At 32.2% G+C, this 72089-nt stretch overlaps 1 protein-coding gene and 1 long non-coding RNA gene across 5 annotated transcripts; one reads left to right on the top strand and one right to left on the bottom strand.

Moving 5' to 3' along the window:
* Positions 1-27830: 27830 nt before the first annotated feature.
* On the bottom strand, positions 27831-36287 carry LOC105787994 (protein ROOT HAIR DEFECTIVE 3). Of its 2 annotated transcripts, none has more exons than XM_012614650.2 (23): positions 36152-36287; positions 35369-35518; positions 34685-34751; positions 34497-34599; positions 34105-34175; positions 33939-34002; positions 33790-33855; positions 33571-33618; positions 33397-33459; positions 33226-33282; positions 32711-32869; positions 32566-32634; positions 32360-32451; positions 31875-31953; positions 31625-31790; positions 31203-31327; positions 30234-30496; positions 30049-30145; positions 29798-29962; positions 29413-29517; positions 29049-29143; positions 28847-28943; positions 27831-28378 (listed from the first exon to the last, which is right to left on the bottom strand). In XM_012614650.2, the coding sequence occupies exons 1-23, from the start codon at positions 36153-36155 to the stop codon at positions 28157-28159; spliced, it is 2427 nt and encodes an 808-aa protein (XP_012470104.1). In that variant the 5' UTR covers positions 36156-36287; the 3' UTR covers positions 27831-28156. The 2 variants fall into 2 exon arrangements, with proteins under 2 accessions (XP_012470104.1, XP_012470105.1); XM_012614651.2 differs by having other exon boundaries at positions 34685-34708.
* A 2957-nt stretch (positions 36288-39244) lies between these two features.
* LOC105789806 (uncharacterized) lies at positions 39245-54131 on the top strand. Of its 3 annotated transcripts, XR_008192056.1 has the most exons (7): positions 39245-39538; positions 39616-39674; positions 41069-41147; positions 42167-42256; positions 47777-47842; positions 53292-53356; positions 53749-54131. It is a non-coding gene; the product is annotated as an uncharacterized LOC105789806 (long non-coding RNA). The 3 variants fall into 3 exon arrangements; XR_001132315.2 differs by lacking the exon at positions 53749-54131 and having other exon boundaries at positions 39251-39538; positions 53292-53684; XR_001132314.2 differs by lacking the exons at positions 53292-53356; positions 53749-54131 and having other exon boundaries at positions 39266-39538; positions 47777-48090.
* Positions 54132-72089: the final 17958 nt, after the last annotated feature.

Here is a 72089-nt window from a genome sequence, read left to right as displayed (position 1 = left end):
CCTTAATTTTCAAAATTACACAATTACCCTAACTTTTACAACTTTTGCAATTTAATCCCTTAACTAGTTAGTCCACTAAATGAACTAATCTTTCTAAATTGATAATTTGTTTAAATATTCTAGGTCATCATACAGCCCTTACTAAATAGAATTTAATACCAAACCCTAATATTTGACCTTTTCACAATTTGATCCTAAAATCAACATCTAACAAAATTACTATATAAAATCATCATACAACAAAATTAAAGCTCTAAATTCATGTTATTCATAAAAATATCTAGTATTCATCAATGATAACTTTCAAAATTCTCAATAAAATAAAAAAACTAAGGTATTAGCTAGTTGTACCTAATTCTAAAAGTCTTAAAAACACAAAATTACAAGAGAAAGGCAAGAATTAAACTCACATGAAGCTAAAATATGAAAAACCAACTTAAGGAGCTCTCCTATGGTGTTTTTAGCTTAGAATTGATGAAGAAATTGTCTAGAAATCTCTTTCAATTTCTATTTGTTTGTTTAATTTTATATAATTTACAATTTTGCCCTCCATTTGTTTTATTTTATTATTTCACAATTGCATGCCGTCCAACTCTTTTATTTTAGGCTTAATTGTTTTTAATTCCTCCTTATTTATTTATCAAGCCATTTAATCACTATTTCTTTTAATTAGCAAGTTTTGTACCTTTTTCAATTTAGTCCTTTTAATTAATTAACTATCAAAATTTTAAAATTTTCTAACAAAATTTTAATTCTACCTTAATGACACTCTGTAAATATTTATAAAATATTTACGACTCGGTTTATAGAATCGAGGTCTCGATACCTCATTTTATAAACCGCTTGACCTAATAAATCCTTATAAAATACTAATTACTAATGCAAAAATCTTTCTAAAATCACATTTGACTCGTAAGTACTAAATAATAAAATTTACGAGCTTACTCATCGATTTGGTGGTCTCGAACCACTATTTCCAACACCTTGAAAATCAGGTTGTTACATGTAGTTTAAAAATAAAAAACATATTACAAAAGTTAGAAAATAGTAAGATTTCATACTTATAATTCTAGATGATTTAATAATTATATAATCAAATCTTATAAAGTTTATATATATAATAGAACAACAAAAAAGATGGAAGGACCGCTTCAATAATTTCACCTCTTGAACTCTACCTAGAACTAATGCCTCCACCAACCAACATTATGACCCCAGATAAAAATCATGCCTTTGAACCGAAAAGTATAATGAAACATGCAAAATTTTCAAATTTTGGGTTGGCTACTATCACTAACGAAATCAAAGACCCTAAACTAAAAAACCCCAAAACCAAAAAGTCCTTTTCATTTCAGTAACACAAGCAAAAAGCCTAAACAAAAAAACTAAAATACCCAAAATTCCTCTTCTAATTAATAGCCAAATCAAGAACCCTAAACCAATATCTAAAAAAAATAATCAAAACCTTAAACTAGAATCTCCAAAATCGAAACCTTAAACCAAAATCCCCAAATTTAACAACCCTAAACCAAAACCTTTACATTTCAATTTCTATTTGTTTGTTTAATTTTATATAATTTACAATTTTGCCCTCCATTTGTTTTATTTTATTATTTCACAATTGCATGCCGTCCAACTCTTTTATTTTAGGCTTAATTGTTTTTAATTCCTCCCTTATTTATTTATCAAGCCATTTAATCACTATTTCTTTTAATTAGCAAGTTTTGTACCTTTTTCAATTTAGTCCTTTTAATTAATTAACTATCAAAATTTTAAAATTTTCTAACAAAATTTTAATTCTACCTTAATGACACTCTGTAAATATTTATAAAAATATTTACGACTCGGTTTATAGAATCGAGGTCTCGATACCTCATTTTATAAACCGCTTGACCTAATAAATCCTTATAAAATACTAATTACTAATGCAAAAATCTTTCTAAAATCACATTTGACTCGTAAGTACTAAATAATAAAATTTACGAGCTTACTCATCAGATTTGGTGGTCTCGAACCACTATTTCCAACACCACTGAAAATCAGGTTGTTACATGTAGTTTAAAAAATAAAAAAAAACATATTACAAAAGTTAGAAAATAGTAAGATTTCATACTTATAATTCTAGATGATTTAATAATTATATAATCAAATCTTATAAAGTTTATATATATAATAGAACAACAAAAAAAGATGGAAGGACCGCTTCAATAATTTCACCTACTGAACTCTACCTAGAACTAATGCCTCCACCAACCAACATTATGACCCCCAGATAAAAATCATGCACTGAACCGAAAAGTATAATGAAACATGCAAAATTTTCAAATTTTGGGTTGGCTACTATCACTAACGAAATCAAAGACCCTAAACTAAAAAACCCCAAAACCAAAAAGTCCTTTTCATTTCAGTAACACAAGCAAAAAGCCTAAACAAAAAAACTAAAATACCCAAAATTCCTCTTCTAATTAATAGCCAAATCAAGAACCCTAAACCAATATCTAAAAAAAAAATAATCAAAAACCTTAAACTAGAATCTCCAAAATCAGAAACCTTAAACCAAAATCCCCAAATTTAACAACCCTAAACCAAAACCTTTACATTTTAAAACCCTAAACCAAAATTAAAATAACATATAAAACGTTTTCAATGTGAAAACTTTTAAAAACATACCCCAAAATAGAAATCCTACATAATATCATTGAAAATCAAAATGCAGTTCTGCAACAGGCTTCGGGTAATCTTCTTTCGCATATTTTTTTTTACTTTCTTGAGTTAGGGTTCAATTTCTGCAATATTTTTTAGATTTTCTAATTCAAGTATTTTTTTTAGGATCGACCTTCTCATTTCTGAAACGATTTAGTGTCTGCGTGTTTTACCTTTTTTGTTTTTAATTGTTTTTAATGAATAAAAGTTTTTTTGAATCATTTTTTTATTTTAATTACGTGTGAAATGCGTTGGCACCTAGGTGGAATAAATTTTTTTTCCACATTAGCGCCGTTAAACATTTAGCGGCCACGTCAACATGTCCATTAAAATAGACCAATTTGACAAAAAAACTTTAGGGGTTAAAGTGGTTAAAAAAAAGATAAAGGGCCAAAGTGACCAAATAGTCAAATGTTACGGGCCATTTTTTGGCATTATTCCTTATCCATTTTATTAATTTAAGACTCAATGGTTTAAAAGGCCCTCAAACTTTTTTGAAAAAAATCAATTAAGCCCTCATGACCATTTTGCACCCAATTGAGCCTCGGAACCAACAAATTTCAATTTCTATTTGTTTGTTTAATTTTATGTAATTTACAATTTTGCCCTCCATTTGTTTTATTTTATTATTTCACAATTGCATGCCGTCCAACTCTTTTATTTTAGGCTTAATTGTTTTTTAAGTCCTCCCTTATTTATTTATCAAGCCATTTAATCACTATTCCTTTTAATTAGCAAGTTTTGCACATTTTTCAATTTAGTCATTTTAATTAATTAACTACTAAAACGTTAAAATTTTCTAACGAAATTTTAATTCTACCTTAATGACACTTTGTAAATATTTATAAAAATACTTACGGCATGGTTTATATAATCGAGATCTCGATACCTCATTTTCTAAACCGCTTGACCTAATAAATCCTTATAAAATACTAATTACCAATGCAAAAATCTTTCTAAAATCACATTTGACTCGTAAATACTAAATAATAAAATTTACGAGCTTACTCGTCAGATTTGGTGGTCTCGAACCACTATTTCCGACACCACTAAAAATTAGGCTGTTACATGTAGTTTTTAAAAAAAACATATTACAAAAGTTAGAAAATAGTAAGATTTCATACTAACAGACAAACAAAATATTAAATAATATAAATAATACAAAATGTATATAATTCTAGATGATTTAATAATTATATAATCAAATCTTATAAAGTTTATATATATAATAGAACAACAAAAAAAGATGGAAGGACCGCTTCAATAATTTCACCTACTTAATCTTCTTTCGCATATTTTTTTTTACTTTCTTAAGTTAGGGTTCAATTTCTGCACTTTTTTTAGATTTTCTAATTCAAGTATTTTTTTTAGGATTTACCTTCTCATTTCTGAAACGATTTAGTTTCTGCGTGTTTTACCTTTTTTGTTTTTAATTGTTTTTTAATGAATAAAAGTTTTTTTGAATTATTATTTTTATTTTAATTACGTGTGAAATACTTTGGCACCTAGGTGGAATAATTTTTTTTTCACATTAGCGCTGTTAAACATTTAACGGCCATGTCAACATGTCCATTAAAAATAGACTAATTTGACAAAAAAAATAAACGTTAGGGGTTAAAGTGCTTTAAAAAAAGATAAAGGGCCAAAGTGATCAAACAGTCAAATGTTAAGGGCTATTTTTTGGCATTATTCCTTATCCATTTTATTAATTTAAGACTCAATGGTTTAAAAGGCCCTCAAACTTTTTTGAAAAAAATCAATTAAGCCCTCGTGGCCATTTTGCACCCAATTGAGCCTCGGAACCAACAAATTTGACCAAATAGGCCCTTTTACTAATATTGACTGTTCAACGCTGGCGTGGCCGTTAACGGCGTTGACATGGTGCTCCATGTCCGAGACAGTTGTTAATGTGGTAGTGTCAAGTCAGTTACCACATCAACAAAAAAAAAGTAAAAAAAAACAAAAACAAATTAAAGGGAATATTTTTTTATTGGAATGAACCTAAACATACTGGTGTCCAGATTTAATGTGAATCTAGACAGCCATATGTCCAGATTCATTTAAGATGAATTTTTTAAGTTATTTAATGTTTAAAAATATTAAAAATTATATTAAAAAATTTTAATATGTGTATCGATGTTTTAATTCTATTGGTATCTTTTAGGATGCATAAAAATATATTTTTTATAAATAAATATACATAATTTTAATTTTATTAATCGTACATGTAAAGTTTTTATAAAATGTATGAATATATCCAATTTATAAAGTGTATCAATTATTTTATAGCCTAAAATTTTTAAATAAATGAATATATTCATACATTTAAAAAACTTTAAACATACGATTAATAAAATTAAAATTATTTATATTTATTTATATAAAATATTTTTATTTTTATTCCCAATAGAATTAAAATATTGGTACACATATCAAATTTTTAAAGAAAATTAATTTTAATATTTTTACACTTTATATAATTTAAAAAACAATCCAAATGAATCTGGACATATTATTGTCTAGATTCAATCTGGACTTAACTTTTAAATGACTTTTATTTGTTGGAATTTTTTAATTATAATATTGTTTTACAAATTTATAATTTTAAAAAATAATTTAAAAAATATTTTTAACTTTTTAAAAAGAAGTTAAGCTTTGAAACAAATGAACCTAGACAACCACTAGGTTCATTTCAGTAAGAAAAATTAAATATTCCTTTAATTTTTTATTTTTTAAAAAATTTGAATTTTTCTGTTGACGTGACAGCTAACAATTGTTTTTGACATGGAGTGCCATGTCATCGTCGTTAACAACCACATCGATATTGTAATGATCAATGTTAGTCAAGGGGCTTATTGGCCAATTTTGTTAGTTCAAGGGCTCAATTGGATGCAAAAAAGTCATAGGGACTAGATTGATTTTTTCGAAAAATTTCAAGGGCCTTTTAATCCAATAAGCTTTAATTTAATCCTGGTTTTGGGAAGAAAAATAAATTTAATCATTAATATTTACACATTATACTAATTTGATCATGATTCTAAAAACAAGAAAATATAAATTAAAACAAAAATACATAAAAATTTAAAAATATATAAAATATTCAAAAATTTATAAAAGTAATGATGCAAAGGAAAGTACTCGAAATATATCGTTCTTGGAGACCTTCATTGGAGAGTATCATGGAAGACCAACCTCAAGGACATGAATTAACAAAAGACAATAATAGATCATGAAGGCTTGAACTTTTTTTTTTGTAAATTACTAAATGTATAATCTTTTTCCCATTCATGCTGTAATTATTATTATTATTATTTGGGAACTCCAAGATAGAGAGTATGCCAAAATCTTTTTTTTTTTGGTAGGTGGATTCTTGACTTATATGATGAATCAAGTCTAGTTTGTATCTATCCCTTAATAAGGCAGGAGTTAAATAGAGATGTGTTTGATAGGTTTTTAAGGATTAAAGATATTAGTTGAATTTCTTGAAGAATTTATGTTTTGGGTATTCATGAAATTAGTTTTTAGATATAATTTTGCATGAGAGACTGAAATTGATTTAAATAACCATAAACAAAGTACTTGACATATATCCTCATCACTGTAATTTAAATATAAACAAAAGAAAAACAAATCAGTATTACATATAATTTTGTTTTTCCCCTTTGATATTTATTGTCAAATACATCACAACTGCTGATTAAATTAAGATCATATAAACACATCTTATCTTCTACATGTAAGGAGTTAATTTGCCATGTGGATTAAAATTTATCCCTAATGTTTACCCATTTTATTATTTTGGTCTTAATTTTTTTAATTACATTGGCTCTAGACTTTCAAATTTTAATCAAATTGCTCTGTTTTAAATGGAAAAGTTGACTAAACAATTAAAATTTTAACGGTATTGACGTGACAATTTTCTTGGACGTATACATGTACTTCATTGCTAATGTAGATCATTTTTCAAAATGAAAAAATGTTATGAACTTGTTTAAAATTTGTTGGGTTTTTAAAAAAATAATATTTTTTTTAACTTTTTATAAAGTACACATGAACTATCATGTGAGTTGCCATGTTAGTACCTAACCACCTCCCGACGTGCGAACGTCAAGAGTATAAATCATACAAATAAAAGATATAAAGTTAAGTGCGGTATCTGCAAGCGAACATGTCAAATTATAATATAGTTTGTTTACAACAAAACACTTTGTTAGTATTCCGAGGATCTTATCCAAGGGATTGCATATTTGAAAATCTCACTATTAAATTAATTATAGAAAATAAGTATTAATCTAGTCGAGTTACGAATTAGTAATGCGAATCTAAAACAATAATAATTATCTAATTAAATGAAACTAAAATAAAAATAATAAAATTAATTAATTGATTTAACCTAAACTAAAATTAACCTTAAGTTAACTATCAGTTTCACCTATTCCTCGTTTCGACTACGCGAGCCCCCTTAGCCTAGAATCAACTGTAACCCTAATTATTAATTAAGTATTTATAACCCTTAGATAAGAATACCCTCTCGGTCTCACCTAAACATATGACGAATACCCTCTCTGTCTCACCTAGGCATATGACAAATACCTTCTTGGTCTCACCTATCTAGATTTTCTACTAAGTGCGTCACATCCTAGTTTACTAAGTCTCTTGAATAAATATTGAATTTCAGATTAATTTTTCTTAATTAATTAATTAACGAAACAACCGGTTCATGCGAGAAAAGTACGAAGCACAAAATATATTCAAATATTTATACAAACATTCAATTAAAAGATTTAATGAACAAAATATAAATAGAAGAATAAGGATAAGAGATTGCTCATTAAATAATTGATGAAATAGTGCGATTCCAGAACATCCTCTTCTCACGATTGTCTAACTTCAAAGTAGGATATTCCGATTAAGCGAATATGAAGGAAAACTAAACTAAAACCTAAATAAAACTGTGTAAAGAAATCTGTCTGTCTCGGTCCACCCTCTAATATGGTTATAATGTGACTTATATAGATTAACTTCAAGGTACTAGGTGCCTAAAATACCCTTGAAGCACGTAGGGTTTGACGGGACAAAGAAACCCTAATTGGCTGTCAAAATGCAACCGCCCTTATCCAAGTTTTTGTCATGTCGTCGTGACATCAATGTGCCCCTCGTCATGACGTTGCCTTTGTTTATCCTTGGTAGTTTCGATGTTTGGTGTTGTGACACTGCATGCTGGTTAGGGGTGAGCAAAATCTGATTTGATTCGAAAAATTCGATAAAAAATTTAAATTTTGAATTAAATAGTTTGAGTTATTTGAGTTAATCAAGTAATTCGGATCAACTCGAATAAAAAATTAAGTTTTTTGGTCTAACTCGAATATGAATTACACAATTCGAGTTATCCGAAAATCCAAATAAGAAAAAGGCAAAACTACGTTGTTTTAATAGATGTTTACTTTTTTTTAAAGTTAAAAGTCAAAATCATTAAGTTAAAAGGAAAAACTACATCGTTTTGATAAATGTTTACCTACTAAGTTAAAAGACAAAATCATTATATTGTTTATGTAGTTAAATAATCTTGTACTTCGTCTACTAGTTAAATAATCAGTCCATGTAAACGCAACATTGAGTATAAATAATAGGATTCGTTAACTCGACTCGACTTGACTCAAAATTTTTTGACTTGATTCGATTCGATTCAAACAAAATTCAAATTAAGTTTGGTTGCTAAAATAGGATTTTTCAACTCGACTAACTTGAATTTTTTTTACTCAATTCGACTCGACTCGATCGAATACTCACCCCTAATGCTGGTGTCACAACACTGCAGTCGTCCGTTATGTTCCTTGGCTTGAAACGACGTCCTGCACACTTAAGTAGCCCATTAGTCATTCCCTAGGCCCGAATTGGCCTAATGGGTCTTCGAAATACCTAAAAATGTGTAAAAACATTTATTATTACCAAAATTAAACATTAAAGGCTGAAATGTAAAACTAATCAAAATAACACTAAATTATGCCAAAAACAAGTTCATTAAGTGTCAAAAAGAGCTTGATTTGCCACCACGAATTGTGGCAAATCAGTACCATTTAAACTTTAACGATTCAATTAACTTTTCTATCTAAAAAAAATAACCAAAATAAAGATTGAGGGCCAAAATGATAGAAAAAAAAAGAATAAGTATGAACGTGACAAAAGGGATAAATGTTAAGGGTAAATTTATCATTATCCCTAAAAATAATTCTACCTAATAATTTTGATGATTATTTTAAGTAGATTTAATATAATAAAATATAAGAGGATTTATTTGAAAATTAATATGTTATATGTTATATTTCTTGTTTAATGCAAATTTCTTGTTGCTTAAATATGTTATATTTCTTAATGATTTTATATTATGAGATTGGCTTTTGTTTAGAACCACCGAGCTTTATGATGCTCAACGTGCGGTTTGTTCGTTCCATGCTACATTTAGTGGTTTAAGGGTCGCAGTGTCCAAACTTTCAAGTCTTAGGTACATTTATTTGATCTTTTGCGAAACCTTTTCCTTTGAGCTAGTTTTTGGCATGTACCTGAGTCTCTAGGTGAATTTTCATGTCTTGAATGCATATCTTTGTGGTTTTGTTATGTTTTGGCATTAACGGTATGGTATGATGTAGTTTGAAATCATTGGATGTTTATGAAATGGGATTTGAATTCAAATTCTAAGTGTTGATTGAATGGTTTTTGTTTACCCTTTACTTGCATGGCGAAACTATGTTCTATTATGTTAGAAAACTTGAGATTATATGTTTTAGTATTGTTTTAGCATGACAAACATGTTTGTATTGATTTGGTTTGGCTTGGTTTGGTTTGGTTGCATGTTGTATGTGTTTATGTGTTTTAAAGGTCCAATTTACATGACATACTTTGCTTAATATTTGCATTTCTAGACTAGTGTCTCGAGACCACAAGAATATGTCTTAAGATCTCAAGAACAAAAGGTGAAATTTCTTTCATTTATGGGTACATGTAGGGGTGAGGAAAACTTGATTCAATTCGAAAAAAATTCGAATTTTGAGTTAATCGAATTGAGTTATTCAAATTATTCGTGTAAACTCGAATAAGTAATTTGAGTTTCAAGTTCGAATCGATTTAAATTTTACAATTCAAATAACTCGAATAATTCGAATAACAGATTGCTGTAAATACCTTTTTAGTCCTTGTCAAGGTTGAAAATGAACAAATTGGTCTCTTTCAATAAAAATTACAAAAAATCACAATAATTTTCAAAATTCAAAATAATTTTAAAATTCAAAATATTTATAAGAATTCCAAAATTTATATATTTTTTAAAAATTATAGAAATTTCAAAACAATTCTTAAAATATACAAAGAAAGTTAAAAGTTAAAACTTTCTAAAATAATAATTTTGGGGCCTAAATAAGTTAATTAATGATTCTAGTTTATCATACTAAAGTATTTTTTTATTATTTTTCTTTGAAAAAGTTTTCAAATATATATGGTTTCAAATTTATGTGCTCTAACATGGAATTAGTTATATTGTAACAAGATTTTAATTTGACATGTTTAATTCTTTAATTTGACTTGAACAATTTCACTCGATTCGACTTAACTTACATTTCATTTCACTCGACTCGATTCGAAAAAAAAAATCAAATCGAGTTAGGATGATAAAATAAGACTCGTAAATTCGATTAACTTGAGATTTTTTGACTCGATTTGATTGAACACTCACCCTTAGGTGCATGTCTCGAGACATGGTTCAATTACCACGAGACAGAAAACATCGAAGCTAAACTAGTGAAAATTCATCCTAGAGTCTCGAGATATGAGGCTTTGTCTCGAGACATAAAGGTCAATGTCTTGAGACATGGATCCATTTTGTCGAGACATCAAACTTAGAAGCTAAAATCATGAAACAAGGGAAGCAAGTCTCGGGACATTATTTCATTGTCTCGAGACATTGTTTTACATTTGGCTGGTTTAACCTAAGATTTTTAACCTAGCTTCAGGTTTGGCCATCTTTGACCCTAGATTGTTGTATGTAGGCCCAATTTACCTTATTTATTTGCATTTAACATTCATAATATTTGGTAAACGATTATGCCACATGTAACACCCTCACTCGGCCCGACCATCGGATTTGAGTACAGGCGTCACAACTGAATTGAGTTATTATTACTACTAAGATCTTGCTACATTAAAACATATCATATTACCTATCTATAAAACTTAAAACTAAGTTTAAATTTTTATACAAGGTTTACTATCCGAACTACGGACTCTTAGAAATCTAAACAAAAACAATTTAACTGCCTCCTTGGCGAAGTTCCTAAAGGTGACCCCTATCCTATGTGCATGACACTTCTCTGTGATGCCCCTTTTGACTCATCACGATCTGGTTTGGCCCCTCATCGAGTTCCTTGTTCTGTGAAACTTGCATTCATGGGTCAAATTATTTGTAAGTTTGACTGAACTTAGTGAGTTTCTTTATTCTCAAACATACCCCACCTTGTCAGGGTTCAAATAAATAAATAAATGGTAATAATAAATACAACTCCCTATTCATTTGGAACATTTCTCTTAAAACTCATTTTAGTGGACCATCTTATTTTTGATCCTATCTATAGGTGGATAACTTGTTGAGCGATTTCCATTCGGCCATTCAATCATCCTTTGATCAGCTTTGACAGTTCCTCTTAATGCCTTGACATCTCCGCAGACTCTATCCTTTCTTTTACTTAAATTCTTCTTCCACTTATTCCCAATGTGGATTTCTTTTCCCCACCATTATACCCTACTAAAATGGTCTTTCAACTTACTCTCTTAAAAGCCCTTGGTGAGAATTCTCAATCTGTTTAGTTTGTGGTGGACTCTTTTCCTTAACTAAATCTAGTTTGACTTACTTACCTTCCATTTGTTGGTATGACTAACATGCTACCACGCCACCACGGCAGACTAAATCTTGCTTAGTTTAAATAGCGATTAGATTACTTCCTTGTAATTCGCTTTAATCATTTTATCTTGCCCTTAAGCGTAGCACAACCTTCTGTTACAGACCACTATGGCATGCGATACTCAGTCACTATCACTGAGTGTCCATTTGGATTCCCAAGTTCTCTTTCTTACAGTGTTCCCACCTAACTAGCCTTTTTGGCAGACACTACCTTGCTAAATTTCCCCCTAAAAGGAATAGTCTTGATAGACATACCTGTCACATGTATCCTTTCATTTAATACTTTTCTATCATAGGTCCTCAACTAACCTTTCTATTCCAAGTCGGGGTGCTTATGAACTTTACTTTATCTCTACCAGTTTCACTGAGCATTTCCCAGTGATTTATAACAGCGGGATCCTTATTGTGATCCTCCATTAAACCATCTTTTGTTCGCCTGTACAACAGGCACCACTTATGCTCCAACTCTCATTACTACTTGTTGGGTTATCACCTATATGCCCTACCTACTTTCACAACTACTATTCTAGCAGTATTTTCCCACTATTACCAATCTGAATGACCACCCGTGTTTATTGTCTCGGCGAATTACTCTGTGTTTGGTGTCCCGATAGACTCTACAAGCTATCATAGTCATGCTATGATATTACTCTGGTCTCATGTTTGATGTCCTTGTGGACTGTATCGATTGCCACAGCCAAGCTACGGTCTTACTCCTCGCAATTCCCATGTTTACTATCTCGGCAGATTACCTTGTATTTATAATTCTAGTGGTTTGTCATGCATTGCCTTAATTGAGTTATAGTCTTGCTTTACATGTCCCCACAATTAGTGTATTAGCGAACTTTCTGTGCTATCTTGGTCGAGCCAGGTTCTTGCACTTTACGGACCTATATTTCATGTCCTAATAGACTAACTTGTGTTTAACGTCTCGTCGGACTATCCCGTGTTTATTGCCCAATGCACGATCTAGGTTGCCTTAGTCCAACTATAGTCTTACACTTTATAATTCCCATGTTTACTGTCCCGACGAACTATCAAAAGATGCCATAACATCTTTCAGCCATGGTCTTAATCCTATTTAGTCATTTTGGCATGCTTTCATATGATGACATAGCATCTTTCAGCCATGGTTTTACTTATTTCTATCATGATGCCATAGTTTCTTTTAGTTATGGTTTTACTTATCTTAACCATAACGCCATAGTATCTTTTAGCTACGATCTTACTCATTTTAACCATAATGTCATAGCATCTTTCAGCTATGGTCTTACTCATTTTAGGCGTATAGTCTTTAATTGGTCCCATGGCCTAGCCATGATCTTTTATCTACTTTCCCATTACAACTCATTCATTCCTCTATTCGCCATCCTATACCTTGATGTTGGAACACCGTAATGTCCCTCTACAAGGCCTAAATCTTTGCACATCATGAGTGCACATAGTAACACCGTATAGTGGTATCTAACAGGATCACCCCTTATCTCATTCCTAAATTCATCTAACTCGACGTTAATCCTCTTTCAGTATTCCCTATGTAATGTATGCATATCATAAAAGAACATCATGGATCATGCCTACTGAACTAAAATGGCAGATACTCATGAAAGCATGCATCGTATTTTGCCAGTTTTGGGTTTGATCTTGATTTTAAATTCTATTTCAAATTCTATTTCAAACTTTTTTCTTGATTTTCCAATAGAGACCGCCAACTTTTGGTCTTTTTAAATTTAATCCCTAAAGTTCCAAATTTTCAGGTTTAAGGAAATTTGGGTGTTACACTACGGTTGTTTTACTTCTAGCTTCAATGATTATTTTGAATGTTTGTTTGCTTCGACAATGGATGTGGTTTCTTACATCTAATCGACTTCTGAGTCGGGTGTAGGGTGTTACAAAAAGAGTTTTATTCTTATTTTTGTTTGTATCTCAATGCTTCCAAGAGTGAGATCTTTGTTTCTGATGTTCTTGATGAAGAATTGGAATTGTATAAAGTATCACTAATTTTAAGCTATGACAACTTTTTGTGAGGTATTTGGAAGTGCCACTTGAAACAAGGAAGCTGACTTCGATTGACTATGATCATTTTGTTGAGAAAATTAAAATTAAGATAAAATATAATTTTCAATATTCAAGCTTATTGGTGTAGGCCATTTCTTATGTCTAATGCAATCCTTCAAAGGATTAGCCAAATTTGCACTAGATACTTTAGGAAAAAAAAGTATTTTGATAGGCCTCATTCTACTAAAATTGTGATTCTGATGAAGATTAGAGAAAGTGTTTACATTTCCATTCTTATGAAGATTCAACAACGGGCGAGGAATGCTTTAAAGTTGCTATTGCATTAGATATATTTGTTCTCATACACTCATTCTGATGAATCTTCTTCTAGGTGTTTACATTTCCATTATGATGCATTTTTAGAATTGACTTTAGCCTTGAAATCAATTCATGAAGATGGTTCAAAATTTAAGCATTGAAATGTGGTTCAGAGCCTACCATTCATTTGCAGAGCCCATCTCCTTTAGAGTTCTTGTAACATCTCCAAAACCCCCTTGGTCATGAAAAATATGTTATAGATTCTTAGTGAAATAAAGTATAAGAATGATGAAAGTGAAGGTAGTAGGATACCAAAGGAGGTTAAACCAAAAAGTGTGACATGACGTATTAATTTATGGTAGGGACTAGAATGTAAAAATGTGAAAAGTATTGTGGCCCTAAAGTAAATATTTAAAATTTTATGAGGTCAAAATATATATAGAAAAGTTTAATGACTAAAAGTGCAAATACCTCAAAGGAGGAAAGGACTAAAGAGTAAAATAAATTGGTGAATGAGGACCAAATTGAATAAGTAGAAAAATAAAAAGGACTAAAGTGTAATTTTACCAAAATGATAAGTGAAATAAAAGTAAAATTGATATATTACAAGGGTAAAATGGTCATTTCTCAATCAAGATAATTATCATGAAATATCATGATAATAATTGATGAATATTTTTGTTGAAATGTGATGGGTGGAATATTGTATTATTATAAGATATTTTATATTATATTTTAATATTTTTAATTAATTAAAATAATGAGATATTTTCGTGTAAAAATTTTGAGAATTCTCAAATCTTTCCACCCTTCTCACATTAGCCTATAAATATAAAGAGGAAGTTATCATTTTGTTACAATTTGGTCCTTTGTCATACCATTCTCCTATTCCACTCCAAATTCTTGAGAATTTCCAAATGCACCCAAGAGTAAAAATGAAGTATAAGTTCTAAAGAGTATGATAAAAATTTAAAAGTCAGAAATTAGTAAATGGAAGTGAAAAATACTAGAAGAAAAGAGAAAGATAGTGATGAAGTTAAGAAAGAAATTAAAGAGAAGCAAAAAGAATTCTTGTCAAAAGAGGTAAGTTTTCATATTAACTTTACATCCTATAAGTTAAGTTAAATATTTTATGAATGAAATGTACAATATGTGAATTTTAATTGACATACTAGAGTGATAAATTATTTGATGAACTATGATATGTAAAGACATCAAGTTTTCAAGTGAAAGACAAAAATATGATTTGTATTATGAGAAGTTTTAAGGTAAAGAAATGAAAATTTTGTCAACATATAAATCTAAATGACTAAATTGAATAGTAATAAAAATGTAATGATTATGTATGTTTAAACGAAATTTAATGCAAAGAACCATGGAAAAGTAAATATTATCACTAAAACAGTTTTTAGACAAAGAATAGTAGCTTAACTTTGAAATTTCATCAAAAATTGTAGATGATTTAAATTATGAAAAAAGTATGAAATTTGATCTTAATGAATGTATTTTGTATAGAAGAAATGGTGTAAGCATTGAGATTATATTGAATGAGATACATGCAGTTTAGTAAGACAAGGTCGATGAATTTTGGGATTCCTTGTTCGACTTTGAAAAATCATTAAAATTGTACAAAAATATTTAAGAGATGAAATATATATGGATAAAAGATTATTGAGTCTATTTTCAATAAAAACAAATGAAAACATATACAAATTTTGTACTAAAAGATAAATAATTTTTAGTAGAGAAGGGTTAAAGTTGCCTAACAGCAAAACAGGGGAAGAAATGAAGAAAAAAACTGTATTAATTAGCTTACGTAAAAATTTAGGAATTTTTATGGAAAAAGTCCACTGAGTCTAGTTTAAAAAACAAGCAGATCTTAATTCCGATTATTGTAGTCCAAGATGAAAATAGTTTAGTAACTGCTACTTAAGAAGACAACCTTGTTAAGAGTATATGTGTAATTAGTGAAAGAATAATTCATATTACATATAGACATGTTAACTAAAATTCAAATATTCTCGTATATATATACATGTGCGTATAGGTTGTGAAATGGAGAGAAGGAGAAGGAAAATAGTAGAAGAGTTGTACTGCTAAGAAGTTATTATAAGTGATGAAATTACTAATATGTAAGAGAAGTTAAAATGAACTTGTGAAGATTTGATTGACCTTTAATGTAATTTTAAGCTTGAAAAATGACCAATAATGTATGAAAATGACAGAAGGATATGTAGATATTGTTTAAGAAATGCTTATAACTTGATTTGTGGATCCCATATTCTAGGTCTCGAGACAAGTCAACTTTGAACCTAAAATACTACGATCCCAGGGTCATGTCTCAAGACATATGCACTTTTGTCTCGAGACAAGCAAATTTTGAACCAAAATTGCTGCAATACTAGATTAACGTCTGGGGACATATAGATTCTTGTCTTGAGACATACAGACATGTGATTAGAAATTTTCTCGTTTTGCTTAAAAAAAGACCTCGAATGACCTCCAATCGAAACCAAGTTATAAGGAAAGTTTAGAGATGGTACAAGAACATTTAAATAACCTTAAATAGACTTGAATTATGAGTGTAACATGAATGAATAATTTAAACCTTTTTGAAATGATTAACTCGAAGTTGTGACATTTTTGCTTGGATTTAGTTATGAGCTCGGGTAAGGGGTGTTACATTTTTTTTCTTCTTTATTGTTTGACTATTGGCTAAGATTTTTTGACCTATTCTTGGGATCAAGTCTAGTTCATGGTAGTCTTTGAAATCTCTTTAGCATGTAAGTAAAGTTTTGGAGAAAATTTTTAAGTTGTTCATAGCTAATGTAGAGGTTTGGTATTAAATGTTTGCAGTTATTTTCTTATTTTCTTATATCAACTTATTTCTGTGATAGAAATACTAATTGTTGTTGTTGTTGTTGTTGTTTTTAGTTGATGCTACTTTCAAAGTGCATATTTATTGCACTTGTTTTTATGCTTGATTCTTTTATATTTTGATGTTTGTTTTTCTAAAAGAAAATTGAACTTCAGCAATTGGGATCTTCATTTTGGCTTTGTTGTATTCATATAAAGAGGTTTCCCGTTTAACTTTGAAAGATCAAAAGGAAACCCGATTAACTTATTGGCATATAATTAAATCTGTAAAAAGAGTAATGTCCAGTCATCCTTTTACCTTTACATTTTGATTCACCAATATTAAGAAAAAAACGAAACCTATTTTTTCATAGGAATTGTGCCATTTGCTTTTTTATTCACAAGCCTCACAATTCCCATTAAAAAAATGACAATCTTGTGAAGCTTGTGAATAAAAAAGTTAATGGTACAATTCCCATGAAAAAATGACACTCTTGTGACGCTTTTCAATAAAAGTTAAATGGCACAATTTCCAACAATTCCCATGAAAAAATGGCACTCTTGTGAGGCTTGTGAATAAAAATTTAATGCCACAATTCTCAATAATTCCCATGAAAAATGGCACTATTGTGAGGCTTGTCAATAAAAAGTTAATGGCACAATTCTTATGAAAAAATGGGTCTCATTTTCATGAATAAAAATGCTTGGAAAAACTTGATGCTGACTTTGCTTTTATGTTGCTCTCATTAAAATCCTGCTAACACTGTTGCTATAACAACCACCAACAGGGTGATTGGTTCATGCGTTAGGTTGAAGCTCAATTGCATGATAAGGTCTTTCTCAGGAGAATTAAGGTTTTTGATGATTTTGGTAATGTTGCTAACTCCAAACAATTATGTGTATTTTGGAATTGTCTTTGACGATCATGAGGAAAATAAGGGGCAAGAATGCAGTTAGGAGTGCACTTCTTGTGTTAGAATCTACAAGCAACGCAAGCTTGGGTAGTGTTGTTACTACCAGTTCTTGAAACACTCATAATTTAGTGTCGTTGGTTCTTTTTTTTTTTTCTTATTGTTGAAGAGATGAGATATCGGATGATTTTCCGTCGAGGGTGGTGCAGTTTGTTGTTTCTTTTGTTGGAGAGATGAGATATCGGGTGCATTTCCCCTTTCTTCATGATCGTCAAAGACAATTCCAAAATGCGCATAAATTGTTTGGAGTTAGTAACATTACCAAAATCATCAAGAACTTTAATCCTCCTGAGAAAGACATTGTCATGCATACAATGGTGTTTCAATCTGACACACAAGCCAATGACTCTGTTGGTGGTTGTTATAGGATTATCCAAGAGCTTCCACACCAAATAGAGTATAGCCAGGCCGAACTTGAATTGGTTCTTCATCAGCTTGCCATATGCCAAACATAGGTTGCTAATCAATAGCAGCAACAACAGGTGATGTCTCATTTGTGAATGCAGGATTTTGGGTGTGATTCAAATTTAGGCTATGAAATGGTGAAACTAGATCTATTGAACTTGAACTACTATTATATTCAAGAACCTCAAGAAAAGCAATTTGTTGTGGATGATCATAGCAACAACAACCAACATCTATTACAGGAAACATATGACCATTTATGGGGCATATAAGAATAAACGAAAGAACTACATATGATCATATCTATTCTTTTTTGACACAATACTTAGAACTACCTATATCCCTCCCCAACTCATAAATAGGAGTGATCCCATAATATGGATTTAGGTACGCTTCCGCACCTAGTTTTGTTCTTGATTTATTCTTAATAGTTTGACATGACCGATCCTGGTTTATGATTTATTAAGTTTTGCATCAAGATTTTAGCAATTCTAACAAGTGACATTCGAGCCTCCTCATGCTGAATCATTGAGAACAAATTGATTCTTTATTATTTTTGAGTTGATTCATTTTTCTCAAATTTTATGGATTTGATATTTAGATTCAGTATTTTTTTATCATACATGTCAAATATTTTGGATTTATGTTGATTAGGGTTTTAATTTTTAAATTATTTATTTATATATAAAAAAGTGTGCGATTAGATTCCTATTCACGATTATATATTAATCTGCGCTTGCATTGATGTTTGGTAAATTCTGTTGATTGTACTTTTTGTTTTTTTTTTGTGCATAAATTTGCTTATTTCATCAGAATTCTTTGGTGCTTTGATGTACTGTTTATTGATTTGTGTGATTAAGGTTCAGTTATTAATGTTTTTAAAGGCACATGATAAAGTGGCATAAGTTTTTTAAGGTTTGGCTGATATGTATTGTTAACTAATTTTATGGTTTTGTTTTTTCTTCATGATTTGTGTTTTGATTCTTAAGTTTCGTGTATGTGCAAGTCATGTGCTTATTATTATTATTTTAATCCTATATGGCATTTAATTAAAAAGGTTAATAAAGATATACGCATGGCTTAGTTCATATATATATATACATTTTGATTATATATACATATATAATATATGCATGTTGTTTTGGAAAATTATATAAATACATATATATTTGATTATCTTTTAATTTGATTGCAAGATGAGATTAAGAAAATATTTTGAAACAAATAAATTTAGATTTTGGCTTTTAATTAAAGATGTCTAATATTTTTAATAGATTAGTTGAAACAAAATGCCTTCAAAGTAACCTTTTTTTGCATAGATTAGTTTATTTAAAATATTAACATGATTATATGTTTTTGTGATTCATACGTTTATTGATTGACCCAAAGGTAAGTTAGTTTTTGGCAGAATTTCAACGACACCTGTGGCGATAAATGTGTGACAATTATAAGGTATTTTATGTGAGCAATAAGTTAATCCAAAGATTAATTAATTGTTTGACATAATTTATTGTCAATTTTTTATTGCTACAACAAGAGTATCGCTTACTGTTAACATTGTTTTCCAAAGACCTGATATTGATGTTGTGTTTGGTATCTTGAGATATGATTAGCCATTATCTTAAATTTACTGTTTACTTGTGTATATTGATGTGAGCTTATTTTTTTTTGTTTTATATTCAACTAGTTCATCTTCTAGTGCCACACTATCTGCTAATATAAATTCTATAACCATGCTTAATGAGACTAATTTTAAGGAATGAAAAAGACACTTACTTATAGTGTTTGGCTGTATGGACATAGACCTTACACTAAGGGAAGAAAAACATGTACCTTTCACTGCAGAAAGCACCCCTGATGTTAATAGGGATTTTAAGAGGTGGGATCGTTCAAATCGCATGAGTCTAGTGATCATGAAACACAACATTCCAAAGCCTTTAGGGGCACAAAATTTGAAGAGGTTACTCAGGCCAAGGGTTTCCTTGACAAAATTGAGAAATGTTTTTCTAAAAACGATAAGGTTAAGATGACATCACTTCTGGCTTCTTTGATGTCTATGAAGTATAAGGGTCAAGGAAACGTAGGGGAGTACATTATGGAGATGTTCCATATTACTTCAAGACTTAAGGCACTTAAGATCGAGCTTTCTGAGGAATTGTTTGTTCTTATGGTTTTGGTATCACTTCCTGCACAGTTTAATCAATTTAAAATTAGTAATAACTGTCAAAAAGAGAAATGGAATCTAAATGAGCTCAGTTCGCATTGTGTGCAAGAGGAAGAAAGGTTGAAACATGATACGTTTGAAAGTGCTCATTTGGCCAATGCCCCTAAAGATAAGGGCAAGAAAAGAAAATATCAGAATGAAGCTGCTAAGGGTCCAACTCAAAAGAAACAACAGCAAGTACAAAGTTGTTTCTTTTGTAACAAGTCTGGACACGTGAAGAAAGATTGTACCAAATATCATGCTTGGCGTGAAAAGAAAAGTATAATTATTAATTTGGTCTGTTCTGAGGTTAATTTAGCTTCAGTACCTAAAAACACTTGGTGGATAGATTCTGGTGCTACTACTCACATAAGTGTTTCTATGCAGGGTTGTCTGAGTTACCGAAAGCCAAGTGATGCTGAAAGACACATCTTTGTAAGCGATGAAAAATAGATAGAAGTGGAAGCAATTGGACATTTTAGGTTGTTATTAGGAACTGGTTTTTTATTTGAATTTAAAAGACACTTTTATTGTACCGTCATTTAGACAGAATTTAGTTGTTGTTTCTTCGTTGGACAAATTTGGATATTATTGTTCATTCGAAAATAATCAATTTAGTTTGTCTTTAAATTCGAATGTTGTTGGAATTGGTTATTTAAATACTTATGACAACCTTTATTTGCTAGAAACAATTGCATCCTATAATGAAACCTTACATGTGGAATCATGTGGTACTGAACGCAAATTAAATAAGGAAAATTTAGCATCATTATGGCATAAGCGCTTAGGTCATATCTCAAAGGTTAGAGTTGAATGTCTTATGTCTGATGGTATTTTAGAGTCCTTTGACTTCACAGACTTTGATGTCTTTATCGATTGCATTAAGGGAAGACATACCAAAACCAAGAGATTGGGTGCCAATAGATCTTCAGACGTCTTAGAATTAATTCATACAGATATTTATGGGTAATTCCCTACAGCATCCTAGAATGGTCAACAATATTTCATAACATTCATAGATGATTACTCACGTTATAGGTGTCGATATCTCATTCATGAGAAATCTCAGTATTTGGACGTGTTCAAAGCTTATAAAGCTAAAGTTGAGAATCAACTTAACAAAAGGATTAAAAATGTCAGATCTGATCGTGGTGGTGAGTACTACAGTAGATATGATGGCTCAGGTGAACAATGTCCAAGACCATTTGTAAAATTCCTAGAGGAATGCGATATTGTCCCACAGTACACCATGCTAGGATCACCTAGTATGAATGGTGTAGCTGAAAGACAAAATAGGACTCTTAAGGATATGGTAAGAAGCATGATTGCTCATTCTACATTACCTAAGTCCCTCTGGGGAGAAGCATTAAAGACAACAACTTACATTCTGAATAGAGTACCTAATAAAGTAGTTGCAAAAACACCTTATGAGCTTTGCAAAGGTCAAAACCTAGTCTAAAGCACTTTCACATTTTGGGATGTCCAGCTAAAGCAATGCCTTATAGGCCAAATAAAAATAAATTGGACTCCAAAACAGTGAGCGGCTACTTTATTGGTTATTTTGAGCGATCTAGGGGCTATAAGTTATATGATCCCATAATAAGGAATATTTTGAGATATAAACTGCAACATTTTTTGAGGATGTTGAGTTTGGGGGGAGAAATAAGGTTAGAGACATTGATTTTGAGGAGGAATTAGATTCTAACTCAATTCCTACTATTATTTTTGACGATGTTCAGGTTCTCATACCTATCATTGATCAAGAAGTGAATCCAGAACCTCAACAAGACAATGTTGAACAACTCCCCATTCAAGATGAGGTAATTGTTCCAGAAGAACAAACTCAACAACCTTAAGAATAAGTTCCATTAAGGAGGTCCGCAAGAAAAAGAAGAAATGCTATTCCAGATGATTATATTGTATTTCTCCAAGAACATGAGGATGATAATGGAATGATGGAAGATGATCCAATCAACTTTCATCAGGCCATGAAAAGTTCTAATTCTCAAAAATGGATTTATGCCATGAAAGATGAGTATAAGTCTATGCAAGACAATAAAGTTTGAGAACTTGTCCCTTTACCTGAAGGTGCAAAACGAATTGGTTGCAATGTGGAGAGGTATAAAGCGCGTCTTGTAGCTAAAGGATATACTTAGAAAGAAGGCATTAATTTTACAGACACTTTCTCCTCAGTTTCGTCGAAAGACTCTTTCAGGATAATCATAGCACTTGTTGCTCATTTTGATCTTGATTTACATTAGATGGATGTTAAGACTGTGTTTCTTAATGGCGACATTGAAGAAACAATTCATATAGTGCAACCAAAAAACTTTGAGTCGAAAGACTCAAAGAATATGGTTTGCAAATTGACAAAATCCATCTATGGACTCAAACAAGCTTCCCGTCAATGGTACCATAAGTTTCATCAAGTAATTGTTTCGTTCGGTTTTGAGATGAATATTGTTGATGATTGTGTGTATCACAAATTCAGTGGGAGTAAGTACATATTTCTGGTTCTATATGTTGATGACATTTTGCTTGCCGCTAATGATATAGGCTTATTGCACGAAACTAAGAGGTTTTTATCTAAATATTTTGAAATGAAAGATCTTGGGGACGCCTATTTTTGTTTTAGGAATTCAGATACATCGAGACCGATCTCGGGGTATTCTTGGATTGTCACGAAAAAGTTATATCGATAAAAAGGTTTGGCATGCAAAGTTGTAGACCAGGTGACACGTCTATCGTTAAAGGAGACAAATTTAGTCTTACTTAATGCCTTAAAAGTAACCTTGAAATTCAAGAAATGAAAAAGATTCCCTATGCATCAGATGCTGGGAGTTTAATGTATGCTCAAGTATGTACACATTCGGATATTGTGTACATTGTTGTAATGTTCAGCATATATTTATGCAACCCTGGTATAGACCATTTGGTAGCAGCCAAACGGGTTATGAGATATCTTCAGAGAATAAAAGATTACATGCTTACTTATAAGAGATCAGATCTTTTGGAGGTTGTAGGGTATTCTATTTCTGATTTTGTTGGGTGCCAAGATAGAAAGAAATCTACATCAGGCTATATTTATCTATTAGATGGAGGAGCTATATCCTGGAAAAGTGTTAAACAGACACTTGTAACTTCATCCATTATGGCAGCAAATTTTGTAGCATGCTATGAGGCATCAAACCATGGAATATGATTGCGGAACTTTGTCACTAGGTTGCGCATTTTGGAGAATGTAGAAAGACCACTCAAATTCTTTTGTGACAATAAGTTAGCAGTGCTGTATTCCAATAACAACAGGAGCTCATCTAAGTCAAAACATATTGACATAACGTTCCTAGTTTTAAAAGAAAGAGTGCAAAATGGTCAAATATCCCTAGAGCATATTGGGACAAACTCCATGATAGTGGATTTGCTCACAAAAGGTTTACCACCTAAGGTCTTTCATGAGCACACTACTCACATGGGTGTTACATTGTTTGAGGATACCATGATTTAGTGGGAGTTTATATTTTATTTGCTTTATGTTTGTTTTCAGACATTTATGTATTTGGTTATTTTCTTATCAGAAATGAAGTATTCAGTTTATTCACTTTGTTTGTTATTTTGATATTGACCTCACTTAAGTTTAAAGAGGACTAGATGGAAATATACATGTTTAGATCATATTGTATGTAATTTCCATGCTACACATCCATACTTGATCTATATCATTTGGTTGTGTTAATATTCATGATCGAGATGGATTTAGTTACGATATATGTAACGAAAGTCGTCTTGGTTCTATGTTAGCATAATAAGGTTATATTATGACATGTAATTATAGAGTAATTAGTATATATATGTGGTTCAAGTGGGAGATTGTTGGAAAATATGGACATCACATATATACTAAGGGTAATTACATGTTATTATTTACTATTATGATAGGTTAGCCCAAATTAAAAGTGATCTAATTTGGTTAAGGTTTATTTGGATTTAATTATTAAATAAAGTATGGGTCAAATATGTGTAGATACTCTAGTAATTAATTTCTAATTAATGATGGGCTAATTAGGAATTAGGGCTAATGTGTCAAAGTTACATATATTAAGGTTATGGTCCCCAAATTACATACAAGATAACTTTTCTAATACCCCATCCTTAGGTAAGAAAGAGCAAATATTCTCTGAATTTATTGTGTGTTATTTGAAAGATCAAATCCCCAAGACCCGAAAAAACTTCAAGGAATTCATGGATTCAGGTACGCTTTCGCATCTAGTTTTGTTTTTGATTTTTTCTTGATGATTTGACATGAAAAATCTTGGTTTATGATTTATTAAGTTTTGTATCAAGATTTTAACGATTCTAACAAATACATTTCAGCGAACTCGAACTCACATCCTCCTACATTGGAATAATGTCCATACCAATTGAACTAAAACTCAATCGAAAAAGCAATATCTTCTTTGAATATCAAGCAGATTTTTAACGAATATTGTGATGACCATTATCATGAAGAAGATAAGTTTGATCTTAAGATACCTTAAGAAAGGCATGAGATTAAGTTTGAAAATAAAGAACTAGTTGAAAGGAGGTTTCTTCCATCTATGCAGTTAGTTATCTTAATAATAATTTTTGTTCTTCTCTTGATGATTTATATTAATAATATATTAATGATGATTGAATTATTTCAATTCCAAGATTCACTGTAATTTTTTACACAATTTTATCCTAAAATTGTTGTTGTTTTCTAATAAAGAGATAGCATTTAAACCTTTAATATTGACTTAGATGAGAGAAACTCACACACATACTTGTATTTTATTTTCAAGTAAGAGGAATTGTTTGGCTTAGCACTATTAGGCCACGTGTCCATCGAATATTTACAACAATAAAAGTAAATCTTTTATACTCTTGTAACTGGAATTTTGTGATGATATACATATTGATCCATTAAGAGTTTAACTCTTTCTCTTGAACTACTCAAAACTAAATCTTGTTTATCAATATGATGTTCAAGCCATAAGGCACTAAATCTCTCTTCGCATTTTTGCCAAAAAAAGGGGAAGAAGGAGGGGCTGAGCAACAGATGTGGTTGATGTTGCTATTGAGGAGCTGTTATGTTGCTGAGGTTTTTGATGTTGACGTTTTACTGTTACAACTTATTACTTTGATTTAGTGATGATTTGTTTGACTGATTGTGAACACCTTTATGTTTTCTGGATGTTGTTCTTAGATATCTGTTTTGACATATTGATGGATGCTTGAGATCTGTTTATCTTCTGTTGATATTGATTTTTGTGTTAAGGAGTTAAAGATGCATCTTATTATAGTTTCCATATCTATATGCATAAAGCATGCTGCATGTTTTTGGTAAAAAATAAATAAAGGAGAAGATTGTAGGTTTAACTTGTTGAAACCCAATTGCAACTTATCGTGCAACAAGTTTTTGTTGCCATTGAGTTCATATTTGATTGGAAATTTTTAATATAATCTTGTGCAAATTTGAGTTAATTATTTTAATAATAAAGAAACTAGTATATGGATAAATATGAATTATTACAAAAGACTATATTTCCATTTATTGTGAGATATGTGATCAAATTTGATATAATCTTTAGACAATCATATCTCATTCTTCACTATCCATTCTTTAATTAGAAACAATATGGGCGATATTCTGATGATTAAATATGATCTTTTTCAAAATAACTGAGACTTCATTCTTTATATATTGAAGCATTGGTTGCCCAACAAGTTATTCAATTGAACGAGAGCACAATTTTTGTTTATTGTAAGGAACATTTCATGAGTGCAACACTTTGTGATTAAATTGATCTATAACTTTGTACATAAACCTTTTAAAAAAAAAGGCTTAGTTAGAGAGAGTGTTCAATATAAATGTAGAAGAGAGAAGCTGCAACATTGGTGAGATTAGTTGAGCTCAAATATACTTGGAATTTATAGTTTATTTCTCTCAGAACAAGACCCCACAAATATAGGTTGTTGAATTCAACTTCCTAAACAACTTTCTCATGTTCTATACCTGTTTATTAAGTTACAATTGAATAAACAACTCAATAACTTAAACCCTTTGTATGCAATGACTGGTCACCTTTTGGTCAAAAGTGATGTTTATAGTTATGGTGTGGTTCTACTTGAGCTCTTAACGAGGAAGCCAGCGAACAGTTGCAACCACCAGGTCCACAAAATCTCGTTACATGGGCTAGAACGCTCCTGACAACTGAGGAAGGTTTAGAAATAGTAATTGATCCAGCTATAAAATCTGACATCTCATTTAATAGCATTGCCAAGGTGGCTACAATCGCGTCAATGTGTGTGCAACCCCAAGTATCTCGTCCTCTCTTAATGGGTGAGCTTGCCCAAGAATTAAAGCTAGTTGGCAATGAATTTGATGAGAAAAATGAGGTTGAATCACAAACTTCAGAGACTTATCACCCAGTACTAGGCTAAGGATCCAGTATGGAGAGTAGCATAGATGCAAACTCAGCTTCAGGGTTTTCCAAGCATACCGCTGGGACTTGAGGTCCAAAGGCAATCATGTTCTAACCTACAAGGGACCAGAAAGAGAAGGCTTTTCCTGCATACCAATAGGGGTGTGTATAATTCGGGTAAAACCGAAAAAATTCGGTTAACCGACCGAATTTGGTTAATCAGTCGGTTAACCGAATTTTTTCAGTCCGGGGTCGGTTAATTTTTTTTATGATTTTTCGATTAATCGAAAAAATTAATAAATAAAATTATCCAACCCAACCCAGTTACCCAACCCAATTACCAACCCAACCCAATAAAACTAAAACTAAAGCCTACCTAATTACCAACCCAATAAAAATATAACTAAAGTCTAACTCTTAAGTATCTACCCAATTACATATTTTTTTTTTAGGTTTAATGCAAATGGAAATTTTTTGGGAGAAGAATTGGATATAAATGGAGAATATTAAAGACTTACATTTCAACTATGTGTTAATTTCAAGAATTATGTAATGTTTTTAATTATGTAGTGATTCAAAGGCTTATGTAATATTTTTAATTATGTAGTGATTCAATTCGAGTAATTCGGTTAATTTTTAACCAAAAATAAAAACCATACAATTTTTAGTTAATTCGGTTAACCAACCTAATTAACCGAAAAAATTTCGATTCGGTTAATTTTTTTAAAAAAAAAATTCAATTCAGTTAACGGTTAAAAATTTTGGAAGGTTAATTAATTCGGTTATAGCTATTTCAGATCGGTTAACCGGTCGGTTAACTCCTACATACCAAGAGGAAGCAGTTTACCGTCAAATTTTGGCCAGGGTCTCATTAAAATCCTGCTAACACCGTTGCTATAATGGCTTCCATGTTAAATTACAGTTGGTTTACATTAATAAAAACTGGGAAAGTTAATAAGAAACGATCGTAAACGACATTACAATCATATCAAAAAGCCATTAAAGTAAGTTATGAATATAAATCGAAGGCCAACAAACAATACAAAATATAAAGATTAAACCTAAACTGGAGAATAACGAAAAATAAAAATAAGCCTATTTAATGGGGCTCTATCACCAGAAAGTGGGTCCCCTTGTATGCGGCACTTGCACAAAAATAAATGCCTTTTCAAGATATGTTACTCTCTTAACATTCTTGGAAGAGTTGTATATGTTATCATAAAATACAATGGCAAACACCCGACCATAAAAGCCAGCACAACACAGGCATCTTCAGAACACAAATAACGTATTTTTTTCCCTAATAAGTTACTCATTCTCCTTTTGTGGTGCTGTTTTCTGAAGCAGTTATTCCGGATGAAGCACTCGATGACATATTGCTTGAGGAGCTTCCATTTTGGAAGCTCTTGGATGCTACCGCTTGGTTTGTCCGAGAACTGTTAGTTGCAGGCATTTGCCCCTCCTCAGCTAACTTTCTGAGAAGGTTCATAACGGTGGGAAGGAACTTGGTAGATAAAGAAAGAAGCCCAGGAAGCTGCAAGCATAAGAAGTCGTAAATTACACGTCGGTCAAAAGAAAAAGATTAATCACAATGAAAATCAAAATAATTTCAGTACTTAATTACGAGCATGAAATGTATTTTACTGAACATGGAATGCCACGAATGACATTGATAATTGCTTTTTGAAATTCCATCCAAATAACAGGTAACATACACTAAAAATGATTTTCCATTTATATTATATCAATTGATGAGCTACAAAATAAGGGTCAGTAGAATGTTTTAAAAAGCAGAAAATCAGAAAAGATCTCACAACTATGTTTAAACTGAATCTTCCTCGGTAATATGCTTATAAATCTAAAGTTTTCATAACCAAAAGTTTCAAATTCTGTTGAAGTGAATAGTGTCAACCATTGTACAGTAAGAGTAGTTGGTTAACCAAATATTTTGAAGCATGCTCAGAAATAAACAAGGGACAGAAAATTTTAGTTTGAAACTCACAGCGCCATTGCGGAATTCACCCGAAATGTCAAGCTGCACCCATAGAGCCTTAATAATTAAGAAACCGACAAAGATGACACCCAGATATAAAGGATTTCTGCAATGAGGATAGTTGCAAGTAAGCACCAACAACAGAGAAGGATAAATAACATCATTGACTACCCAACCAAAATTAATTCAAAACTACAAGTGCAACAAGCACCTTAGAAGAGTCATAAATTCATTAAATCCCAAGACTATCAAGGCAACAATTGCCCATGGAGGTGGCAGCCAGTTGTTGTTACGCTTGTTTGCTTCCTGAAAGTAGGAAGAAAACTATCAGGCATCAGTAAATTAGGAAAAAGAAAAAGGACTAAGACCAAAATATTAATTCTAAATTCCAGTGAATAAAACTTGATAGTAAATGTATATGCTACAAAGAGGTAGTACATGTGAAAAAATTGGGGAAACACAACAGAATTTCTGCAGCATTAGTTAACATAATGCAGTAACAATTCAAATCAATATTAGATGGGGAAAAGGATAAACCAAAATCTTCAAGAAAATTAGAATTTTAATTATCATGCCTGAGCAGAAATGGCCTGAGTGACAGTGTACTCTGTCTCAACCCTGAATTGCCGCCACAAAGACTTGCACTGAACAGGTGTGATCAATGTCTTAGCTGGTGGAACCTATACCAAAAAATAAATCATAAGAATAAATCACACATAATACATGTTCATAACATGAAGTTACGGCATTAGAAAGACAGAAAATGTATCAAGACCCTGGAATCACTTCAGGATCAGATTAACTAGGTGAATGCCACGAATTCATTGTCAGAGAAACCCAGATAACTGTGACTTTCCACTTGAGGCATAAAAATGTCAGCAAATAGTATGCAATGGTAAAGCAATTTGTATAGTCCAACTAAAATCTCATAAAGATCCTCTGGCAAGAACAAGACATTACCTGCTCCCAAGTGCTTGAGGCTAGTGGATCAAATGTTGTAATGCTCCTATCAGTTACAGCAGCATTATTTTTTGTGTCCACCAAGGCAGAAGTTAGTGTGTTCTCAATATTATCAACATTATCATCCAACCGGATTGCAGCCATAACAGATAGCAACTTCAAGGACTGGCAACAAAAAATAAACCAAGTTTAGCAGAAAATAAAATGTAGCATAATTCTTATAACCAACAATTGATAGTACATAAACATACAGCAGAGCGAGCTGTTTTAGTGATGGCTCGGATATCTTCTTTGCCTGTCCAAACCCGTGGCATTGAATCAGAATCGTGACTAAACAACGTCGAAAACCTGTATATAAATTTCAAGTCAATTTTGGTAATATATAGCATTTGACAACTTAAACGCTTCTAACACAAACATTTAAATGCTCTATTACCTGTCCTTCATACGGATCAGTGCCCTTCCAGCTTCTTCTCTAGCTTTTGCTTCAACCACACCTCTTGCATGATCCTCCAAACTTGTTAGCATCTTCTCCTTGGTTTTTTCATCCATGTCAAAACCAGAGAGGGCATCGGAGAGTCCAGAGACAGCTGATTCAGTTTCACGCTGGAGAAGTTTCTTTATTGAGGGCCATGTATCATTATTAGCTCCATCTAAAAGTGCTTCAACAGGTCCTGACAATGCTTCATTTAGCTTTGCCTGCAAATGAACAATAATTATCGGTATGATTCCAAGTGGTGATTTAAACAGTTATAAACACGCATTGCGGATGTCACCATCACAGAAATCAAACAGACAAAATAAGATAATTACATCAATGCCAACAATGACAAGAAGTAACTCTTTGTTTACCATATATAGTACATCAGAAGAAAAGGGAAACACCAAAGGGCCCAAATTCATGTTCAACAAAAGAATAGAACTAGAAAATTGAAGGCCTTTCTCATTCAGATCAAGACAGTAATATGACATCTAAGTTAATTAGGTTTCAATTCTAAAGTAATCTCATCATACACAGCAATGCAAAAATTTCAACAAGTAGCAACACAGTGAAGTATTAAAAAACCCAACTACAAATGACATCTTAACTAATTGGGCAAAATCAATTTTTAAAGTAACACACATCATATGCAACAAGTTGAATTTTTCAACAACCAGCAAGACCAAGAAAACAAATGTCATAACATCAGGGTATCAACTTCGAAACACCTTGCCTCCTTGCAACCCAACTCAAAAAAATGTGAAAATGATGCACTAACTCCTGCTTTAGAGCATTTTAGGCTACACTATCCCAACTCTTCATAATACCGCTTCAATATCAAGTAAACTGGAAATTATAAAACTGTCAATAACCAGGGGGATAATAACCTAAATCAACTAAATGATCAGAAATAACTTGTCATACCTCATATGATGAAGTCAGTTCTGAAAGTTTGGCAGCTCGGACAGAAGCAACATGTGCATCAATATCACGACATAGCTTATCCCTGACTTTCGAGGAATCCCAATTTGCTAATTCAACAACAGCATCTGAAAAAATGATGTTACACTCAACATGTAGTCAGTCAACCTTATCGAGCAAAAATACTCTCATTGCCAAGCATCTATGCCACCAAACTTATTAAATGCAACCAAGATAGACAGGCTTTTAAAGTTTCGATTCATAGGATTGGCTTAAAAAATCATTCTCCTAATACTTCATAGCCAAACAAACCTTTTTATAATGGGTTTTTTTGTCTGGTTAATAGCTCTTGAACTTTATGTTTCGTAGTTTTTGATTCTTTGTCAGTTTTCAGCTAAGAGAAAGTTCATGAAGTTCAACCATACCTGCATACCCTTCATCAAACAAAGCCATGCAAGCATCAGTGCAGTTGCGAGCAGCCACAGAAAACCCTTCCCCTCCATTTAAAGCCTTGTCAAATGCTTCCTTAAATTTCTCAAGAGTTCCAGACCTTAAATGTCCTAGCATGGCATGGTGTGCTGGTTGGACAAGCTAAATCAGAAGACAAAAAGCAAGTGAGCTGAGAAAACAAAAACAACAACAAATATTGGAAAAGAATACAGAGCATGCTATTACTTGAAGCAGTTTTTCTTCTAGCTGCTTCCGCTTTGCAGATCTGACACCTTCATCAAAATATGTGGCTTCTGCATCATACCTAAAATCAAACCAAAGTGAACAAAGAACTTGATATCACTGATATGGAAAAAACAACCACCATGAAATGATCATGAAAACTGTCTCTTATTTGCCCAAGGTATGCATCAATATAATTTTCATCAACCAATTTAAAGAAGCAACACATCATTATCAGCATGACTCACAAGTCATCAGGTTGGCAATCAATTATCACAACATTCCTATTTATATTTATATTTTATCCTCAATACTCTGTACAGTCACTTTTGAAGAATGAATCACTTCTATAATTTCTTTATTGCTCTCAAACGGTCTTTTACCTAACCTAAGCCACTCAGCTCTTTCAAATGTTTATACAGGTAGTAACCTGCTTGAAACTTAGGCGCTGGAAAACTGATCTTGTGATCTTATTAAAGCAGTCTTACTCTGTTAGAGAAGTATAGAGAATTGAATTCAGCTTCTTCCCAAAGCCAGCTACTGGACCAGACTGCACAGCTTCTTCTAACAGACACCAGCTCTGTCATGAGGTAACAGGTTGATTTTAGTTTCTATAAAACATAACCAGCTCCAAAAATGTGTGTTTTCATGCATATATTTATGAATATAAACGCATGTTTAAATGTCCATATACCTCATTTGCAGTGAAACCAGCATACTTCTCATTGGCAATTTCTTCACAGCGTACTGTAGCCACCATGACCTACAGGCAAATGAAACATAGATAACAGAAAATAAACAAGATAAACTTTCACTTAAGTTAATGGTCAAAAGGTTACCTTATGGGCTGGAAGGTCGAGGTCCTTATTCTCTTTAATGACTTTCCAGATCTGTTGTGCGCTAAATGAGAACCCTGAAGCAGGTACCACTCCCCTCCGATCCCCAGCAAGCCCTCCCGGTGCAATAGAGTGGAAGAATCGTTGTCTCAAATTAGCAACCTTCATAACAATGATAGAATCAGACAAACTATCCATTTGAATGTCAGTTAATCTAACATATCAACAGCAGCATCCAACATTCAGATAAAATTACACAATTGGTAGATCTTTTATTTTAGCCATCACTAGAAAAGTAATTAGACAGTACAACCAAGATAAGAGAAAGGAAATGTAACAACACGAATGAGAAAAAGAAGGAAGTCGCCAAACAATCACAATGATGTCGTCATAAACCCAGAAGTAGATATTCAACTTGGTCTTTCTTTCCATTTAAAAGGGAAAAAATTCTCAAAGCCAAAGTCTGTTTGCTTGCTCCGAATACTGAATGACCTTATGAGTTGGCCTAAAAAAGGTACCTGCTCTTTAAATTGCTCTTCTTTTTCTTCATAACTAGAAAGTGCAACAACCTCCACCTAGCCATTATCGTTAATAGCATGAAATCATCAGAAACAATACTCATTAGAAAAGTTAAAGAGGGGCAGAAACATTTAAATTTATGTTGCATAACTCACAAACCAACATCATACATTGAAAAATTCACTTAATGGAGTTTCCTTATGTGCCTGCGGCTTAGGAACCGAGTCCCATATCTGCAATTCCAAGAAAAATGGGTCAGAAGAGAACATTACTACAGTTAATTAGAAATGTAAGATGCATAAGCTCTTAGAAATGTAAGAAGCATAAGCTCCATGTATCTGTACCTTCTGAATATCTTCTCTCAGAACAGGTTCTAAATTTTCCAGAGGTGTCTGTAAAAAAGGAACAGTTAAGAAACCATAAACTTCATTGACATCAGAAAATCCTTAGACATGATAACAATATAAAGCTTAAATACTGTAAAAAATTTATGGAAAAACTAAAAAGGTGAACAAAAGAATTAGCCTCAGGCACAACTTGCTCCATAAAAGAAAGGTACCCACCCTTGTTTTGTCACGGATGACAAACATCAAAGTTGTTTTGCGAGGGCTAAACAATCGCATCATGACCTGCAACCAAATAAAACTAGATAAGAAAAGAACCACTTGAAAGTCAGGGCACTGCTTAGGAAGGGCAGCGAGACTGTGAATACCTGGAATACGGTCTTCAGAAGAGGCTTGTTTGCAGCTTGCTCACGACCAATATCATGACACCACCTAAATGAAAAATTGTTCAAGAAAGCCACTTGCACATACTACTGATTGCAATTAACTAATGTACAAAACGATGTCAAGCACCATATAGGTGCCAAACCTTACATGTTTATGAGTACTATATCTGAAACCGCCAATGCAAAAAGTGCACTTTGTTTCTCAAATGCTGTGTCATCCTGGAATGTGGCAAAGAAATGAAGAAAATATATAAATAATAATGTAAGCTCTCTCCTTCCCCATTTTTAATTAAACACGTGAAGATCAGATAAAAATAAACAAAGCAAATATACACACAGATTATTCACTCCATATTCCGCTATTATAATAGGAATTCCATCTCTTAATATGATCCAGCTTAATCCATAACTCTTAAAACCCAGAGTACGTTACAAAATTTTATTCTTTGCAAGCAAAAGTAGTTGATGATATATAAAATAATGTAGTTTCAATTTTTGGACAACATATGGAAATGATAGAATGCAAGCTAGCAACAGCACCTCCCCTCGTTCTCTTCCATCAGTACCCTCCAAATCCATTACTAGAGTGCAAGGCTCTATACCAGCACATTTTGCCATCCAAATACCTTTAGTGGTTTGAGACCTGAGAAAAAGCACATTCCATTAGTTCTTTCAGCCAATTGAAACAAATCCAATGTGTTACTACTTATTAGAAAAACGTAAGTTACCTTCCCTTAAATGCATCCATTTCCCTGAAATTGGTGTAAAACAAATGATTTAACAGTGTGCTTTTACCTGTTGAGATCATGGAAAAAAAAATAAAACTTTAAATGGAACAATCAGAACTTACACAGCTACCATGATAAAACACCAAAACTAAAATCTTTCATGGCATGTGTTAGAATTTAAAAAAAAAAATTATGCAAGAAAGATATATACAAAACTAACTACAGAAGTTTCCAATAATACCATATGGAACAAGTGATTTAACAGTGTGCTTTTACCTGTTGAGATCATGGAAAAAAAAATAAAACTTTAAATGGAACAATCAGAACTTACACAGCTACCATGATAAAACACCAAAACTAAAATCTTTCATGGCATGTGTTAGAATTTAAAAAAAAAATTATGCAAGAAAGATATATACAAAACTAACTACAGAAGTTTCCAATAATACCATATGGAAAAAGTTCATATCAAAGTGAGATATGAAAACTATGCCTTTGTGCAAAGCTGCAGTGACCAAACTCCAAGTTTATCATACTCTCACATGCAACCCAAGTATTTCTAATTCAGTATCATTAAAGAAAATGAGAACAAATAAGCAGCTCAGTATGACCTAGGAATAGGCACCTAAGGACCAAGAAAAGGACAAGTATAAAGCAAGATGTCATTAAGATATCAAAGCATACCGCTGCTCTGAGGTCCCATGATAGCAACCACAGCATATGACAATCCGCATTCAGCAAGCTTAATTTCCTTGATAAGGCGGTCAGTTCCAACATCATTGAACAATCCATCTCCATCAATAAGTTGAATTGAATGACATTCCTCAGTCGTGGCTGTGAAGCGAAATGTCCGTATCATGTATAAGTAAAGAGAATGAAGGTTCCATCAGCAACTTTAAGATTAAAATATCCATATCAATTGATCAAGGAAAATTTAAGAATATCTCAACTAAAAAGAATTAGTATATTCATTAATTCAGACAGTTAAATTTGGCAACTTTAATAAATTTGGCAACTTTAATATTAAGGAGCTGATAAGCAAAATCGGACTTTTCACTTTTCTTTTTTAGTTTTCTTCAGTTTCCTCAGCAGCCAAACATGCAGTATACATAAAATCTATCTATAGACCCGATCCAAACAGAAAAATTAACTTCAGACTACAATACTTTAAAGAAACTCTTAAAAAACCTAAAAACCAAGTTTAAATATAAATTTTAACATAAAAGAGATCGCATCGCTCATTAACTAATAGTAAAAGAACAAAATTATTAAGGCGGCGCTGATGCTAAAACGCTCTGGTTCAGTTACATCATAGAAATTAAACAAGAAACCGAACAAAATTAACTAAACAAAGGAAGAAACGGATCACTTAAAACAGCTATAAACAGAGAGAAAATAATAAGGCAAAACAGAAATGGGAAAAGAAAAGAATAAGATGAGACGATGCGATGCGATGCGAGAACGTACCCATTGAATCTTGTTTGAAATTGATAGCTCAGAAACTGAGGAGATCGATGTCAATGAAAGACAGAGAAAGAGGAGAAAAATAGAGAGAGGCTTTGAAACTCGTCTTTAGTCTACTGTTTTTTTCTTTTCTTTAAAAGTGGGCTGGACTGGGTAATCAAAGACCGCAAAGTAAATAAGTTTAATTTTATCTTTAGTCCCTAAACCTGTTAGATTTTCCAAATTTAGTCCTTCCCTTTTTAATTTCAAGAATTTGATAATTACTTATAATTTGAAAATTAGAGTCTAATTAGTAATGTTATTAATTCATTTCTATTAATTTGAGTATGCAGAATTTTAATGTTCAAAAGTATGATTTGAAAAATTAAATCTCAATTATAATAATGTATTTAAATTTAACATAATTCAATTAGCAATGAGATAGGTAGTAAATTTTGAAAAGTAAAAGAGAAAAATTAGACCCAGTAATTAATACTTCGATAATAATTAGTTTTCCTTTTTTATTAAATTTAAAATTTTAAAAATCTTAATAGATTTAAAAAAAATCAATACAAATTAAACTCAGATGCATGCATCCTCAAATAAGTCTCCATACACCTCCAATGAAGGTACAGAGATGGAAGCATCTGATTAGTTGTCCAAGACAAAAGGAAAAAGTTTTTGGTAGGGAATTGTGTTTGGTTGGGGGGTCAGCTGCACGATCACCCATCAGCCGCCCATCTATTTTTCCGAAAAGTGGGCGGTGTGTGATCGGCTGCTTTAACAGCGACTGCACACACGCTCTAATAACCCCATGTTTCATAGCGGCATGGGTCCAGCATGGCTGCTCCACTGTTCTGTTGTGTGTAGTGTGGAACCCACCAGAAACCAAATTTAAAATGAAAAAATGGGTATGGTTAAACCTTATGTAAGACAATTAAAAAAAATTAAAGAATATTAGATCTTTTAATTTAATCGCTCATCAATTGTGAGTTTTTTTTAAATTATAATTTAATTTTAAAGAATTAAGACAATTATTGAAAGACATAAATCTTTTTATAATGAATTGTGTTGTATAATTGAGTTGGTCTTACTTAATAATAGTAGAAATAAAATGAAAATGAGATTGATTTTTTGTAAGAAAAAAGAAAAAAAAGTATATTATTAATTATGGTTACAAATATATTTATAATTGTTGTTGCGATAACTTTTCACTAACCATTCTTATTATGATTCATAAATTTATTTTAAAATCATATATTTACTTATTTGTATATAAATTATAATAAAAAATAAGAATTATAACAATTTCTCATTATTATATAGAACTTGAGATATTAAAGGAACTAAACTTGTTAAATAAATAAATTTTATAACAAGATTAATTAAGTAAAATGTGTTTCTATGTAATTTTATATTCCTTCAACTAAACACCCAAAATTTATTTTCATAATCTCGCATTCCGCCCATAATCTTATATTTTCATAATATTATCACATGACATAATCTAATATTTCACAAAACAAATGTACCCTTGTAGTTAAATTTTATATGATAAATTAATTTTACAAATATTTTATTTTTATTTTTACAAACATTTATTTTAAAGAAAGGCCACATCTGAATTATGTAATTTTAGCACCTCTTCTAAATACGCATTTAATTTATGTATTGTTTCATCAATTAAAACATTAAGCGTGTTGAATTTAAATTATAAAAATCTATTTGATAAGTAAGTATTGATTAGAAGTATATTTTTTGATGATGTAAATCTTGAATTACGAAAATTTTTTATTTAGATTTTATCATTAATTTTTAATATTTATTATTATACTTGCAATATCATTATCCGAGGTACCGAGATACCACATTCGTTGTCAAAGCAACTACGATCACTCCAAATCAATTTAATTTTTTTTTTCAAGTTGTTAAGATTAAAATACAATTAAATGTGATTCAGACACTTATCTAAGCTTGAAACGAGCTTACGAAAGCTCCCGAGGTTATCAAAGGTCATTTAGGGACCAAATTGCAAAGTCCAAACTTTCAATGCTCGTTGCGACTTCATGGATTCCATGTTACGACCTCACTCACTAACTTGAGCCCGTTGCGATTTCATAAGGCCCGACACCACAACCTCAATCTTGCCACCTTAAATCTTAAGAATTTTTTTTCTTCCTAGCATTAATGGCAACATTCATATGGTATATACCAACCAAATTCAACCTTTATAACATTCACACATGCCGAATAAACCATTCAAATATGCCAATTTGAACCTTAAATATCACCTATTTCTACTCAATTCCAAATCATACAAAACCAATTTACAAGATTTACAAAATGAATCAAAAGCACCAAAGCTTTCATTGAAATCAACCAAAACTTTTCCAACATATCCCTAAGTATATGCCAAAGACTTAAGTCCAGAAAATTTAAATTCATACTCTCTTCAAGGCTTGATTTTGTGATGAGATAAGTTGGAGATGATCTTCACCCTAAAGCTTCAAAACGATCTTCACCTACATTGTAACGACTCAATTTTTAATGGTATCAAAAAATACGGTTTTGGGACCCTTTTTTGTAAACTAAGCCTGTAAATATTAAATAAAAATATTCACAAAGTTATTAGATAGGTAAATTAAATTTTGGATAAGTAATTTAGCCGAAATTACGTTTAATTAGGGCCCAAGGACTAAATTATAAAAGTCCAATCGCTATAGGTTTTTAATTAGAAAATAATTCGAGGACTTAAATTACAATTAACCTAAGTTCTAAAACAACAATTGGAAAATGTCAAAAATTTGATAGTGGACTGTTGGATTAACAATGTCATTAGCTTAATTAAATTAAGATTTAATTAATTTAAAACATGTTTAATTAAAACTAGGCATAATTGCATAAAATACGCTCAACGTTTATGGGTTTTTGAGTTTGAACCCTTAACATTTATTTATTAACACCCTCAACGTTATGATTTTTTTAGAAATCAGCCTAATTTTAATGGTAAATGTGAGTTGACCCTTAATGAAATGACAGGTCAATGAAGTAACCTATATGGCATGCTACATAAGCACGATGTCATAGATGATGTCACCAAAACAAAAAAAATTCATTTTTTTCGATCTTCTTTGTTCTTCTTTAAAACTGTTGTTACAATAAAAAAAAACACCTACCACCATTTTCATCAAAACCCACACTGCATTTCACTCTTCCCCAAGTACGCCTCTCACTGCCGCTTTGTCCCAGCCTCGACTTTCTCTCCTTCCTCTCCCTCTGCATCTCCTCCAGTCCCTGAACCAATTTCGTTCAACTTATCAGCACCCCTAGGAATTGAATAAAGTATTTTTTAAACCCTAAACCTGAAGTTTTTTTTCCTTCTTAAGTCATGAGATTTTGAGTTACGGTTAGGTTTGTGTTATCTGCTCTTTGCTATATTTGATTTTAAGCTTTTGCTCCTATTGCTTACCCCTTCACTCTTCCTCTAGTGCCTGTCGCAGGTTGTCTTCTGCCTTCCAAGTTTTCGACAGGTTAGGGATTAAATAAGGTAATTTTTTTAAACCCTAAACCTAACTTGAAGATTCTACTTCAATCATGAAATTTGTCTTTGCCTCTACGTCATTCGTTATATTCAATTTTCTATTTTAGATCCTACTGCTTGTTACTTTGTCTTATCTCGTGCACTATTTGTTAAGAGGGAGAATTTTTTTTAAAGCTATCTACTTAGCGGAAATGGTAAACCGTAATTGCTTCTATTTTCCCTTAATCTGCTATTTACGGTATCAACTCGTTGTTATTGATGTGAAATTTTTTCACATTGCTATTGAGGTCTTTAGTGGTTATTGGTTGTGCTGCTACTGCAGAATAGTAGTCGTGACAGTTACACCATTGTTATTTTTAACCTTGAATGGTGATTTGATTTGTATTTTTTTAAAATAGATTCCGATGCTCTTTGAAACTTTGATTACCTTTTTATTTGTGTTTCTTTTTGATTAATTAGATTCAGCTGTTATTCAAAATCATGAATATTAATTTGATTTGTATAGAGTGAAATGCAGGTGTAGGTTTTGATGAAAATGGTTGTGTGTGTGTTTTTTTATTGTAATAGTAGTTAGAGGGGAAGAGAGAAAGATAGAAGAAGAAAGAAGATCGAAAAAAATGAAAAAAAAATTGTTTTGATGATGTCATTTATGACATCGTGCTTATGTGGCATGCCACATAGGCTACTTCGTTGACCTCCTTTTGACTGACTGTCAACTCACGTTTATTGTTAAAATTGAGCTGATTTTTGAAAAAATTATAACGTTGAGGGTGTCAATAAGAAAAAGAGTTAAGGGTTCAAACCCAAAAACCCAAAAATGTTAAGGGTACTTTATGCCTTAAAACTATTTATATGTATATATATTAGAGTTAGGGGGGGAAAAGAAGAACTTCTTCTTCTTCCCCAAACACTAAAATTAAGAAAGAAAAAAAAACCTAGGTTAGAGCTTGAAGCTTTTGACTAAGAATTCGTAAGTGCAATTTAGTTATTTTCTTGTAATTTTTATGTTTTTGAGGTCATTAGAGCTTGATTTTACTAGCTCATGTACCAATTTGTAAAATTTTGAAGTTGTGAAAGTTTCTATTATTGAGTTCTTGAAGTTTTAGGTATTAAATTGATAGATTTTAAGCTTAGATGTGAAAAATGACTAAATTATAAATCTAATTGATATTTTTGTGTAATATGGGCTAAATGAATAAAATGTAAAATTGAATGTAGAAATAATAAATAAAGGGTCCCTAATGGGCCATAGTGAAATCAGATTTCAATTTGGATTTTTAAATTGAAAGTTATGTTAGTCCTGATTTTAAGAACTAAATTGAATAAATTGCAAAATTGGTATAAATTGATTATTGGTTGTAAGTTGACTGTATATTGATAATGTTGTATGTTTATGTTAGTTTACAGCTAATGTCGACTCGGATTCGTCGAGCGGGAAAGGAAAATCTAAAGTCTTCGACGAGTAATTCAGAATTTCTGGTTTGTAATTATGTGATTCGAGAACCTTTTATTTGCTACATATTTATATCATTTTGTATTATTAACAATCTGTTTTTTAGTGGTGTCGAAAACAGTGGTTTCGAAATCCCATTTCCGATGTCCAAGTTTGAAAGTATTAATATTTAACATTTACATGGTTAGTATAAAGGTTAAATAAAGTACAATCCCTTAATTTTGTCAAATTGATAGTTAATTAAGGTATAATGACTAAATTGTAAAATTTATAAAATTAATCGCTTTAGTTTTTAATTAATCGAAGGACCAATTGAACAATTAGACCATTTTAAAATGGCTAAATGGTGGTGGATGATATCATTATCCGATTGTATTTGATTTAATTTTGATTAATGTTTATTTAGTTATGGTTTAATTAGATTAATTATAATTAATATAGTTTAATGAAAGTATAAAAGTTAAAATGAAAAGAAGACAAATCCAGTCTTTTTTCCATCTAATTCTCTACTATTTAGAAAGAAAGAAAAATAGGGTTTTGAACTTTCAAACTTTCAGTATCAAATTGATAGGTAATTTAAAGTCCTTTTCTTGTCATTTTTATGTTTTTGAGGTCGTGGGAGCTTAATTTAGCTAGCCCATGTACCAAACTGTAAAATTGTTAAAGTTTATAAAAGTTATCATTGTTGAATGCTTGAAGAAATTGGTATTAAATTGTTAGATTTTAAGCTTAGAAGTGAAAAATGATTAGTTTGTAAAGTTTAATTGCTAGTTTTTTAACATAAGGACTAAAGTGTATAAATTTTGAAATTGATATAAACTTTTCATAATTATAGATAGTAGAGTCTCTTAAAATGATATAATTGAGATCGGTTTCAAAATCAGAACTCAAATTTGAAAGTTATGGCAAATTCAGTTTTAGGGACTAAATTGAATAAAATGCAAAACTTTAGGGCAGTCAAAAAATGAAATTGAACTGGTTCATGCATTTTATAGGATTTTATAAAGTAGTTTAAATTGATAAATTGAATTGAATTATCGTATAGATCAGGAATTTAACCAAACTGAGGAGAACCGGGGAAAAGGCAAAATTATCATGAGTCTTTACAATTCAACTTGTTTCTTGATTTAACCAGGTAAGTTCATATGGTATGATTTTATTGAAGTTTTTATATATTTGAATTATGAATTTGTGTATGTTTGATAATAATTTGAATTGTTTGCAATTCAGTACAAAAGGTGATATATGAACTAAATCGTAAAGAAATGATAATTTGGCTGTTAAATTGAATATGATGAATTGTAATTTGCTATATTTAATGAATTGATAGTTGACTATGACAGATGGAATCATAATGGTATGAATTTGATTGATTATCGAGATAGAGAAATTAATTGAAAATATTATAACTTGGTGAAATTGTGAAATTGGCTTGGAATTGAGACCAATCATGCTATGATATGTATGAAATGATATCTTGATTGATTATGTAACGACCCAAAGTTAGTGGTGTTAAAAAGTACAGTTTTGGGACTCTATTTCTATAAACCGAGCCCAAAAATATTTACGGAGTTATTATATAGGTGAATTGAATTTTTTATAAGTAATTTAGCTGAAATTGTGTTTAATTAAGGCCTAGGGACTAAATTGTAAAGTCCAATCGCTATAGATTTTTAATTGAAAATTAGACTGAGGACTTAAATTGCAATTAATCAAAGGTCTAAAATGAAAATTAAACCATGTTTAATCGAACATTAGTGGACGATAGCATTAAGGGTGGATTAATTAAACTAATATTAAATTATTTGACTTAAATGATGATCAATTAATTAATTAAGCTTTAACCTTAGCATAAAAGGCTAATTTTTGGTGGAAGGTGAGAGAATTACACCACTTCCAAGTGGCCAAGGAAGAAAAGAAGGATAAAAACCTCCATTATCGTACGTTCAAGCTTTATTTCAACAAATTGGTTAGTTCAATTTAGTCATTTTCTTATAATTTTTATGTTTTTGAGATCATGAGAGGTTAATCAAGCTAGCCCATGTATCAAGTTGTAAAACTAGCCCATGTCTCAGGCCGTGTGGACATTCGAAGTAGGGACACACGGTTGTGTCCCAGCTCGTGTAACTCTCTGACTTGGGTCATACGGCCAAGTCACACGCCTGTGTGCTAGGCCGTGTAACAGCCTGACTTGCAACCCTTTGAAACCTACAGGGGACACACGGCCGTGTGGACAAGAAATAGACCATTTTCAAGCAATTTCGTTCACCCAAATTGTGCACACTCATATAATCCATTTGCACCTATTTCAAGCATCCAAAATGTACCTAAAATATGTATAATCAAGCTAGCACAATATGGTACCAATATGCCAAAAGACACCTCAGTTTTCATGACATTACATATACTCAAACATAAGCATAACTTAGGCATTTAACAACTCAATAATTGCAACCAATTTCCATACCAAATTCTACCAAAATGACCATACCAAATCACATTCAAATATACCAAAATGGTCACTAAAACATTCATCAACTTGACCATTCCAACATCAAGCAAAAAAAGCACCAAAAAGCCAAATTATCAACCATCATAAAACCACATATATACAAGTCAACATGACAACTAATTCATTAACCAAAATACCACATTTACAAGCCAAACATAATGGCTATTTCATCGAGCATAAAACACCTATACCTGTCATTATAACCAAGACTCAAAATCTTCAAAATCTACCGATAATGTTGATGGATAGTGTGATAGGTCTCCGACGAACTTCCAACCTAAATGAGCTTTCGATTAACTACAAAACATAGAAAAAAAATGAACACAAGGTAAGTATATAATGCTTAGTAAGTTCGCAAAACATAAACGATGCTTACCAATACATTGCATAAGCTTAAAATAAATATGAATCATTCCAACATAAGCGTGGCACAAGCCTAAGCATCACTAACAACCCAAATTAGTGCTTGATCACATAAATTCAATATCAACACATGATAAACATAACTTTCCACAAATCATGAATACACATGCTTCCTACCTTCCATAGTAACAAGTATCTTACATCAAAAAATCTTATCGAAGCTCACACGAAGTAAAATCACGGTGGTTGTCAGCATCCCTTTTCATAATCCGATAGCCGAAGCTATCCCTTTTCATAATTTGATAGCCAAAGCTATCCCTTTTCATAATTTAATGGTCATCACCATCCCTATTCATAGTTGATGGTCGTCACCATCCCTTTTCATAGTTGATGGTCGTCACCATTCCTTTTCATATTTCGATAGCTGAAGTTATCCCTTTTCATAATTCGATGGTCGTCACCATCCCTTTTCATAATTTCATAGCCGAAACTATCCCTTTTCATAATTCAATAGCCGAAACTATCCATTTTCATAATTTGATAGTCGAAGCTATCCCTTTTCATGATTCGATAGCTGAAGCTATCCTTTTTCATTGTCCAATGATCATGAATACGCTGTTGAGTTTTTTCCCCGAGACATAATTTGATATTATATAATGATAGCATTTAAAACATAATTTAAAATGCTATTTAAATGTATGAACTTACTTTGACGATAAAATGTAGAAACAAAGTCGATTAATCCAAAGCTTTCTCTTTGCCTCGATCTAAAGCCGTATGAGGTCTATCTTGATATGTAAGGATGAACTATGGCCGAGCCTTGAAACTTCATTAATAGCTTTTCCTTAGCTTAATTTTGGTGAAATAAGACAATAACGAAGATGATATCTTTGTCTTCTTTAAATTTTATTAACCTTTATTTAACAATTTACTTATTTAACCTTATTATTAACCTTTAAAATCACTTATAAAGTGTCCATATTTGTCCACTCACATTATGGATGGTTTAATTACAACATAAACCCTTTAACCTTTTAATATCATAGTTATTAGATTCCTTTAGCTTATAGAACTCAAGTTTTGCACCTTTTGTAATTTAGTCCTTTTCTTGAATTAAGCATGCAAATGATAAAATTTCTTAACAAAATTTTTATACAATAATACTAACATGCTGTAGACATTAAAATATTAATAAAATAAATATTCTCACATCGGATTTATGGTTCCAAAACCACTGTTTTGATTTCACTAAAAATGGGCTGTTACATTGGTTATACTAATGAGCGCTGGGTGCGATCTATTTACTTCAGAATTTTCCAATGAGGTACTGGATGCCAAATTGGTATGTTGGTTGAATCCGCATATTCGTTCAATTCTGAGTCAGGTTAATAGAGACTTAAAATGTAAAATTTGAAAAATGATTTTGAAATGACTACTATCGAGAAATACAATGTGAAAAGGATTATAAACCAGAAGATCAATATGATTTTAGATGAATCAAATGATTCGATTCAGAATAAGATATGTCAATAAGTATGCTCCTAACTTAACCTTTGAAACATGTTAAATTAAACCATATGGTATAATTAGTTTATTTAGAATATGTTTTACAAATGATAAGATGATATGATTATTGAATATATATTGTCTTAAATTGCATTTGATGTTAGAATTGTAGAAATATCACTAAGTTTATTACTCAATGTATGGTTTGTTTCCATGCATAGGTTAGGTTCTATTCATGATCTCAAATATCAGTTCAACATCAAATAAAAAATCTCGAACTCAGCAAAGTTTGTATCAATTTTATTTTGTGTTAAGAAGAACATGTACCTAGGTTGAGTCATTTTGGTATAAACTATGTTCATGTGCTTTAATGTATTATAATGATGAGGTATGTGTTTGGTCAAATGAAAATAATTTGTAAATAGGCTTGAATGTAGTTTGATATAGTATGAAATATTATATGGTGGTTGAATTTAGTGAACTAGGTGAGTATGCTAAATGATTTGAATGATTGATATTTGAAAGTTAATTGGATATGTATATATACATATAAGTCTGTGGATGAATTTGGAATGAGATGCATTAGTTGGTTAGGTTATAAATGATAAGGTTATAGCTTAGCTTACTTAAGATGCGTTTTGACATGTTATAGAAGCTTGTAATAGGTAAATGAATGATAAATGTCAAATGGTGTAGTGTGAATGCCATAAAATTTGATTGTATATTCTAATGGATGAATTAATAGCATAGGTATATAAGGATGTAGGTGAATGTATTTAATTAGGTATATGCAAGTAGTATTGAAGTAGGATATGAATTGGAAATGCGTAGCTTAAGTATGGTAATATTTTGGAATGAACTTATGGAATTTGAAAAGGTACTTTTGGGAAGTGAAATAATATGAATCATGCTAGTATGTATTGAGTTTGAATTGGTGAAATTGTTATGCTTTGGTGCCAAATTATGGCATATTGGGTTGAATTAAATTTTATGAATTTGAACAGGGGCTTAGGTGATAATTTTCAAAATGTAAAATTTGAAACTATATCTATGAGGTATCAATACTTTGGGAAGGGTATCAATAGTTTAGTAATTTTTCTTTAATTTTCAAAACATTGAACTGTAAAATGTTATTTATACAGGAGTAAGGTATCAATACTTTGTAAAAAGTACCAATACTTTATAAAAGGTATCGATACTATTGATTTTTGTTTAATTTTTCTAAACATCAAAGCTCAATTTGGTATCCATACCTGGCTAGGGTATCGATACTTGATCTGAAATTTTGAAAACATTGTAACTTGGTCCTTTTTCAATCTCAGTTAACTTTAAAGTGTACGTAGGCTTGTATAAGTCCTAGGAAAGGTTGTATATAATATTTTTGAATTGAAATGCTTATGTTTTGCATGAATTTTGTTATGATTTAAATGTTTTATGTTCATAGGTTCTAAGGCAATATGACATATCGTAACTCAGACTTGACGATCGAGTCAAGTATTAGGGTGTTACAGATGAATTGATGATATTGAGATCAATAGAATGGGAATCAAACTTATAATGAAATTGGATTATTGGTTACTGTATTAACTTTTCGGACAGAGTCAGATATAGTTGGCATGCCATAAGATAGATTGAGTACGGGTTACTTTGAATACGTGTTGATGAGTGTTAAGCACAACTTTTACTTTAGTTATATCTATGAGCGTTGGGCACAATTTTGTTACTTTGAACTTTCTAACAATGTATTGGGTGCCAAATTTGGTGTGTTGGTTGAATCTGTGTATCCGTTCGAGTATGAGTCATGTTAATAGGGATATAAAATGTAAAGTTGATAATGGTATATCAATTGAATTGATATTGTGAAATAATGCTTAAAAGAATAGTTATAATATATGAATTTCGAGAGTATACGAAAGATTATGCAAATTAAATATACCAGTCCAGAGGATAGATATGAGAACGTGACGAATCAGTCGATTTGATTCGAAAAAAGAATATGAATCTGATATTGAATTGATTAAATGTTGATTGATTATGTGAATGACATTGAAATGTTAATTATAAGTGAATTGGAATGTTATATATTCAAATTACTATATGATTCGGTTATATATTAAACTCACATTGTTGATATGTGGTTGCCATGTTTAGGCAAACTTGTCAAGCTAGTAGCTTATCATATTAAATTGTAAATTTAGGTAAGTTGTTGTTTAATGCTCATGAACTTACTAAGCATTTGATATACTTACCCTGTTATTTTCCCTTTCCTTGTAGATTACCAACTTGCGGAACGTATCAAGCGGATCGTCGAGAAGCTCACACTATCCCATTATTGATTAGGTAGTTTTTCAATCATTTTAAAGTCTGGTTATATGGCATGTACATAGGTGTTTATATATGTTAACTTGGAATGTTGACATAGTTTGAACCTTTTTCTAATGTTTAAATTTTGTTAAGGTTAAAGCCTATTTGCACTTGAATGTTTTGGTAAAATTTTGAGCTATGTGTGTAGCACTAGAAATGTCATAGTTAAGTATGAATTAACATGGTTGAAGTGATGATATTGAATGACTATATGCATGTTTGAATGGTTTGTGATTCAATAAGTTGAATTGATATATTTTCTGGATCTGGTGCCCTAAGTGTAGTGTTTTCGTCTGTGTACACTTGTAATTTTTTTGAATAGATCGGTTAATAAAATTATTCATGAATTAGATTAATACTTTGTATGTTGTCCTCACCTTGTTTTTGCATGCAAAACAAAATGGGAACAAATGTTACTTAGTGGTTGTCTAATGTTTAACTGATACTAAGTGGTATTACGCGGTTGGATTGTAATACAAAAAGATAACTTGTATTAGTAGACAAACCTAAACATGTCGTTAGTCTAATCAGAAATCAGCAAACCGATTGAAAGACTAATATGCCATCTATCAAGCCCAATAGGGAGATGTTTTGTCTTGGGCATCAGAGAGGATGACTCCCAGAAGATAGAGACACATATGTGATTGATTGGAAGAATAGATTCTAAATCTGTTTATGAATTTATTCACTTGCGACATTCACAGTGTGGCATACTTAAATCCTGAGTGGATGATAAACTATGTATGCCTGACTCGTATACTTTTATGTAAGTAAAAGTCTATGTTTGAATAGATAAGAAACCGAAAGGTAGTGCATTGGGTATATGACTTCTGCAGTATGTAACGTCATTCACAATAGTGGAATTCATAGCCCGAGACATCGGTAGATGATATCCTCTATTGACATTACATGGTTGATGACAAGTAAACATGGCCACAAGTCATTCGTCTTTGTGATGAATGACTTGATTACTATTTGATAGTAATTGACTTTTCATGAAAGAAGATGTAATGGCTACCCTGAGATAAAATAAGATCATATTCGGAGAATGTATATTATCTCAAAGAGATCAATGATATCCTATAAGGGTAACTGACCACCGCCAAATATGTGAACGTTTGAGCTGGAAATATTGCAACAAAAAGATATAAAAAAGTAGTGATGTTTGCAAGTACACGTGTCAAATTGTAATATAGTATTGTACAACAGGGTACAGGAAGTACTTCGAGGATCGTACCCAAGGGAGGATGGATTAAATCTAAAATTATTTCTACAATAATAGGTCTAAACAACACTTACCAAAAATCATATTACGATAACTACTACTAATAAAATTAATGTTATGAAATAAAATAAAATAACTAGAAAGAAAATAACAATGAAGAAATCTCAATTAACAGGTGGAAGATTAACTCGCTCCAGTGGTTGTAATTAACTTTAGAACTCGACTTTTTGTAGTGAATTAGTTATTAACTAACCAATATTAACTCTCATCCTCTACTAACTAATTAATCGACCAGTACTCACTTATCTCTTGACTTCGCTTTCTTGAACGGGATAAATTATGATTTACTTGACAAACTTATCTCTCGACCTCGTTTAACCTAGATTAATTCCTAGGGTCGTCAATCCTAGGGTTTAAGCATACATAATTTAAGCCAACTAGTTCTAACAAAAACCCTCGTTAATTTGTTAATCACTTCCACATCTGCTTGTTAATCTTCCTAAAGGACTTAGCCACTCATAGACCTAGATGCCATTTTCCTAAGAATTTATTTAATCATGCAAGAACACAAAATTAAACTAAAACAATAAGAGAGTAGAAATTGATCTGTTTGGTAAACTAAATGTGCTTAGATCCGCGAAATCCTTTAATAGCTAGTGAGATATCGGTGTTGACAAACAAGAAGTGAAAGAAAAATATTAAAATACTTAATAATGAAGACTTGGACTCAAATTTAATCCAAGTTAAAGAACAAGAAAATAAATTATTTTTAAAATAAAATAAAATAAAATAAAACCTAATTTAGAACGTAATTAAAAGTAAATCTACTAACTAAACCTTAAGAATGACCTCCAAAGCCTCCTCCAAGCTTAACCTAAGCTTTTCTATTTATAGGCAAAGTTAGCTGCTCAATTAGGTCTATTACAAGTCTTAATTACACTAAATATGGATTGTGCGGATGAAAACACCCTTTATTAATTTCAACTCTCCATCGGGCTTGTGTCGCGACGCACAACCTCGAATATTAAATCTAGAGCTTGTTCTACTATGTTACGACTTTGGAAGCTTGTGTTGCAACTCGATCGTCATTCCTAATGCTCTTAGGCCTGAAAATGGGTATCCTGTACACTTAACAAAGCTCGTTAAAACTACCTAAGACCCGTATCGACCTAATAGATCAGCTAATACTAAAAATTGCGTAAAAATGCTTATTTTGCAGTAATTTGAATCTAAGCTAATAAAATTGAAAATGCAATAAACGAAGATAAAATGAATTAAAACCAAGCTCATTACATGTCGAAAAGTACTTAATTTGCCACTATGAATTGTGGCAGGTCAAATACCCTCACACTTAACTCATTGCTTGTCCGTAAGCAAACAAGATGAAAATAAAAGAAAGAAAACACGCAATAAAATTAAAGTACTTGAGCATGCTTCATAAACGAGATTGGGTCGGAGCGCTGATAATAGGAAGGTTTGCTCAACAAGTAATTCTAGCTAGATGTTTAAACGATTTTTACAATTTTCACATTCAAATATGTTAGTTCAATATGTTACAAAGCAACCAAGTCAAATAAAATTAAACACAAGTCAAATAAAATTAAACATATGAATCCATCAAAATGTATACACGAGTTTAGCATTTATGGCTTAAGAGTAAAGGTAGTTTGAATTCTAATTACTCGGTTTCTTTTATCCGTGGTTTGAACTCGAATACAATATTTACAAGTATAAGCAGTTCACGAGTATTTGTGCCAATTTGAGTGAGATTTTCTCAATTTCTCATATTTTGAGATTTATTTCACTATGTTCACTCTTCACTCTCTTGGCTTTTAATCGTTCTATGCTTTTATCACACTCGTTTTACTTTTAACCCTTACAATGCTTTTAGTCGCTCATTAATATTTATCTTTAGACACATACTTGCAAGGATTTTATACTTATTATACTATACCATTTCAATAACTATGGATTTAATAATTGAGTATTCGAATTTAAACAACCTAGAGTTAAACAAACATAGATGCCTACTTGTATATACCTTTATCATTTGGTATATTTAACTCCTTTTCCCTATTCACAGTTTAACAACTTAAACTAATTAGTCTAAATGCAAACAACCTAAAATCGTTTATTCTCAAGCTAGATTTACAGTTTAAACAAACAACCTATTTACATGCTCCTAATCAACCACTTGTACTTCTACAAGCTCAAGCACAAACAAAACACAGACAATAAAAGAAATTAACTAAAAAAACTACAATTAAGCATCAATAATAACAAAAAATTATAAAAATTTCCTATGTCACCCCATACTTTATTTGGTACATTGTCCTTAATGTGCTTCAGAAAAGAAATAAGGGACGAGATTACCTGGTTTGGCGTTAAAGTACTATGTGAGTTGTTGGGCACTATAACAACCTGTTTTTCAATGGCGTTGGAAATAGTGGTTTCAGAACCACAAATTCGATGTGTCAGTCCATAAATATTAATGATTTAATATTTATGAGGTCATTAATTTCGTATTAAAATTTGATTATAAAATTTTATCGTTTAAATAGTTAATTAATTAAAAGGACTAAATTGTAAAAGAGGTAAAAGTTAGTCGCCATAGATTTTAAATAGTCAAGGGACCAAAATGGTGATTAAACCATGGTAAAAAAGTCCAAGCGGTGGTGGACATGATTGACCCAATAGCTTTTGGGTTATTTGCTTATTAAGTCCTAATTAGTTTAGGGTTAAATTGAAATTAAGCTTGTTTTGTTAATTTTAAAATAACTAAAAGACTAATTGTGCAATTAAACCTTCCTTAAATGGTAATTATACCCTAGGTAATTATGGTGGACATTAATGGACATGTTTTAGTGAATTATTAAGTTAAAATTTAAAAGGTTAAAATAATAATTAGTAAGTAATAAGTAATAAGTAAAAAAAAAAATATGTAAACTATCATCTTTTTTCTTTTCTTCATCTTGCCAAAACTGAAACCACCATTTTTGAGGGGGAACAAGCTTCGACCTAGCTAGGGTTTCCTAATAGGTATGTGTTTGATGCCCGTTTTTAGTAATTTTTATGTTTTTGAGCTTGTATTAGCTTAATCTAGCTAACCCAATGACTAATTTGTAAAATTTCCAAATGTTTTAAATTATGCCATTGACGAGTTTGAGTTATTTATGAATTTTTATGGAAGATTGTTGAGCTTTGTTGTTAGATATGATTGTTTTGTAAAGTAGTTTTTGATGATTTTAATGTTAAAGGACTAAATTGTTAAAAGTAATAAATTACAAGGATCTGATGTGAAATAATATCAAATAGGAGCTATAGAGAGGCCGTTTTATATTTGTTCAAGCTTGAATGTGAGTAAAATGGTTAATTTGCATGTTTTGGGCTTAGGGACTAAATGACATAAAAGTAAAATATTGAGGGTAATTTTATAAAATGTCAAAAATGAATTAATTGCATAAAATGAGCTGATTTGGCTATTGGAATTAATTAATTGAATGAAATTATTATTTTAGATCAAGAACAGGCTAAAAATCACAAAAAAGAGAAAATTACAAAATAGTCCCTGTACCTTGTCGTGCTGCAGTCTAGTTAGGTAAGTTCGTTCGATTTAATTTTAAATAAATTTAAATGTATATTAGATTAATTAAATTTCTTTGGTTGAATATTATAATGATGTCATGTACATGAGGATTGAATTAAGGGATCATTATAGCATTGATCATGAAGGAAATGTTCTGAGGCGATGAACGTAGGATAGAGTACGATTGACATGCCAATAAGTTATATTGTGCGCGGTATGGGTTGATATGAGTAGTGGAGATGATTTCTGTAGATTCTCTGTTCACTGGATATGCCGAGGTCTTGCATTTGTTGCGGACTTATGTGGTATCTTACAGTAGTATTTGGTGTGTTGGATGGTTTAGCTCATATGAGCATCTGGTGTGCTGGATGGTTAACCCTGTACTCACATCCATTTATCGTTCATCGGGTTGTATTTAATGATCTTTGATAGTTATTGAAATATGGAGCCGATTGTACTTTTATATTGGGCATTAGTCACCTGTTGTGAGCTGTGATTGACAGGAATTTTATTCTTTAATCTGGTTATTTGAATTGTTATGTTGGCTATCGTTTAATCAACGAACTTACTAAGCTTTACGTAAGCTTACTCGTGTCTTGTTCTTTATCTTGTAGATTACATTTTGTGGACAGAAGATTGGATCAACTCGAGGAATCACACTATCCCGAGGACTCTTTTGGTATATTTTGTAAACAACTTGACTTATATGACATATAATAGGGAAAATGATTAAGAAGTAATGTTTCATGGCTTTGTGTGGTGTTATGGTATGTTTGATGTTGTGAAATGGTAATCTTATAAGGTATGCTTGTTAAACTAAAGTAAGCTCAAGTGTTTGACCATGGAATGGTAAGTGCCGTGTTTAAGCTTGGGGTGATGTGGTTGAAATAGATTAGATTGTGTGTGTATGTTTGTTTGAAGGTAGTAGCCATGATAATGAATGTATATGTGTCTTATATTGTGTTTAAATGTATGATGCATTGGGAAAGTCTTAGGTGTTGGAATTGACATGTTTTGGTTTCTTTTATGTGTGGTTATAGTCTTGTGACCAAGTGTTATGAATTGGTTTAGGTACCTTTGTAATTGGACGAAAAGTGAGCATGATTTTGGTCACTTTTGGGTACACATGGCCTGGGACATGGACTGTCACGTGGCCGTGTGTCACACACAGGCAACCCACACGGGTGTGTGCTCCTAGCATGTTAGATGCAGGGTTCACACAGACTAACAGACGACCTGCGACACGGCTGTGTGACCCAAGTTAGAGAGTTACACGACCCACGCACATGGGCGTGTGAGACCACACACGGGCGTGTAGGATGACCACATGATTTGGGCTCTGTCACACAACTTGGACACACAGCCATGTGACCCCTATTTTGGAAATTTTTCATTTTTTCCCAATTCTCATGTTTTGTTTCGAATTGGTCCCAGATTGTTCCTAAACTATTTTTAAATCCTTGTAGGCTCGATTAAGACCCGTGAATATATGTCTTGCTTCATTCTAAATTATTTATGAATATTGGTAATTAAATTGATGAATTGGATGTTATTTATGGAATGTTTCAAATTGTATGATAATACTCCGTAACCTTATTTCGATAGTGGCAACGTGTTATGGTTGTTACAGGCTCTCTTCTTCTTGTCGGTTCAACTCCAAAATGTCGTGTTGTCCAAAGTGAAAAGTTCCTATATAGAAAGAAACATACATTTTTTATAAATAAAATAAAATCTAACTAAGTAGGAATAAAATCATCAAAGTTTAAAAATATACAATCCCCAAAATAATTAAAAAAAGTTCAAAATTAGTTGGATTCTGGATCCGACTACTTAATCCTGGCTTCTTAGGGGGTCTTCCTCTTCCTCGAGGTCCTTTTCTTCTTTGGAATCATCCTCCTCTTCATTTCTATTGCGACCTAGTCTCTAATTTTATTTAATGGATGGAAACTTTGGCATCTTCAGATCATGTCTCCGTGCATAATCATCATAAATCTGTCCTACTGCTAACATCCATCTAATTATCCATTCTAAGCCAGGAATATTCCTTTCGCCTAAATTTTTTTGGGCTTCTAACTTCCTTTTTTGCTTCAGAAACTAAGGACTCTCCCATTGATGCTCTCGTTTTTCATTCCACTCTTTCACTTTTTTTAGTTGAAGCTCCAAAAAGTATTTATATATGGCATTACCAATAGGGTTGTTTATTGGTTTAAGCCATATGCCGGACCTGCCCATAAGCACCTGTGCCTTTTTGCATAGAGTTGCCACAAGAAGTGGAAAGAGCAACCCTACTTTCTTTTCACGAACACAACGAATCATGCTTCTGTATATCCATTCCCCAATACGTATCTTTTCCTTCTGCAAAATAACATAAAGAATAATAGCTTGAAAGGTATCGATGTTAGAGACATTCAAAGTAGGATATATCCGAGTACAAATGAGTTGTAACCACATCTTAGCTTCAGGGGACATGCTACTTTGCTTAAATGACAGTGTAAGATTTGTACCTAATTGACGTTTCCTAGGAAAAACATTATGTAATGCCTATATCTATTTTCAAGAAGCTAGGAATTGAGAAAGCAAGACCTACGATAGTAACGTTGCAATTGGCAGACCGATCTTACGCCCATCCAGAAGGTAAAATTGAAGATGTATTGGTAAGGGTGGATAAATTTATCTTTCCAGCAAATTTTCTTATTTTAGAATGTGAAGCTAACCATGATGTACCAATTATTCTTGTAAGATCGTTTCTTGTTACTGGCAGGACCTTAAATGATGTACAGAAATACGAGCTAACCATGATAGTGAATGATCAATATGTTACTTTTAATATGTTTAATTCGTTAAAATGCACGAATGAGAATGAGGAATGTCACACCATTGGCTTGATAAAAGCAGCAGAGGATGAATTCGTAAAATTTTGCTACAACAATTCTGACAGTGAAGATGATTTTATGGAGCAAGGTGACATAGTAAGTTTTGAAGGGCTTGGTGAATTTATGGAAGCCCAACAGATAATGCATAAGCCAGGGAAGAAATTTGAATCCCTGGATTTAATAGAATGATCTTTTAAACCTCCTAAACCATTTGTAATGGAATCTCTCATTCTAGAGTTAAAGCCTCTGCCACAACATTTGAAATATGCGTATTTGGGAAATAACAACACTTTTCCAGTTGTAATTTTTGCTAAGCTAACACATGAGCAAGAGGATAGGTTGTTAGAAGTGTTACAACGATCTAAAAGAGAACTGGGTTGGACCCTTGCCGATAAAGGGAATTAGCCCTACATTTTGTATGCACAAAATTTATTAGAAGATTTCCATAGCAAATCCATTGAACAAGAGAGATGATTGAATCCAATTATGAAGGAAGTTGTCAAGAAAGAAATTATCAAGTGGCTTGATGCTGGCATTATTTACCCAATTTCTGACAGCTCGTGGGTAAGTCCTGTGTAATGTGTACCCAAGAAAAGAGGTGTCACGGTAGTAAGTAATGACAATAATTAGCTCATACAGACTCATACTATTACGGGATGGAGAGTGTGTATGGACTACCACAGGCTTAACAAGGCAACTAGGAAGGATCATTTCCCTTTGCCATTTATCGATCAAATGTTGGATAGATTAGCTGGTAAGGCTTTTTATTGCTTCCTAGATGGTTATTCAGGATATAATCATATTTCTATAGCACCTGAAGATCAAGAGAAGACAACTTTCATGTGTTCATATGGAACTTTCGTATTCAGGCGGATGTTGTTCGGGTTATTCAATGCCCTGATAACTTTCTAGCGCTGCATGGTGGCCATATTCTCGGACATGGTGGAAAATTTTCTTGAAGTTTTTATGGAAGAATTCTGTGTTCGAAAATGATTTTGAAGATTGCTGAAGAAATTTGGAGATGGTTTTATGTCGTTGTGAAGAAACAAATCTAGTATGAAACTGAGAGAAATGGCATTTCATGGTCCGTGAAGGATTATCCTGAGACATAGGGTGTTAGAATGAGGAATTGAAGTGGACAGAGCAAAAATAGAAGTGATAAAAAAATTGCCACTTCCTACAAGTGTTAAGGGTATTAGAAGTTTTTTAGGACACACAGGTTTTTATAGAAGATTTATCCAGGATTTTTCGAAAATATCTAAACCTTTGTGTACTTTACTTGAACAGAATAAACCTTTTAATTTTGATGATCAATTTTTGTAGGCTTTGGAGGAACTTAAGAAGTGATTGGTAATAGCACCGATTGTGGTTGTTCTAGAATGGATATTTCCCTTTGAACTTATGTTCGATGCCAGTAATTATGTTCTGGGAGCAGTTTTGGGTCAAAGCAGAAACAAGGTACAACATGCAATATATTACGCTAGTAGGACGTTGACATAGACTCAGCTTAATTATACCACTACGGAGAAGGAATTACTGGTAGTGGTCTTTGCATTTGACAAATTCCATTCTTATTTAGTAGGAACAAAGGTCACAGTCTACATAGATCACTCGGCTATCAAGTACTTGGTACAAAAAAAAGATGCCAAGCTGAGATTGATTAGGTGGATACTCTTATTACAAGAGTTTGATTTGGAAATTAGAGATCGAAAGGGAACCAAAAATCAAGTGGCTAACCATTTTTCAAGAGTAGAATTAAGGAATGAAGATAAAAGCAAGAAATATATTAAGGAAGAATTCCCAGATGAACAGTTTCTCAATTCCAAGGCATTACCTTGGTACGCTGGCATAGTTAACTTCTTAATAAGTGGTGTAATGCCACCTGACTTCAATGCTCAAAGAAAATGAAAATTTCTTCACGATGCCAAACAGTACTATTGGGATGTACCATTCTTATTTAAGCATTGTGCAGATTAAATAATTCGGAAGTCTGTCCCCAACGATGAGATGCAAAATGTCTTACAAAATTGTCACTTAGCCCTATATAGAGGAGATTTTTGGAGGGATAAAAATAGCTGCCAAGGTACTCCAATCAGGATTCTATTGGCTAAGTTTAAATATGCTCATGAATTCTATAAGTCGTAGGACCGTTGTCAGAGAACAAGAAATGTGCCTAGGAGACAGGAAATGTCACTGCAAAATATATTTGAGATTGAACTGTTTGATGTATGGGAAATAGACTTTATGGGCTTGTTTCCACCATTTGTAGGCAAGTTATACATACTTTTGGCAGTAGACTATGTTACTAAGTGGGTAGAAGTAATAGCCCTATCCTCTAATAATGCTAAGTTGGTATTGAAATTTTTGCATAAGAACATTTTCACATGATTTGGTACACCGAGAGCCATTATTGAGGATGAGGGATCCTATTTTGATTGCAAACTGATGGCCAATGCCTTGCGTAGGTATGGGGTGAAACATAGAATTGCCATGGCATATCACCTTTAGACGAATGGCCAAGCTAAAATCTCTAATAGAGAAATTAAACAAATTCTGGAAAAAATGGTGAATCCATTTCGAATGGATTGGTCTACTAGATTGGATAAGCTCTATGGGCATACCGAACTGTATTTAAAACATCACTAGGGATGTCACATTTTAAACTTGTTTACGTAAGCCATGTCATTTACCTGTTGAACTTGAGCATAAAGTGTTTTGGGTGATTAAGAAACTGAACATGGATTGGGTTGCTGTTGGCAGCAAGACATTGCTAGAATTGGATGAGATGGAGGATTTTTGAACACAAGCATACGAGAATGCTCGTTTGTATAAGAAAAGAACCAAGTGATAACATGATGCCAGAATTCTACCAAGGCAATTTGAACTAGGACAGCATATATTATTGTTTAATTTCAGGCTCAAATTATTTCCTAGTAAGTTAAAATCTCGAAGATTATGACCTTTTGAAATAATTCAAGTGTATTCACATGATGTTGTTAAAGGCATAAGAATATGCACTACATTCAAGGTTAATGGACAACGCTTGAAACATTACCGGACTGCTTCTATAGAGTGTGACTAGCAAAGCGAGCAAAGCGTTAGCCTTCGTGATGTTTGAATTTTTGTTAATAAGTAGCTTTTTCGTTTTATTTCCCATTGCTATTTTTATTTTTATTCTATTTATTTTTAATAAAATTTCATTTCTATTATTATTATTATAAATAGAAGTAGAATAAAAGAAGTAGGATTTGTTAGTGTATACAGAGCAGCAGTTTGCTGCAGCATTACAAAGAAATGTTATGCCATGACAAACTGAATGATGAGGTGTTAATCAAAGAGTTGACTGGTTAGAAAAATCCAAAGGAAAGATTTTTAGGATGTTGCATTTAGTGAATATTGGGAAACCCAAAGTATAAAGCCCACAATGTAGGGCTCGATTATTTCATTTTTTCCCCTAAAAGTCTTTTTCGTTTTTTAACTTTTCCTCCACATCATATCCCTTCTCCTTCACGTTTCCCATTCCTTAAAAACTATCATCATTATCCCTTTTTTATTTTCTTCAACTGGTTCACGTTTCCCACTTCTCACAAAGTTCACATTTTTACAGTCCTCTCGTCTTCAAACTCTATGTTATTTTTTGTTTACTCCATTATTTTGTTTTTCTGTTTCCCTAACCTTTTGTTCATGGATAGTGTAAGGAGTACTTCTAAAAAAATAGAGTCTTTGGGCACTGGTGCCCTACCCAAAGATATTCTTTAATGCTGTTGCAGCCACAAGGTATTCAACTAATATTCTAAAATGGCCATTTTGGTTTAAATAGGGATTTTTATTGAAAGATGAACCCCACATGGGGTACGATGAATCAATATCCTCGATTGTAGAAAAGTACAATTGGAGCAATTTTGTCTACACCCAGGGGATGTTTTGGGTAAAGTGGTAAGAGTTTTACGCTCATGTAAATTCCCCAAATTCTCCCTTAATTTATGTGCGGGGTAATTTTTTTTCATTCAACAAAGACCATATTAATGCCCTGTTCAGCATCGAAGAAGTTAGGGATGAGCATTCTGAATTTGCCGAGGATATAACACCGGAGGGGTTGGCAAAAGTATTAGAGGATTTATGCGTTGAAGGAACGAAGTGGATTATTTCAAGTCAAGTGTGTTACACAGTTGAAAAAGCTACATTAAAACCAATTGGAAAGGTGTGGTACTAGTTTTTAAGGAGTCGTCTTATGCCATCTACACATAACATGACTATGTCAAAAGAAAGAATGTTTCTATTGCATTCTATTCTACTAGGAAGACAAAAAAATGTAGGAAAGATTATCTTCCAAGAGGTCCATAGGTATGCTGATAAGAATGTCGAGATTTTGAATTTTCCTTCCTTTATTTCTGCCCCATGTAAGATGGAAAATGTGCCTTTAGTTGATGCTGAGGACGTTACCCCCAATAAGGGTGGGATAAAGCGAGTAATTTTTGCCAAGCTTCCCCTACCACAGGTATTCCCACAACAACATCTCCTGCCTCTCATGACCAGGAAATCTTGATTTTTCTAAAATAGTTAGAACAAAGGTTGTCTTTGTTTGAGGTGCAACAATACCAGATGATGGAAAAGTTGGAACAGAGTAATGAACGCCAGGCTCAGTACTGGTCGTATGTGAAAGATAGGGATTTGGCATTAAGAATATCCCTCCCAAAATTTTTTTCGAAACCTATGCCAGAATTTCCTACTTTCCCTGCTACTTTGTTCTTGTTTAATGAGTGCGGAAAAGATCCAGTTCCACCTGCTACTAGAACTGACCCAGTGACTACAGAAGTCATTGCAGATAAATAAAAAATTATTGAGGAGGAGTTAGAAAAATCAACCTTTGCCAAATGAGAGAAAGAAGTAGAAGAAGGAAAGGAAGAAACAAATGTCCCTACCCCTGCACCAGATATTGCCACTGAAAAAGGTAAAAATCTTGAATTGACGTCTTCAACCATCTCCATGACTGAACAGGATCAAGCAATCGATCAACTGATCAATGAACTAATGGAGACCAGCAAAGAAGGTGAGGAAGTTGACCTACAGAAAAGGAAGATACGATACAAAGTCAGTGCTCGCAAGTCCACGAGAAAGAGTAGAATGAAGTGCGAATGTTATAGTCCAAGGAAGTTATGTTTTGATTTTCTCTCATGCATTGCATACTTTTTTTTTCCGTTTGTGTGCATATTCATACTTTTATATACTGTTCATGATTTTGCATGCATTGAGGACAATGCATCCCTTAGGCTTGGGTGTGTATTGTGCATCTAGGTTACATTTGTATGTTCATTTTGGTATATAGGATATTTTTCCATGACATAAAAACTATTGAAATGTTGCCTTGTCTATAAGAATTATAGTTTTTCTTTATGATGTTCGATAATGAGCTTAAATTTTTTTAGACCTAGAATAGGTAATAATGGATTGGGTGAAGTTAGCTTAGGCTAAGTTGCTTGGAAATTGATTTCCAAATATGGGATGTCCTATACTCTATTTGTTTATGGATTTTCGAAATATAGTAAGTATCTTTTTAATGACCTTAGCGGTTTTTGAAACCAAACATTAGTTATATTGTTACGACATTTTGTTTAAATAAATATGCACTCCAATGCTTAGAGTTGCTAAGTAGGTCAGCATCACTTTGTTTGCTCCATCATGCCGTTGATTAGAAAGGAGAACCTAAGTAAGAGTGTGTGGTATAAGTTTAGGGAATTCCACTGTAGCAAAGGGCTGAGTAGCTAAGGAGGTAGTTGTATGCTCCATCCATATCCTTAGTTAAAAGCCTTAACTTCACGAGTGACTTTTGGTTTAAATTGTGACATGATTGAGTACTTGGCAAGTCGTTGTATGCTCCATCGTGATTGTTAAGTCAAAGAATTTTTTGACATACTAAATCCCCTAATAATAATTTACTTAAAAAAAAGAGAGAATAAATATATGCAAATGTGAATAATATATTTTGATATGAGCTTAAAGCAAACGACTTCTGTTTAGGTAACAAATGAACTAAGTAAATAAAAAGATATTTGCTATAAGATGAAAGAGAGAATGCATGGGTACTTAGGAAATTTCATTCTTAGGGAGAAATTTTTGCACTGCCTTTGTTGAACAAACCTTTGACATTTGAATCAGTTTTAGGAAAAAAGAATATTGCTGAGAATGGAGGTATAAATTGTTTTTTGAATAGATAGGCAGTATAAGATTTTTTTTGCCAAGGGAAGATGAGTGCATTCATGCATTTAGATGTATTTTGCTTGAGGACAAGCAATAACTCAAGTTTGGGGGTGTGATAACTCTTGAAAAGAGTTATAGTTCATGCCTTTAGACCTAGCTAATTTATTGCACTTAAGTGCATTTTTTTTGCATTTTAGGACATTTTAGTTAGCATTTTTAATATTGCATTAGGACTTGGGTTGTGTTGGAATTTGGTGCTTTTAATCGCTTGTGGTGGAGTTTTTTGTGTTGGTGTGGTAGGAACAGGTTTTGGAACGAGGAAATAAAGGAGTGAAGTTTTGCCAGGGAAAAGTGTAGACAGTTTGCCAGCACGGATGCCGTGCCAATGCCAGGAAGACCAAGTCATCATTTTCTGCGCAATAGTCTCAGTTCAAATTCAAATTCAAACTTGTACCAGATAAATCCCCCTAAAAGAGGAGAAGATAATCAAGAGCTATTAGCTGACCCTAGCCTAATCTATCTATAAAACCCGATGAAGGGGACCTCAAAAACAACAAAGAAAGAGTGAGAGAGATCCTTAGGCATGAATAAGGGTTCGATTGCGCAAGGGACAAAAAGTCAAAGGCAGTCGTTCTTAGCCATCATAGGACGCTGTGTTGCTAAAGTGTGGACTGGGCAAGCGAAAGTTGCTTCTTGAATTTCTTCCATTATTTTTATTAGTATTCCTTTAAAAGATTGAATTAAAGTAGTTGAATGCAATGTTAGATAATTTTGGTTTGGAATTTTATTCCCCAGCCCATGAGCTAAATCTCATAGGGTTGGGATTACTTTCGATGAAACCTTAAATTTTTTTATGGATGCAATATATCTCTAATTTACTTTAATGTTTTAGTTTATTATTCTTATTTCTTAATTAAAATGCAAACGATCTCTAGACATAGAAGACTGTTCGCATATTTATAAACTGATTCTAATTTCGAAAGGGTTAGATTGGTTGAATTAAAATTAAATGAAATGAGCAAGTATTCTATAGACACTTGTAGTCAACTCTAGACATAGAGTCATGATCATACAGAAGAAACCTATGCAAGATATCGAAAAAGCCTATAGACACGGGAAAGGTAACTTAGGGTTTTACTTTCACGAAAGTCATGCCATTTTAGAACTCTTCTGTGCAATAAAGTAGATACGATTTTGCCAAGGCATTATTGATAGTAAGGGTTGATTCTTAGTATCTTTTCCAAATCAACATCGTATATCCCTTATTCTTTGCATAGTATCTTTTCGAGATCATTATTAGTTACTTATTTGTTCTTTTACATAATATTCTTGTAGTAATTCTCATAATTACCATTAAATTTATACTCTCATTTTTGCCACGGCATTTTCAGTTACTCATTAATTCCACGTATTGCTTACATCATTACTCCACTAATTGCCACTACATATTTATCATTGACTTTTCCATAGCATTAATCGCACTTTATTATAATAACTTGACCAAATTTATGCCTCAATCTGATCCTCGTTGGAATGATACTAACTCATCACTTTATTACTTGAACCGATGTGTATACTTGCACAATTCGTATATCATATTCTCATGTGACACCCTTCTTGACGGGCTCCATCACTCCTCCTCGATTCATTGGCCATGTAAGATATTATTAGCCCTTTCCTACTCCCCTAGATATTTATAGATAAACCGTACTGTTTCCTGTATTGTTTGATGGATTCCTTCATGCAACGCCTAATTTCATCTTTACAAGATAGCCCGGATGCTACAGAAAAGGCACTTTCTTTGTGAGCTTGTTAGCCTTGTAAGCGTTTCCTCCATCCACTGCTGGAAATTCCTGCTATCTTCTTCATTAGTTTCCTGAAGTCCTAACACTCTCCAAATTCCTTGAACCGCAGGATAGTCCCTAAAGACATGTTCTAGCGATTCTGAGGCATTTTTGCATCGAAACCAGATAGCAAAACTACTCACCCATTTGAAATGTAGATTAGCGAGAGTAGGAATGTAGTTGTTATAGATTTTCCAATTTGTAATTTTTACTTTTCCAGGAAAATTTGTTTTCCATAGATTTTTGTAAAAATTATTTTTTTGTAATCTCTAAATCATCTATAGTTAGGTTTAGAGTCTCCTTTACTAACCTCATACACCCACTTCTCACAGTGTACTCCCTTGTTAGTTCACCACTCCAGACCCTACAATCATCTCGCGCATACCTTGCCAAAGGAATGAGCAGTATTGCTTTAGCCTCTTCCCTTACAAACAAATTGGTAATAGTCCCCTCCTTCCACTGTCTTAGATCTGGACTATCAATTTAGCCACTTTTTCCAAGTTATTATTTTGGACTGACTCTTGAATTTTGTGATTCTTCAAACCAGGATCCCAAGCATCCTACCATATCAAAATGTTGTCCCCTTTGCCAACCCTCCAGACCATCCCCTTCAGTAATATATTTTTCATTTCCTACACACTTCTCCAAGTATATGAAAGGTAATTTCCTAATTTTTATTGCATAAAATTTGTATTCGGGAAATATTTAGCTTTCAAAGTCCTTGCTAACAAAGAATTGGGATGTTCCATTAGTCACCAGCCTTGTTTTGCCAGAAGGGCTAAATTGAATTTGGCAAAATTCCAAAATTCCATACCACCATCTTCTTTCCCAAAGCATAATTGTTTTCCAACTACACCAATAGATGCCTTGTTTCCCCTTCTGCGTCTGCCACCAAAACCGGCTAAGAATCTATTCCATCTCATTACTTAAAAAAATTGGAAGCAAAAAAAATGACATAGCGTAGGTGGGAACAGATTACAAAACACTCTTAATAAATACTTCATTTCTTCCTTGTGACAGTGTTTTAACACACCAGTTATTAATTTGCTTAGCCACCCTTTCCTTCAAACCTTAAAAATTCTTACGCTTCTGCCTACCAACAATGTTTGGTAGGCCCAAATATTTCTCCAGGTTCATTAAACATCTTATAACGAGGTTTGTGCAAGTGTACACAATCGTTTAAGTAATAAGTAAAATAAGTTATCGTCTCCACAGGGACTGTATAAACTTAACCAAATATTTGAAAAATTATAAATTCACAATTTGATGTAAAAACTCAATAATTTGGATGGTGATGATTAAACTAAATAAAATTAACTAGATGCAAAGATTGATCCCTATGCAATTCTAATCTAGATGCAATTTACCTACATGTAAGAATGAATGACTTTAGCAACAAAAATAGTCAACATTAAATGGGCTAGGATAATTATATTAATAACTTCTATTTACTTTATCATGCATAACAATGTTTGAAAATACTTCCACGAAAACTCGATCTTTCATGAGTTTGGAAACCAAATTAAGTCCTTTTAGAGTCTTTTACTTAGTTAAATATGCATTTTACTGATCATATTAACTAAGGGTTTCTTAGCATTTATGTAAGGTCACATGGAAATTTATGTTTGCAATAGTTTAATTACATAAATCTAAAAACTATGCAAGGCAATAGAGTTAACTAAAGATATTACGAACCTCAACTTAGTCGGGTTTAATGATCTAAATTGAGCATTGCACTTTTCAATTATGTGTTTACTAGCCATTGTCTGGTTAGGATCACTCAGCTAATCTGAGTGCACACAATCACGTATGAATCGAAGACATCATGATATTAATTGAAAACATGATTGACTGAGACCTAAACATGCTAAACATGAATAAAATGGATCTTATTGAATTAACATAATTATCTTAGCAAATAGGATTCAAAATGTCATTGTTGATGTCAAAAATAGTAAACTCAAAGCAAACATAATTTAAATAGATAACAAGAGGAAAGGGTAAACTCTATTCAATTCAACATCCTTTTGAATCTATTCTGACTGATGTGCTCCTCTGTTCTGCTCAATGCTTCTTTTGCTAAGGAGTTCCTAAGGTAGCCAACCAAAGAATTCTTTTGATAGAGATTTTATGGCTAAAGGATGGGAAGGAGATGGGTGGCTATGCGAGAGAAGGAAAAGGGAAATGAAATGTAGAGAAAATTCTAATGAGAGCAGCGAAATGAGTTGTGAGGTATGATTTGAGAATTGATAGGTGCATGGTATTTATAGGTGAAGGTAAGGGTAGAGTTAGCTTAAAATAGATTCAAAATTCCTTCTTTTTCTACCACACATGACTGGCCATATTTCAAGGAAAAGGGGATGACTAAGTCTCCTCAATTTGAATTCAAACCATGGGTATTAATAGCCACATGGTGGACGGTTTCAACAACAAGTTGTTAGGTTTATTTCTGATTATATTCCAAATGTAAAGACCTTAATTAAACACCCCAACGCTTGCTTTTGGGTAGCCATCTACTTGTGTCGAAACTGGGCTTTAGTTCCCCCTTGTTGGATAGTTTCTTAGTCCAATAATTTAGCAGACATGTCCATCTTTTAGCACCTTTTTTCTTGGTTCAAATTATCAACCTTATGACCCAAATTGTATGGTCTTGCCATCCATATGAATTAACTTATGTGTCCATGTTTCATACACATTAGTCATATCTTCAATGGTTCTCCTACATAGTGAAAAATCCATGTCCATGTTTCATACACATTAGTCATATCTTCAATGGTCCTCCTACATAGTGAAAAATCACATATTAAATAAATTAACTTGAAATAATATAAAATATGTACAAAAATCATGTAATTAAGCAAAATTTCTCATACTTTATAAATTCATGATCAATATTACTAATTAAGTATAATTCACTTATTTTAATAACAATTACTCAAGATAAACATATTTATTAAGTAAAAAAGTGGAAAAAATATATAGAAAAACCCTATATAATTTCGAGTTTACACACCCCTAAACTTAAACCATTGCTTGTCTCGAGTAATGTTCATGCACAACACAACTTTTTTTAAGACGGTTTTGCAAAGTGATAAAGTAGCATCAATCTTCGCACATAATCATGCATCAATAAAATCATGCTCAAAAATAATTTTTTATTGATAAGTAGCTCGAATGCAAATATTATTTCCAAACTTTATACTTAGCACATCATAATATCAACATGAATCATAGTTTGCATGCATTTTCAAAGTCATACATAACATTCACTAATCAATATGCTTTCCTTATCAACTAAACGTAGCAATCCCAAGGTTTAATTAGTGGTCCTCATAAGTTGAGCTTAGTAATTTCTCTCCACTAATGTAGTCGATATAATCATCCAATCAATAGGTCTTTTATTAGGTTGTAATGGGGCTAGGCTAAAGGTACGGATAAAGATAAGTGAATTTGAGGTTTAATCATCTTAACCTTAACTTGTATTGGATCTTTCTGTGTCACAACTTTAAAAAATTTGGGTCTTTGGAACATCCCCAAACTTATTTCGAGCTCATACTTCAACCTTTATTATTTTTCATACTTTGAGCAAAATTTGCTCTTTATTTTTGAGAATTTGAGAAATCTTTTATTCTTTTGAACAAAATTACCTTTGTTCATTCATTTATTTTTTTCTTTTTTTTAGATCTTGTGAAGAACATGTACATTTTTTCATATATTTCCTCAAACTTTGGTCACAAAGACAAATCCAGTTAAGATAGGTGCAAAATAATAGGATAAAATAAAAAAAAGATGATAATGTGACTTATAATGTAGGTACTTTGTAATAAATAGGCCATTAAGCTCAAAAGTTAAGTTTCAAAGGTTAATTAATAAGGTCGGCTTAAAAGGCTCAAACGATCCAAAGAAAGTGTGCCTATATCATATTAGATTCTTATACCTCCTAGGATTTTGCCTCAAGAAAGTTACTAAGTCAATTCTAAACACTTAAACCCTCATACATGTCGATTTCTAAAGAAAAAAAATTTTCATAGCAAATACTACATAGGACTAAAGATCATACAAGCATTCCATCACTCAAGATAACATACGAATAGTTTAGATAAAATCAGAAGTCATGCTTGCATTTGAACATACTTATGAACGAAAATTCTTTCTGAACATTCATTTATTTCAGCATACTTAAGTAAAAGGATTGAAACATACTTTAAAATTCATGCAAAATGCCTTATTAAAAATTCATGCGAAATGCCTTACCCCCTTTAAAAAGAAGCAATGTCCTCATAGCGTAAACAAAGTAATAAATGAAAACTGAACACCAGGTAGGGTTGCAAGAAGAGAGAGGTGAGTCATAAAGACTACTTAAGTACCAAGCCTTTCTCCACAATCCAATCCTAGACATGTTCATTCCCATTACCACATCACTTTATTTTATTTCTATTGAAGAGGCATTGAACTTATTTATTCATGCTTGCTATTTTATTATGTGAAAGCAAAAATTCTAACTAGGAAATAAAAATAAACACCTAAAAAAAATAAAAACTAAAGATAAGAAATTCCCCCTTTTAATTATTTCAGTTATCCTCATAGTCTTCCACCTTTGCTGTTTCATCCTCGCTTGCATTCTTATCTTCCTTATATGACTCGAAGTTATAATCTGGGAACTCAGGAAAAAAATTGTTGGTTATGCATAAATTTCATCATATCCATCATAATTAACAATTCCGATTTCTTCACAGTATTTGAAGAAGAGAGCATAGGAATAGTTAACTCAGGATCAACACTTGGTTCAACTGGCTCATCAGCGTTCAACTCTTCTCTTGGTTTAGAGACTTCTGATTTCTTTATTGGTTCTGGATTGCTCGGTTCTAACTCTGATTCTACTTCTTCAGTCTTACTAACTGAGTTAGCTTCCATTTTGGATTCGTTTTCCATTTTGGATTCGTTCGATGACTCATTCGTTTCTGGTCTTGTTGGTTCACTCAGTTTAGGTGGGTTTAGTTAATGGACATTCTCCACTAACCTTTCAAGATCATGGGTTGTGATGCAACCTTGAACATACGGTCCCTTCAGGTTTGCTTTTGTTTTAACTTGGGCCCTTAAGCAAAGTGAAGTTATCAATTATGGAAAGTAAGCACTTCCAGTCTTCTTTTTAGCACAATCATGGATTTCCTTAAGAATCATCTTCCCAACATTGATAGACCTTTCTGTCATAATTGCATACAACAAAATTATTCACTCCATCGAGATGGTGAAACTGTGTGAGATAGGTATGAAACTATATAGAACAAAGTAAAATCATACCTTAGTCAATGATTTTAGATATTCTCTTCGACAAGAATGACTGCCATACTTTCTTATAATCTATTGAGATCCCAGATTTGTCACAATATTAAGCACTTATTGAAGAAAATCCCAATTTATATTTGTCATCATGGAAATGTACTCATCTTCTTCAACATCAGGTAAGTTAAACAAATCATTAATGGAATTAGAAGTTAAGGCTACATTTTTCTTGCGAACAAGAACTTTAATATCATTTGTCTTAGTCAAATTAGCATTAAACTCTCGAACTAAATCCTCATCGGGTAATGATCGTGCATCGCAAAAATAATTCCAATTGAGGGCAACAATTATCTTTTGAATCAGAAAAGGAACAACCATCTTATCATTGCTTTCCAAGTTGAAACCTTTTTCTGGCATCATAGGTTAATTCTTGAAGGTTGAATCAAACCATTCTTTTACTTCATCGTCTTGAATCACAATGAGATTTTTAACAAAGGTTTGGAAGATCTAGTTCTTTTGCGAGACATGGTGATTTTTCCCAAAAAATAGGCAAAATTCAACAATGGATCAAGTAAGGGATAAGAATGCGATGACGATGTTGTCGCTCCTACAAAAGAATTGTAGCTACAATAAGCTAGGGTTTTTCAACAATGGGAGGAATTTAGGGAGATTTTTCGGGATTTAGGCCGACGGCTAAGAGGAAAAAAATGAGTCGCTAGGGTTTAAGCTAATTGCTTGAAGGGTTGTGAAAATTAGGGTGGTAGAAAGGGGTTTATATAGTGGTGACTTAGGGAAAATTTATAGCAAAATTTTAGCTACTTTAAGTGACTTGAGCGACAAGTATTGATGGAGAGAAAAAAATGGTAGCAAAATTAGGGTTTTAGGTAACCCTTATGGATCAAAAAAATGGGTAAATTTCTCCTCGTTGTTGTTCAGGCCTTGAGCCCAAACAAATTAGACTGCTTAAAAATAAATAAACTGATTAGTACTTGGGCCAATTTGATCCTCTTTATTAAACATAAACAAATTAAAATTAAAGGCAAAGATAAAAATGAAAAATAAAACTAAAACTAAAAATAAAAGTTTAAAATTAATTAGAAGTTTTCTTCTAAAAAAATACATTAAATTAATTCCTAGGAAAGGTTGGAGGGGTTATAACGGTATCGCTTAAGTTCCAATCTCTTTAGACATAATTAATTAAATGTATAATTTAAGAAAATAATTTCTAACGTTTTATTAAAAAGTAGGTTTATGAAAAATTAAGGGTCTAATAATTTCAATGAGGTTTTAATTCGCTCAACTTTGCCATCCCAATAGTGCTTGAGACATTGACCATTAACTTTAAACGTACCTCCATGGTTGTCGTACAATTTTACAGCTCCATATGGATAAACTTTGTGGATGGTATAAGGTCATTTCCATCGGGACTTGACCTTTCCAGGAAATAACCTTAGCCTTGAATTAAACAACAACACTTTCTGACCTTCTTTGAACTCACTAGGTTGTATACAACTATCATGCCATCTCTTATCTATTTCTTTACACATCTTTGCATTCTCATATGAAAATAACCTCAACTCTTCCAACTTATCAAGTTGTAACATCCTTCTCTCACCGGCTTGCTTAAGATCCAAATTCAATTGCTTCAAAGCTCAGTGAGCTTTATTCTCTAATTCAAGCGGAAAATGACATGCCTTTCCAAAAACAAACCGATAAGGAATCATTCCTAACGGTGTCTTAAAAGCTGTTTGATAGGCCCAAAGAGCATCATCGAGCCTTCAAGACCAATCTGTTCTGTTAGGGTGCACCACCCTCTCAAGAATACCTTTCATTTCATGATTCACCCTTTCAACTTGCCTATTTGACTATGGGTGATAGGTAGTAGCAATCTTTTGCTTCACATCATACTTGTCAAGTAACCACTAAAGCCACTTATTTACAAAGTGAGATCCGTCAACGCTAATTATTGCTCTAGGAGTCCCAAATCGTGTAAATACATGCTTATGTAGTAATCGCATAACTACCTTAGCGTCATTAATTGGGTATGCCTCGACTTCAACCCACTTGGATACATAGTCCATAGCTACCAAAATATAATTGTTCCTATAGGAAGAAGGAAACGGGCCTAGGAAATCAATGCCCCATACATCGAATAGTTCAACCTCTAAAATGTTTGTCAAGGGAATTTCATTCCTCATTGATATATTTCTGGTTCTTTGGCATCGATCGCAGTTTTTCACATATGCATAAGCATCTTTGAACACTATAAGCTAAAAAAATCCAGCTTGTAAAATCTTCGCTGCTGTATGGGAACCACCAAAGTGTCCCCCACTCGAAGAATCTCATCAATTTCACTTTTACCTACGCACTTCCTAATTATGTTATCTGCACATTGTTTAAACGAAACGTATCCTCCCAGAAATAATACTGACTATCATGAAAAAATTTCTTCCTTTGTTGGTACGTCATTTCTCGAGGAATTATTTCACATGCTAAATAATTGGCAAAATCAACAAACCAAGGTGTTTCTTGTATTCGACTTACCTCGAAGATTTGTTCATCAGGAAAATTCTCATTAATTGAAACAAGTGAAGAAGTTACCTCATTGTGTTCCAACCTCGACAAATGATTAGCTACTTGATTTTCAACACCTTTTCTGTCTTGGATCTCAAGGTCAAACTCTTGGAATAAAAGTATCAAACGAATTAGCCTCAGTTTAGTATATTTCTTCATGAGTAAGCACTTAATGACAGCATGATCAGTAAACACTGTAACTTTGGTACCTATAAGATATGAACGAAACTTGTCAAAAGCAAAAACAATATCAATGAGCTCTTTTTCAATTATCGTATAATTAATTTGGGATCTTGTCAAATTTTTACTTGCATAGTAAATAGGAGGAAAGACTTTGTTCCTTTTTTGACCCATCACAGCTCCAACAGCAACTCAAAAGGTGAGTTCCAATCAGGTGTAATAATTATTGGGGTTGAAATTAACCAATTTTTGAATTCTTCAAAAGCTTCTAAACATGCTTTGTTAAAATAAAAAACAATAGTTTTTTCTAAAAGCATATACAAAGGTTTAGAAAATTTTGAAAAATCCTTAATAAATCTACGATAAAAACCAGCATGGCTTAAGAAACTTCTAACTCCTTTCACACTAACTGGTGGTGGTAATCTTTCAATTACGTCCACCTATGCTTTATCCACTTCAA

This window comes from Gossypium raimondii, chromosome 2 (assembly GCF_025698545.1).
Source record: "Gossypium raimondii isolate GPD5lz chromosome 2, ASM2569854v1, whole genome shotgun sequence".
NCBI lineage: Eukaryota > Viridiplantae > Streptophyta > Magnoliopsida > Malvales > Malvaceae > Gossypium > Gossypium raimondii.
Note: the sequence above shows the minus strand (reverse complement) of the source record. Positions and strands in the feature narration are given on the sequence as shown.

Bases quoted from the DNA above. Each gene is read 5' to 3' on its own strand.
- LOC105787994 (XM_012614650.2), bottom strand. The intron at 32,870-33,225 runs GTACCTTTTTTA...ATTGTTATGAAG, and splicing joins AAGAGCAATTTAAAGAGCAG to GTTGCTAATTTGAGACAACG. The intron at 30,146-30,233 runs GTAATAGAGCAT...ATTTATATACAG, and splicing joins CTGATCCGTATGAAGGACAG to GTTTTCGACGTTGTTTAGTC.